Genomic DNA, 67045 nt, shown 5'->3' with positions numbered 1-67045 from the left:
GAGGGGAGGGGGGGAGAGTTTATATTTTTTGTGGAGTTATCGTTTTTACTAAACTCTGATAACATAATATAGATCTTGAGAGCTTTTGTATCGGTTTACCTGTCGGGGATGAACTCTTTGAATTAAAACCTTTCAGGTGACCATGCTAGAGGTAAGTATCTCAAGAATTGTGGTGACACTATCCTTTCTGAAACTTGGGTTTCAGACCGACACTACGTGAGCAGTCGATTTAGGGCAGCTTAAAGACATTGCCTTGGCAGACATTCTGGTTGGAGCTAGTGCTGAACTGCTGCGGCAACGGGAAGAGCGGCTTAAATCAGCGGAGCGAGTACGTTTCAAACAAGTGCAGTGATGTGATTGCTGCGCCAATTGCGCCAAACTGAGCCAAGGGGCTAACCCTGCTACATTTTGCGAAAATATGGGTAATTTGCGCCAAGCCTGCGCCAAAGGACAAATTTCGACCACCTTTCAGAAACGAAACTGAACTGAGAACCGTAATTGAGCATGCTCGAGCTAGGTGTCGCAAGTGGCCGCCCGACACAAAGTACCCTGCATCAATCGTCCATCCGGCCTTGCATGGTTTTTTTCCGCCGTCTCGCGTTTCGCGCTCTCGTCGTCTGGGGAATTTCGTCTCAGGTCCTTTTTAAATATTTTCAATGATAGACGCGGGCGTCCATCATTGAATTTGGGGGATGCCTGAGCAGTAAAAACACAAGCAGCGAGTTCCGTCACAACACAACACAAAGTGCCCTTCGTTTGTCCAGCACTGAAAGCGAATATTTTTTTTTTTATATATTTTTCTAAGAATATCTGCTCCAAAAGCCACTTTTGCTGCTCCAAAACACTGTTTTGGCTGCTCCGAAAGGTGCTCCAAAATGGCTTAGGCCAATCACATCAATGCAAGTGACAAAAATGGCCCGGCGGCTTCGACGCTGCTCGCGGCGTCAAAACACTGTTGACGCAGTGAGCGAAACGAACGCTGCCATGCAAGTTCGTCGGTTGTCCGCCGTATATTTGGAATGTCCAGAGCGCAGCACATGCGGCATCGCCAACCCAAACTCGAGTTTTCACGTGTTCTGGATGCAACTCGAGAGAACGAAAGCGAATAATTGTTGAAAATTTTTGAAAGCATGTTGCAGTTCGGCAACTATAACTTTCGAACTTAGACAAGACCTTAAACCAGCAATGGATCCTTCCAAATTATATTCAATTGCATTTCGTCTGGATATTTTCTGTATCAAAGGAACACTTACTTGTTTCTGGGTAGTTAGCTCATTCGTCAGGGTCGAGAGGACAGGTGCAGAGATATGATAGGGCAGAGCGGTTGTAAGGTCGGCGAATCTCAACTGGGCTAAAGGCCGACCACGACTGCAGCATGGATGTTTGGGAGTCGGTGTTCACTCGAACGGGCACAGGCACTGTCTATTTAATTTATGTATAGCCGCATCTTTGAAAGGGCTCGTTTTCCCCAAGTCCGTTCGACACACACATATTTGCTCCCGCAAAGCCGCGCGAAAGCTCTGCCGTCAATCCACAGAAGCCGCGTTTAACTGGAAAAGACGGCGCCAAGGGGAGACAATGGGTAGCGGGCGCCTTTCCTAAAATATGTCCCGCCACCCTAAGTTGAAACGGCATTGTATACAAATAAATGCCTACGGCGTCGGCTTGAGGACCCCGTGTAAGCAGCCTCCAGCCTTTAGAGTGCTCGTACCGTTTATCTTTCTTTTATTAGCTTCCCGCCACGAGAAGTCGTACCGCAGGCAGTATGAAACCCATTAGAGGAAACATCTCCCCCTTCTGGCGCTCGTCGGCTTCTTTCTATATTCCGCGCTGCGGCGCTGATCCTCAGTGAGGGATGGAGGCGAGGACGAAAGCGGGCTTATGTTGAAGCCAAGGTTGTGGGGAAGTCCGGAGCGTCTTCAGGAGAAGCTCAGACCCAGACTACACTGTACCCAGAGCATTTGCTTCCTCTCTCAGTTGAGAAGAAAAGCAATTGGTCACCTGGTTGTACAAGCTGCATCACCCCCCCCCCCCCCCCCCCCCCCCCTTCCTGAACCATCTCCTTCCAATACGTCCCCTTCGCACTTGCCTTGGCAACAGTGCTTAAAGTCTACCGTAAATTGACAGGGGTCCCTACAAGAAGGGGGGGAGGATTCTGACGAGATGTACTAAATGCACATAAAATAAACTCCACTGCTGACTCTACCCACGCTGTACCTGCAACCCTCAAGTTGCTAATTCCAAAATGTCCGATTTCTGAAAACAAGCTATTTTATTGCAAGATATGCTTTTGATTTCACTCATGCTGGGGCTGTGGAGGGGGGTCTCAGACCATCAGTTAAAATCAGTGGGGAATCCGAGACCCCCTGAGACTCCCCAGACTTTAAGCCCTGCTTGGCAATGAGCACACCATGCCAATAAGCAGGGGCGGATGCAGGAATTTGCTGAGGGGGGGGTCAGGTGTTGGTCAGCGTACCATATTTTTAGAAACCCCCTCCCCCTCTCCTTTGTTTTACACCCTAAAATTTACACAAGCAGAAATCAAGAGGAGGGTCAGGACATTGAGACCCTCCCTCTGAATCCGCCCCTGCCGATAAGATACCTTTAGTGAGCCTGTGGGCGACAGCATCTCAAAGCAAGCCAAAAAAGACATGCCAAAAGGCAAGCCCAGAACCACGAAGAAAGCATCAAACGAAAAGTGATGAAAAGGCGGCCGCTAGAGAGGAAGGATAATCCGCTACCCTTGAGGAAGGCTGCTTGACGTCTGCGTTTGGGAGCTTTCAGGGCACAAATTTTTCGCAGACAACCCCCAGAGAGAGAGAGGGAGACAGAAAGAGAGAGAGAGAAAGGGGACTAAATATGTTGAAGGTATTTTCCCCCCGTGCTCGACATGCTGGCCTTGTTTGGAAGTGTGCCTGCAGTCGAGGACCCCGATATTTAATGCGCCTCCCCACTGTCTCTTCACTTCGAAACTCCTGGCGCAGTCCCTCTTGGGAGGACGTACCGTGACCTTGACGGAGATAAACCCCACTTTGGAAGCGCCCAGCAGGCGCGTCCACCCACCGCTGTTTTAATCTTTTGTTTCTCGCGTCGATTGCTTACGTTTTTTCTTCGAGCTGACGAAGAACCCGGGGGGGGGGGGGGGGGGTTGCCTGGCGAGGCGGTTGGGGGGGGGGGGCGATCGCCCCCACCGCCCCTTGGATACGCCACTGCCTGAAGCAGCTAGGTCACCTCACTGTAGACCTTGTTACCGTCGAGGCCCATTCACACACTAGCAACCGAGTAGGACCGATAGAGACAGGACCGGTTTTTAAGCCTCTTGCGGCGGCATAGGCCCTGCTCCGCAGCAGTGCATCTGGCCCTACGCCGTCGCAAGAGGCCTAAAAGCCGGTGTTGTTTCCATCGGTCCTACTCGGTTGCAAGTGTGTGAACTTTAGGGGATGGGACAGAAGCTCTGGACCACCGTGCTCTGGACCCACAAAGCAATTTTACCGTAACTTGCCAAATCACTGCAAGTGACAAAGCGACATTTGGGTTTTGATTCTGATTTGTTTTAGACAATTTTTCTGGGGAACGGAGGCGTTATTAACGAGACATGACTGTACACGGCAAGGGGGATCTGGCATATATATATATATATATATATATATATATATATATATATATATATATATATATATATATTTATATATATATATATATAGCATATGGCTAATCTTCGTGATAGGTCAAGTAATGAAGCATTTAATGGGGAGAATAAACCTGGTTCCATCGATAAACCTGCTGAATGTCATCAAAAGCCACAAAATCTGCTTATTTAGAGACATTTTAGCAATTTTGGAAACTTTATACAAACTGCACTTGTTGCAACTTTTCGCCCCAACCACTGTCTCTTGTAGAAGGAAAACTAAAACATTGACTGATTAATTTGCAGCACGACGTGGGAAGCACAGTGGTCTGCTAAAGAAGGCTATCTGAAGACCGGCGGCTTAGCTGCATTTACATAGGAGTTACCGTATTTGCACGAATATAACGCGAGTTTTTTTTTCGAAATTACGTGCTCTAAAACGCACCTCGCGTTATATTCGGAATCGAGTTCAGCCACGAGGCGCGCGAGTCTGGAGAAAGCCAGAGGAGAAAGTCATCCCTCCAGCTCAATGCAAGAGATCCAATGGAAAAAGAAGTGGGGGTGTGGAGGGGCATTTTCTAGCCATTGGGCCACGTGAAGGGGCGAATAGAAAACATAAAAAAAGCATTTTTATCGTTTTTGTGTTTTTACAACGCGCGCACGCCGCACGCGCGCGCGCCATGCGGGAATGCGGGCACCGGCCAATTCGAGCCAAGCCAAGCCGGGCCAAGTCAAGTCAACACAAGCCAAGCCAAGACCACCGACCGCGTTTACGCAATCGTGCAACACGAGGCATTTGTTTACGAAGAGGGACCAGAATAAGAAGTGCGATCGTGTGTCGGGTTCAGCTGTCTTTTCTCTGCCTGCGCATTGTTTAGTTTCTGCTCCAGAGTGGTCTGGTGTTTGTGTGTTGGTGCTTCTGCTTCTGCGCCTTGTTTGGATTGTGGGCTGCCGAGGAGCTCCCACGGAAGAAAAAAGAACTACCAGACAAGCAGGTGCCGTGCTGCTGCTTATCTGCGTAGTCGCCAAGTGGATTGTAAACGGAAGGACCTGAGCAGTGAGGATGAGTGCAGTTAGAACATAAACTGATATTTCTTCTATTTCCATTGACTTTTCATTTCTGCTATGCCACCGATTGCGAGAAATTGACGCGGCATCGGTTCGCGTTATAATAGTAATAATATTTTTCTTCTTGGGGGCATCAAAAACTGCCCTCGCGTTATATTCGTGCAAATACGGTAAGCCCTTTTTTTTACTTTTTCCTCAGATAAGTTCGCTCTTTGCAAATTTCATAGGAAAACTGCACCACCTGTAGGCAATGCTGCACAAAATCATAGCACGATGGGTTAAGAAACCTATTTTTGCAGTTGATATAGAGAGCCTTGCCGCTATTTGAGGTACTTTTGATTTCAAGATTTTCTCTCTCAGTTTCAAGTGTTTTAACAAAATGTTAAATTACACCAGCTCACCCTCACCCTCGCTGTGTTTTCGTGCACCTCTATGCTGGTCGATAGCTCCGTCGCTCCTCAGCTTCATCGTGGCCGCTGCTCCGTCACTCGGCTCCGTTGGGCGTGTTGGTACTTTCCCGGTTGCCTTCTTATAAAGTAACCCCGTGTACTGACAGTCTGGGATACCTAGACGCGCACGGTCAACTACATTCTGGAACGATGATGAAAATGATGATTTCAAGCCTTCCAGCCTCACAACGACGTGTCCGAAAGAAAAGTTCCCTGGAACAAAAGACAGCGGTTACAAGGTAATCTCCAAATTTTAGGCGCTTTGTGTTGTGGTCGCTATCGTGTTGTAGCACACAAAATAGACACCTGAAATGCCGCCAGGAGCGCGAGTTTTCCCGTTTCTAGCATGAGTGCCTGTTCTGCGGAAGAACACTTAAAAGCAGTGACCTCAAGCTCTCGTGCTTGAGTTCAGCAGTGCAAGAACTGTCGCATCCGATTAAACCGGAAGTTGCACTACCACTGCACTGGCGCGTTCAATTCATTCTACTGGGTGTTTCAAGAGTGGCCAGGCTCTTTAAATCGACCGCAAAATTCGGTTTCTTAACCTATTGCGCTACGACTTTGTGCAGCGGTGCCCACAGATGGTTCATTTTTTTTTGTAAAATTTGCAAAGAGCAAATTTGCCCGAGAAGAAAGTAAAGAAAGAAAAAGGCTTAGCTCCTATGAAAACTCAGCGAAGCCACTGGTCTTCAAGCAATACGCACCGTTTCGCACGAGAGACAAGAGATGGCGCTAGCGGTCGCGACGCCAACTGCCGCCAACGAACGAGCATACGGCGCCGAGAGCCGGCGTTTTTAGCAGACGATTTTTTTTACTCAAAAGCGGCGCGAGCTTTTCTGATATAGTTGCCAATGCATTATTATCCTTACTAATAAAACATATTGAATGGACACATAATTGATCAAGAAATTAGTTTGTTGGGATATTTTGACTGTTTTTTGCAGGGTACTGATGTCGTCTGCTTTGCAGTTCCTTGTTACGGTGCCTGTTTTTGGTTCTTCGACTGTGCCGCTGAGGAAAGCACGCCGCCTTGAGTCGAAAAAATTGTCTGCTAAAGACGCCGCCTCTCGGCGTCTTTAGATGGCGGCTGTATCTTTTTTTTTACTGTAGTAACCATGAGCTTTTAGAAAGCATGTTCTTGTGTAAAAAGAAACGAAAAAGCTTTTTTTTGTAAGAACTTTTTGGGAGATTAGTACAGAATGAAAGGCACGCATTGTTTTCTAAAATCTTTAGAACGTTTTGTGGCACAATTAATATTGCTTTCATACAACAATGTCTCACAGGTGATTTCAGGCAGCCTGTCCCAACAAGGGCGCATCCTAACTTCGGTAGTAATTTGTGAAGCGTCCACTTGCGAGACGGATGGCATCCCTGAAACCCCTTCCACCGTATATGTTTCGGCGCCAAAAAGGCAGATTAAAGCCAAAATAGAACATTAACGGTGGACGCTATTGAATATGTGATACTCCCAAACCAACACAAGCAGCCGTGCAGTTTCCCAAGTGGCCGCTGCGGGAGAAATGGCGGCGTTGTGGTCGCTGTTAGCTCGGTTCTCAAGTACAGATCGGCGCCACATTTTCAGAGCAGGTTCTATGGCAGTTTCACTAATGAGTTGTTCTACAGGGTGTCCCAAATAGCGGCCAGGCTCTTTGAATTGACTGCAAAAATAGGTTTTTTAACCTATCCCGCCACGATTTTGTGCAGCGTTACCCACAGGTGGTGCATTGTTTCTATAAAATTTGCAAAGAGCGAACTTGCCTGAGGAAAAATTTAAAAAAAAAGAAAAAGGCCTAACTCCTATGGAAATGCAGCAAAGCCACCGGTCTTCAAACAACACGGCGCCATTTGGCACGGGAGACAAGAGATGGCACAAGCAGTCGCGATGCCAACTACCGCAAAGGAACGAGCATATGGCACCGAGAGCCCATGCGCCCTTTTTCTTTAGAGAGTGGACACAGACCCGCAGCGGTGATGGGAAATTGAAAATTTTCAGTCTAGGTACCTATTTCACCACTCTGATCCATATGACAAAGCCACCCCTGCTTTGAAGACGGGTGGCTTCGCTGCGTTTTCATAGGAGTACGCACCTAGCTGCAGGTTGGGGCAACAATATTGCCACGCTCGTCGGCGAGCGACCGCGTGCGTGGCCGAGTGGTTACTGTGCTTGACTGTCGCGCGGAGAGACTGGGTTTGATTCCAGTCAGTGGAAAGCCCTTTTATTTGTTCTTTCAACATTGCATTCTAGTGTGTTCGAGAACATTCTCGTATGATCGAGTTCCAAAAGTTCCAGTCGCTGAACAATCTAGGCCGATTGTTCCAGAACCCAACGCGTGTACATAAGGGACTCCGCGTGCTGATCTGCTGTCAGTTTCGCCCCAGCGTTCGACTGTGCTGCTACGCCGACTTCGACGCCCGCGACGCTCTGTTATTATCTTTTGTACCTTTTTATTTTCGGCACAAGTTCGCCACATTAAACGTTTATTTCTTCCTGTTTATTTATTGTTTTTGGTCACCACCCGTGACATTTTGGTGGAGGTGCTGGGTACCGCATGCCCGTGCAGCGTTCCCCTCCAAGGGCCCGCAGTGCAAGTCCGATTCCCGGCTCGGTGAGAAGACCACTCACCGCGGAACCTGAAACTCGGACCAGCCGCCGCACCGAGGGAGAGGATCCTGAGTACGGTTTGCTGCTGGACAAGCCCAAGCCGAAGACGACGACGATGGCCAACCAGTCGCAGAACCCCGCCGCTCCTGCCGTCGTCTACCTACCCGTCGCTCCTCGGACACCGGCTCCCTTCCACGGCGAAAACCACGAAGACATCGACGACTGGGTCCAACAGTACGAACGAGTGGCCCGTCATAACGGGTGGACACCAGAACAGTGCCTACAGAATGCATACTTCGCCTTGGGAGCAACCGCCCGGAACTGGTTTGAGAACCACGAAGCTTCGATCACTTCCTGGGAGCAACTCAAGGCTGAGTTGCAAAGAACATTCACGAACCAACAACGAAAAGAAAGCGGCAGAGCTACTTCAAGCGAGGATCCAAGGCTCTAACGAGAGCGTCGTTAGCTTCGTGGAAGACGTCCTGCGACTGAGCAACCGCGCCAATCCTGAAGCATCCGAAGCAAAGAAGCTCAGACTCTTGATGTGCGGCGTGAAGGAAAACATTTTCGGTGGTCTTGTGCGAAGCCCGCCTACCACAGTCGAAGGCTTCATGACGGAGGCCACCAACATCGAACGTGCCTTTCAAGCACGAGCCGCCCTATCACCGAGTTCCCGGCGTCGGTTCCTTTTCTTCTTCCGGCTGCAACACCACGGACATCCGCGAGATAATCCGGGACGTCGTCCGGGAGGAGATCAAAAAGCTTCTACCTGCCGCCGCAAGCCCAGCTTCGCCCTCAATCGCCGGGATTGTCAGGGAAGAAGTCCAGCAAGCGCTGCAGCCTGATGGTTCTCGTCAGCACCGCTCCGGAACCACCGACGTTGAGTTACGCCGCAGTGGCCCGACGGCCACCGCCTCCTCGTTGCACCTATGTCGCGCCGCCCCGACGTCAGTCTCCTGCGCCGCAGCACGACCGACGCCACGACGACCAGGTCCAGTACGCCAGCCCGGGGCCCTGCGCACCCCGCAGGACCGACGTGTGGCGAACGCCCGACCGACGCCCTCTGTGCTTCCATTGCGGGGAAGCGGACCACACCTACCGCCGATGCCCATACCGACGACTCGGGCTACGCGGGTTTTACCCGAACGACCCGCGCCCCCTTCATGGCGAACGCCCTACTGAGATCGACGAGTACCTGCGACGACCTCAGTCCCCCGAGCCTGCGTCCCGCCGAGAGTTCCGGTCGCCGTCACCGCGACGTCCAGCTTCGCCGATGCACCGACCACGACGTGAAAGCCTGTCTCCCCTCGCTCCTCGCCGGGGAAACTAGGCGCGGCAACCCCTGGAGGTGGAATTGCCGAAGACGACCGACGCCAAGATCCTCCACGAACGTCGGGGGGCCCCCACTCGAACGCTACCAGAGACCAAAACGACGCCCCTGCAGTGGTGTTCAATAACCTAAACGTCGTCATCGACGGCCACGACGCATCAGCACTCGTGGACATTGGAGCAGACTACTCAGTCTTGAGTGGGAGGCTCTCCCGCCGCCTTCGAAAAGTCACGACGCCGTGGGATGGACCTCAAATACGAACCGCCGGAGGGCACCTCATCACACCAATCGGGAGATGCACTGCTCGCGTCGAAATCCGCGGTGAGACGTGCCCTGTGAAGTTCGTCGTTCTACAAGACTGTTCCAGAGACGTTATTCTCGGCATGGACTTTCTGTGTGAATACGGTGCTGTCATCGACCTTGGTGAGAACAGATGGACGCTGCGGAAGCCTGTTCCGTCTTCAGAGAAACCTCGAACAGCGTTAGCCGCCGTCCGAGTCGCTGCCGACCACGTGAACCTGCCGCCGCGATCAAGTGTTGTCGTACCCGTAGTGGCCAATGCAGCTACCTGCAGCGAAGTTGTTCTTGAAGGCAACCTTCAATTACTCCTAGGAAGAGGAATAGGCGTCGCAAGAGGAGTGGCTGAACTTCAGGATGGGCGCACTGTGGTCTTCGTGACGAACTTTCGACAAGAAGCGCAACACCTCACGAAAGGTGCCACTGTAGGCCACGTCGAAGAAATTCGGAACTTCACCGAAATCGCCGCGATTGCTGAAGAATCATTCCCATTTCAGCAACACATTACGCCGCCAGCGCAGCTCGACATTGACCCCAACCTTCCAGGCCCGAAACGACGGCAGCTAAGTGACCTCCTCGCCGAATACAGTGACTGCTTCGCGACGTCGTCGAGGGTGCGCCAAACCGCCGTTGCGAAACACCGCATCGTTACCGAGGACGACGCGCGCCCTGTGCATCGATCGCCGTACAGAGTCTCCGTTAAAGAAAGGGAGGTGATCCAGGAGCAAGTGAAAGAGATGGTGAATGACGACATGATCCAACCTTCAAGCAGTCCGTGGGCCTCTCCAGTTGTACTGGTTAAGAAGAAGGACGGAACGCTTAGGTTCTGCGTGGACTACCGGCAGCTGAACGCAGTGACGAAGAAAGACGTCTATCCACTCCCCCGCATCGACGACACGTTAGACCGGCTGCGCCACTCCCGATACTTTTCATCCATGGACCTGAAGAGCGGCTACTGGCAGATCGAAGTTGACGAACGGGACCGAGAGAAGACAGCTTTCGTCACGCCAGATGGGCTGTACGAGTTCAAGGTGATGCCCTTCGGACTGTGCACGGCTCCAGCAACTTTCCAGCGTGTCATGGACACCGTACTGGCAGGACTGAAGTGGCAGAGCTGTCTCGTCTACCTCGATGACGTTGTAGTGTTTTCTAGCGACTTCGAAGAGCACTTGCGACGACTCCGAGCAGTTCTCCAAGCCATACAGACCGCCGGACTCACCCTGAAGCCGTCAAAGTGTCGGTTCGCCTATGACGAACTGAAGTTCCTAGGTCACGTGGTTAGTAACGAAGGCGTTCGCCCCGACCCAGAGAAGACTCGCGCCCTCGCAGCATTTCCAGCACCGACAGAAAAGAAGGCCGTGCGAAGGTTTTTTGGACTATGTGCCTACTATCGGCGCTTCATCCGGGATTTTGCAAGGATTTCCACACCGCTCACAAACCTCACCAAGGACGCCAAGAAGTTTGAATGGGCCGAGGAGCAGCAGCAGGCATTCGACGAGCTGAAGCGACGACTGCAGACTCCTCCTGTTCTAAGACATTTCGATCAAGATGCGGAAACCGAATTTCAGACGGACGCAAGTAACGCTGGACTTGGCGCGGTACTGGTTCAAGTGCAAGAAGGCACCGAGCGAGTTATCGCCTACGCAAGTCGGACACTGTCCAAAGTGGAGAAAAATTACTCCACGACTGAGAAAGAATGCCTTGCGGTTGTCTGGGCCATCACGAAGTTTCGTCCGTATTTATGTACGGGAGCCCGTTCCGTGTAGTCACGGACCACCACTCGCTCTGCTGGCTTGCGAACCTCAAGGACCCGTCAGGACGCCTCGCTCGATGGAGTCTACGACTACAAGAGTTCAACATGACTGTGGTCTACAAGTCAGGCCGCAAGCACAGATAACGTACAGATAAACATTGTGGAAACATTAAATTAAATGACATTAAGGACATATTTCAAACGTTTGGGCCAAACAAAAAAATAACATTATTATAATGTTTTAGTGCTACCTGGGTTGTTGGAGCTCTGCGTGTGCGGAGCATGAGGCGGCACGAGCCATCTTGTGCACTGCTGCCTGCCTCCTGCGAACTACGTCGCCCCTGTGAGGCAGACCAAGTTCTAGGCTGTATAAACACACACGCAACCCAATTTTTTTAAAGTTATGGCGGCGTCACGCATGCGCCTAATGCTTGGTGAGATCGGTCTATTAACTCCCGGAGGTAGTCGCTGGGAAGCTCGAATTCAATACAACCAACCCATCAACCTACACCGCAGCCACACGAGGTGGAGTGGCAGAGGACGTAATAAAGAAGTTGCAACTGCCCCTCTTTCCTCATTTTATGCAATCTCTATGGTGCACGCTTACAGTGTCTCCACAACCTTGCCCGGTCATCTGGGCATTCATTGCCGCGACCGTGGTTGCCTACCCGACTTCCAACGGTGTGAGGTTGTTAAGCGTCATAGGGACCAGCTTACTTGGGAAATTCTAGAGGCTGTTGAGATAGCGAGGTTGGGTGCAGCATGTGTAAGCAATCCTTCTGTGGCCCTATTAAGCAAAAAGATGAATTTTCTGGTTCCCCGACTCAATTGTTTTTTATCACGTACTCTATACGGCTGTGTCATGGTGCATTTTTATTTATATATATATATATTATCATTGTTTTATTTGCATTGGTGATGCATCACATGGGCTGAATTCTTCCTTCTCTTTTGTTCACGACACCGCAAATATATATTGCGATTTTGCATTCAATAAACTCAGTTGTAAGTCAGCGCTAAATCCGTGTCACTTCTTTGTCTGGTCCTCGTCTTTCCGCGCTGTTTTTAATTCCAAAGATTGGAAAAACAAAAAGTAAAAAAAAAAAAAAAAAAAACACAACTAACAAAAGCAAAAACAAACAAAACAAAAATCAACGTCACTTCCGTTTTTTGTTGTTTTGCTTGTTTTTACTTTTTTTTTCTCAGCCAATAGGCGTTGCAACCTTACTGCGGCGAAACGCTCGTGAGATACGAAGTACAGTGATGGTAGGAGGGGAGAACAGTAAGAAGCCTTGTAAAAAAAAATAAATAAAAGGAGACAGCTAAATATAAGTTTTATAAACATGCAGGGGGGGCTAGAAACAGGTTAAAATGGGAAGAAATCGGGGAACAATTAGAGACAACAATTTGCAGTCTGAAACACATCTTAGGGATGAGGAGAAACCGCCCTACATACCTGTTCTTGGGTGGGTTGCAACCGGAGGGCAGGGGAAAGGAGAGGCGGTGGCCTTGGGGTGTTAGTAAAAGGGCAGGACTGGGAATGGGAGAGGGAACACTTATGGCTGAAAGGTAGGGTAACAGGTCTGAACACTCTTCTGGGGTTTGCTTACCTGAAAACAGGAAATGACTCAAGGGAGGAAAATTCAGAACACTTTACATGTATAGGGTGGTTCAAGTCACCAGACTCGATCCAAAATGGACCATAAAAATCGACGCCTGCACGCAGCCATCCAAACTTTTTGTGAAAGGTGTATCTTATAGGTCGTTTTTTTCTTGTAAAATTACAAAGCGTAGTTCTCTTTTAGTAAAAAAAAAAAAAAAATAGGGGGGATTGGTGGCCGAGTGGTCTAGCGCACACCAGCTCGGAGCACGTGGAGCGAAAGCTCGCGCTGCAGAACCCAGGGATCCTGGGTTCGAGCCCCACCCCTGCCCGTTTCGATCTGGATGAGCATCGTACCGGCGTGTGGTCGTGTGTCACTACTGCGTGATGCACGTTAAAGACCCCAGGCTAGCGGCTGTACCGCACTGGCTAAATTTCTCATCTACAGCTGGGAGACTCGTCGCCCCTGTGAGGCAGACCAAGTTCTAGGCTGTATAAACACACACACAACCCAATTATTATTAAAAAAAATAGGGCCAAGAAACTTGCCAGACTCTACGGCGGGCGGCGACCCAGACGACCAAGTCCAGTAGCAAGGTGTGTTTGGCGTTCGTATTCGTAAATGGCGTCGGGAGCAGCGTCTCAAAGTGCAGCCGAGCAGCGAAAGATAGCAGACGACACGAAGACGAAATCCGTTGGCAGGACAAGTGCCGCCGTAATGCAGACACATTTTTTTACTTTAAGTTTTGCTTTTATTGTTTGCATCTATGTTTTAACCGAAGGTACATTTCAAAAAAATTATATTCATTTTAATAAAGCACGGTGGTCGCAAGCAGTCGCGATAAGGAGGTAGCGCCATCTATCAATACGAACGCCAAACACACCCCGCTACGGGACCCGTCGTCTGCGTTGCTGCCCGCCGTAGACCGTAACAAGTCTCTTGGCCTTATTTTTTACAGAAAAAGAGCTACGCTTCGTAATTTTACAAGAAAAAACCGACCTGTGAAGTACACCTTTAATGAAAAGTTTAGATTGCTACATGCAGGCGCCGATTTTTACGGTCCATTTTAGATCGAGCCCAGTGACTTGAACCACCTTATATTTCGAGGGACATCAGAGAAATTTGCCTTAAAGGGGTGCTGCAATCATATATAAGCATCTACCTTTTTGGCGGTTTCTACATCTCTCGGGGTTCGGGCAAGCCAGCGGGCACAGAGAGAGTAACTAAATATCAGTGAGTCATATTTTAACCGGACGGCGCAGAAACCTCCTCCAAATACGGGGCGACCCACGGTGCCGAAAGCGCACGATATCTGAAGTCTTTGGTCCAGGGCTTACTACTGGTCAGAGCCGCTAAAAGCTCCTTTTAGTCAAAATACTAAATATAAGTGGCGCAAACCATTTCTATTATTTATGAAAGTAGTTTTTGTTGAGTATTTTAGATCAGAAAGAAACAAATGCCATTTATAAAGTACGGAAACAAGAAAGGGCCCATCGACATACATGCCACCAAGTGGTGGAAAAGGCGGCGCATACTAGAAAAGGGTAGTGAGATCAGGCACTGACGAGCGGCAAGCGTACAAAGGTCCCAGATGTATGCAGCACCGCTTCTGTTGTATACGGGCTCGAGGATCCGACCGGTTCCACACGTTCCGAAGGCCTTCCGCGAGCTGGTTTGGCTTGCGATTTGGCCGTTTGGTGGTATGGCAGCACGAAGTGGCTCCCGTTCTGAACTGATCTTTACCCCTTGTTTGCTGTCATTTGTGGCCAATGAAGTGTCATGCCGAATTAGTGTTCATTCGTGCAGCAAATGCAATGCGAGCCACCCTGGCTGCCTGCGTTATACAGCCTATCCAGAACATGCTTCAGTGGTGCCCTCTCGAGCCGTCAGCACGGAGTGCAGCAGCCATGAGCGCTCGCTAAGCTCACTACTCCTCCTCTAGTTCACAGCCACTCAAGCGACCAAGGACGTCATGAAGGAGGTTATTTTTTGCTTCTTTTTGTAATTTTAATTTGCCTATAACTTTTAAAATAAAGCGAAATTCGAGAAAAGAAAAGGTTTGTTAAGTTACTACGTTCAGTGCAGTCAGGTTCAGTGCAAATTAAAACCAGTAAAAAAAGTCCTTGCATGGTAATCTTAAGAGCAGCGTCGGCCATGCTCCTTCAACCATGAGCAGCGGCAACGTCGACTCCCGGGTGACCACCATGACTGCAACAGTAATCTTCCCTAAAACTGATGAGAGCTCTCGGGAATGGCTCCACAGTTGCACTTCGTAATGTTCCAGCGGCGTCCCGGGAAACAGAGTTTCATATTTGTCCTCACCGAGGATGGAGACGCAGGCACCGGTGTCCAGCTCTATGACCGGCGGCACGTTTTTCACGAGGACTTTCATCTGCATGGACCCGGGCTCCTCTGCACGCAGTGACCACATGGAGCACTCGTCGGCGTTGACCTCTGTCTTGGGAACTTAGTCCATCTTGTGCACTGGGCACAAGTATATCAAATTTTCGGAAGCAATTGCCATCACACCGGACACTTTGGCAACGTGGCCCTGCCGTCCACGCTTGAAGCAGGCGCTGGTGCGGTGTCGACACAGAGAAGACTGATGCTTTTCACTGCACTGCTCGCAGTTGCACTCCATCTGGGCAGTTCCACGAAGTTCATCATGCCCACCGTATCTGCTAACGTTACATGAGGACACTGAACACGAGAATCCCTCTTGGTAACTTCCATGGTGATGATGAGCTGCTTGGCCGACTCCAGGTACAGAATCGCAGTTTCCGAGAGTCGCGTCTGGATTCCGGTATCACTAATACTGGACACAATCTGGCCCCTCACCATACGGTTTCATGTCGAACCGAAATTGCAGTTTTCCGCCAACTTGTTCAGCGCCGCAACATAGTCACCAACTGATTTGCCTTCTTGCCTTTGCATCAAGAAAAACTTCAAAAACTTGCAACAACCTCCAGCATTCTCGGCTTAAAATGGCGTCCAAAAATTGCAAAAATTGCCGCGCACGTGGCATCACCGGGTTTTGTCAGGGCCAGGAGGCTTCGCAAGAGTACGTCATTGCCCCGCAGCAAGTCAGGAACACGGCTTTCTTTCCCTCAGCGTCATCGTTGGCCACGAAGTACGAGGGTGGTCCGATAAGTACTTAGCCTACAAAAGAAAAACAAAAAGTTTTGGAAAAGCGGCGATTTATTTTTCAATATAGTCTCCTTTTAGTTCGATACACTTGACCCAGCGATGCTCCAACTTTTTTAACCTATCTAAAAAATAGGTTTTCTCGAGGTCTGCAAAGTATTCTTCCGTGGCGGCGATGACCTCCTCATTCGACTCAAATTTCTTCCCGGCGAGTAACTTTTTCAAGTTTGGAAACAAAACGAAGTCGCACGGGATCAAATCTGGAGAATACAGTGGATGGGGCAGCAGTTCGTAGCCCAATTCGACCAATTTGGCCGTGGCGAGGGCGGAGATGTGAGCCGGTGCGTTGTCATGGTGGAAGAGCACTTTTTTCTTCGCCAAATGGGGCCGTTTTTTCTGCACTTCGGTGTCGAATCGGCCCAATAATTCGGCATAGTACAGCCCTGTGACCAATTTGCCCTTTTCCCGGTAGTTGATGTAGATCACACCTTGTGAATCCCAGAAACGGTGGCCATCACCTTTCCGGTCGATAGGACAGTCTTCGCCTTCTTCGGACGACGTTCGCCGGGTGAAGTCCACTGTTGCGACTGTTCCTTGGTCTCTGGTGTGTACCTGTGCATCCATGTTTCGTCGACGGTCACGAAACGACACAGAAACTTCTTCGGATTGCGCTTAAACAGCGTCAAACACTGCTCTGAAGTGGTCTCACGGTTGCGCTTGTTGCCCGGAGTGAGCAAACGCGGCACCCATCTCGCCGACAACTTTCTCATGCCCAAAATTTCATGCAGGATATGACCCACGCGGTTTTTTTAGATGCCTACTGTCTCAGCTATATCACGCACCTTCAATCGGTGGTCTGCCAATACGAGATTGTGGATTTTTGTCACATTATCCTCCATGGTAGCCGTTTTCAGGGCACCTGGGCGTGACTCTTCAAAAACCGACATGCGACCATGTTGAAACTTGTTAAACCAATTTTTGACAGTCGCCATCGAAGGAGAAGAGTCACTGTACACAGCATCTAAGCGCTCTTTGATTTCACTGCACGATTTCCCTTCCAAAAACAAGAATCGAATCACCGACCGATATTGCTCTTTTTCCATTTTTCTAAAATTCACGGACACGCCCGCTTCCACATGCGATCAAAACAAAACTATGAGTCCGATTTGGTTGAAACTTCGATAGTAGCTGTCTACGAGAATGTACTACACGATAGTACATTTTTTTTGCGATAGTGGCGCCACTGGGTGGTGAGGCTAAGTACTTACCGGACCGCCCTCGTACAACAAAACTATATTATCATAGAATTTTATCCTCGTATTCCGCTCATGCGGTCGTGGCTGCATCGTAGGCCTAAAGCTTCCCAACCGATGGCATACCGAAATCGACCACGCTGCGTTATCTGCACCGAACCAATGTCCTGAAGTTAATCTCTCGTCGCCAGTTGTCATAAACGCAGACCCATGGCAAGGCCACGTCAAGGCACGACAAATTCTCCTGTTCTGGTGTAAGTGCCGAGCACCTAACTTGGGCATCGGCGCGTTTATTTAACGAGGCCACCTCTACTGCCACCTGTTGGTGCCACAGCACCCTTGACATCATGACAGTGAAGTTCTCTGACGATGGTTTCACAGCAGGTGCGGATTTGAATGCAATGCACAGACTTGTATCGGACATGATTAAAAAAAGCAGAGTTTCTTACTTTGAAACCAAAATGCAGGCAGCAGCTTCTATACAGAAAAATGCGGAAATAAAATTGTCTGAAAAAACAAAGTCGTTAGTAAGACACCACATGAATGCTATCCGAAGAATGTTCCAGCTCTTTTCTATTTTATGATCTTGCAACACTTCACTCACTCTCATGTCACAACAGGCACCTCATCATTGGAAGACATTTTTTATTTCTAAAAAAAAGCCTTGTGGGAGGAATGTACAGCACCCCTATATTGTTTGTTTATAAACTAATACATAGATGATCTGTCAGTTCGTCTAAATACTGACGCTTGAACATAAAGTACTGCAATGCGTCACTGTTTTTGACAAAAACACTATAATCACTGACAAGGTGAAAGTAGCAAAGAGGAGCTTCAGCATGAGTTACCTACTTTCGACAAGGCTTTGCACCTTATGCACCTCGAGGGCGTGCATATGTTTATAACAGACATTTATACAAAAGACATGCTCATCAAAGCACCAACTTCATCTGAATGCCAGTCCACAGGTACCACCATGCATAGCCTTAAACTCATCAAAATCATTGCAGCGATATTCTTGACGATCCTAGGAAGACACTCAAATTCTCACAGGCAAGTCAGGCAACTAAAAGAATTTCATCCTGTGCGAACTGAGTTTTCATCCCAGGTGAGCCACCTGGTGAGCCTTTAAGTGTTGCTCATTGGTGAATGCCATGGTACAAATGCTACATTTGTAGATTGTACCCTTGTAATTTGAAAGGAGATTGAAAGGAAGTTTCAACTGAAAAGAAAGCTTCGATTGAAGAGGTAAGTTCAGTTTAACTACTTTTGGCTGGACAGGACATTTCGATAGACCTTCACTCTTGTAAACAGCCTGGTGAGCACTCACGTGCCCTCCTTCAGTGACTGCGACAGCATGAGTGCTAAGATTGCAGGTCAGTTCATCTCGGTGAATCTTTCCATGAGCACTCAACTGAGACTCTTTGCAAAGTGCTTCTGAGGAGGTGTGGCATAAAACATGATTTCTGATCAACTGACTTTGTTTGCAACCCACTTGTTTATATTTCCATAAAAATGCTGCATCAAGATTTTCAGATTTGTATGGCATCTTGCCACTAAGAAGTCTTTCGTGAAGACTCAAGCTCGATTTGTCTATCAACTCTTTTGGGTGGGCACCAGATTTCAATAGCCTACCACCTGTGTGCATAGCCACAGGTGGTAGGTCACAGGTGGTAGGCTGGGGCCTGCTTTGGCCCATTCTCTGTTCAAACAATTTGTCACAGGTGTCACATCTGCTGGTTCCTTTGCATTCATGAATTGTTTTATGACTATTCATGCTAGACTTTTGATAAATATCTTTTAGACAAGTTCGTTCATTTTTGTGAAGTTTTTCATGAACATTCAAGTAAAACTTTGTGCGGAATAATTTCGGACAGGTGGGGCATTTATAAGCCACAGGCACGTGAATAGTTTTGTGATAATTCAACTTAGCCCTAAAACGAAACTCTTCTGAAGAGGTGGAGCACGTGAATGGCTTTGGGCCTGCATGAATTAGCTCATTGTTGGTCAAGTGACACTTTTCTGCAAATGATCTGTCACGAGTTTCACATTTGAAGGTCCTCTCACCTTTCTGGTGAAGTCTTGTGTGAACTCTCAAGGAAGATTGGCTACAGTACGAATTTGGACAGGAGGGGCATTTAAACGGCCTTTCATCACTGTGAGATATCTCGTGAGTGGTCAAGGATAACTTCTTTTTAAATGCTTTAGGGCAGATGGGGCATTTAAATGGCCTTTCATCACTGTGACATAGCTTGTGCTTAGCCAGGCTTGACTTCATTTGAAATGCTTTAAGGCAGGTGGGGCATTTAAATGGCCTTTCATCACTGTGAGATAGCTTGTGAGTCGTCAAGTGCGAGTTGATTTTAAATGCTTTAGGGCAACTGGGGCATTTAAACGGCCTTTTATCACAGTGAAATCGCTTGTGCATAGCCAAGCTTGGCTTAATTTTAAATGCTTTAGGGCAGCTGGGGCATTTAAATGGCCTTTTATCACTGTGAGATATCTTGTGCACAGTCAACCTCGACTTTGTTTGAAATGCTTTAGGGCAGATGGGGCATTTAAATGGCCTTTCATCACTGTGACATAGTTTGTGCTTAACCAGTCTTGACTTCATTTGAAATGCTTTAAGGCAGATGGGGCATTTAAACGGCCTTTCATCATTGTGAGATATCTTGTGCACAGTCAACCTCGACTTTGTTGGAAATGCTTTAGGGCAGATGGGGCATTTAAATGGCCTTTCATCACTGTGACATATCTTGTGCTTAGCCAGGCTTGACTTCATTTGAAATGCTTTAAGGCAGATGGGGCATTTAAACGGCCTTTCATCACTGTGAGATAGCTTGTGAGTCGTCAAGTGCGAGTTGATTTTAAATGCTTTAGGGCAGCTGGGGCACTTAAACGGCCTTTTATCACAGTGAAATCGCTTGTGCGTAGCCAAGCTTGGCTTACTTTTAAATGCTTTAGGGCAGCTGGGGCATTTAAATGGCCTTTTATCACTGTGAGATATCTTGTGCACAGTCAACTTCGACTTTGTTTGAAATGCTTTAGGGCAGCTGGGGCATTTAAACGGCTTTTCATCACTGTGAGATAGTTTGTGAGTCGTCAAGTGCGACTTGGTTTTAAATGCTTTAGGGCAGCTGGGGCATTTAAACGGCTTTTTATCACTGTGAGATAGTTTGTGAGTCGTCAAGTATGACTTGGTTTTAAATGCTTTAGGGCAGCTGGGGCATTTAAACGGCCTTTTATCACTGTGAAGTTGTTTGTGCATAGTCAAGCTTGAATTTCTTTTAAATGCTTTAGGGCAGCTGGGGCATTTAAACGGCCTTTTATCACAGTGAAATCGCTTGTGCATAGCCAAGCTTGGCTTACTTTTAAATGCTTTAGGGCAGCTGGGGCATTTAAACGGCCTTTTATCACTGTGAGATATCTTGTGCACAGTCAACCTCGACTTTGTTTGAAATGCTTTAGGACAGTAGGGGCATTCAAACGGCTTTTCATCACTATGATATCTCTCGTGAACCTTCAAGGAAGACTTAGTCCGAAAAGCCTTAGGGCACGCAAGGCATTTAAAGGGCCTTTCATCTGTGTCAATCCTTTCACAAGTAGTTAAGTGATGCTTCCTAGACGCTTCTTCTGTCTGTGTGCCTTCAATTGCAATGGTCTTCCTTGTAGAGATGCTGGACCAGGTTCCAAAAGAACAGCCATGTCTTGGATTCACCTGTTCGTCCAGACATTCCTGGTCCGAGCGTTCTTGGGAAGAGGACAAGCTATGGCTTCCTCCACAGTCGGAGCTCCCCTCTGGCACATCGTCGGCGTCTGTTGGGGAGACAAAATTAACAAGTTCCAGTCTTTCAAACTGAGGGAGTGAAAAAGTTACCTATCCCTTACAGGAAAAAGTTGTACATATGTCAAAAACCTGCGGTAAACCCCGAACAATTAAAAAGTTGAGCAGGTTGGAATTGTTCCAAATGAACTGCAATGAAAAACAAAGCTCGACCCAAGTCGTGTTATACTGATTTATATATAGCAGAAATACAGCAGAACCCTAGAGACATTCTTTACTGAACCATAGATAAAAAAAGTATGGTCTTGAAAACAATCAATGGCAATAAAGCATTCAGGGGCCTTCGATAATACAGGAAGTGACATTTTTTTAGTAACTTATTTCCCTAAGATGTTTGCAGCTGTAAACTATTGATTAATAGATTATTCCATAGAAACGTAGATACTGTGAGCACAATCCTCCAAGAAATCACCCATCACGCATTTCTCGCTAAATATTCGTAGGGTTCAAATTCCAAAGCATACCCCATTTGATTCATACAATATAAGATGGGATACATTCAAGCTGCTATGCTCCAAACGGATGAAGAAAAACAATGAGCAGGGATTTTCTTAGTAGATGTAAGTGCACAGGTTGCCAATCCCTTGAGAAAGCTTTATTTCTCTTTTTATTTGACCGGCCAACCCTTCCAGTACGTAGGAGTGGTGCGATAAATCAGTACGGAAGCTTAGATGCCTTTTAAACAAGAATGCACACAGTAGAAACTATTTAGCTCATGGTCACGCATCAACAGGAGGCTTACGCTCCGCAGATTTTTTTTTATAGTCTTCGATTTGGCTGAAAACTGGACGACCGCATCAATAACCCTTTCTTAACTAATAGCCAAAATATTTCATTAGAATAAAATTTTTCCCCGAAGATACTGAATTTTCAAGTTACGCCGGCCGCGAGGTTTCTAGGAGGCGACTCTCTACTGGCAACAATGAAAAATCCCTACTTTTCCCTATCCGTGTACGTCACCGGCGGACGAGCGGCCTGGGCAGCCACAAAGCGGCTTTCTGGGTGCCATCGATCAAGATGTTTTTTTCCATAGCTTCAAGGTTGAAATTTCCTTTGCAATGGGTAGCAATCTGTTATCTGCAAACTAGTGTCGCATTGAACATTCTCGCTTATGCTCAGAATACTGTAAAACCCTTAATGTTCGCAAGCCCGTGAATTTAGCGAATTGAAAAATTCGCAAGATATAAGGGTTGCGAAAATTTCGGTCCCTAAAAGTTTCAATGCAGGCATCTAGAATTTGCGAAATTTAGCGGCCGCAATTTGTTCTCTTTGACCGATTTGCGAAAAATAGGGGCCGCAAAAATAAAAGATTTTACAGTAGTTTATAGAGTTACGGGCTTGAGTACGCGGCTACACACTTTTATAGCCGCGTGCTGCGAGTTGGAGTATCCTTCTGCAGCCGAAAGAGCGGCGAGCGCTGACTCAAGCCCACTAACCACTACAGCACCCGTCCAAAGAGGAGCGTTAATAATATCGAGAAAAATAGTGCCCATTGTAGTACTATAGTGGACATTGGTGCAGTCACATTTGTTGTTCACAATTCGTTCAGTATCTATTTTTTTTTTTTTTCATAGATAATATATTTGTTTTGGACATTTAATTTAGCACGGGCTACTCTCGGAGTTCCACTCACGCAGCTGATCTGTCGAAGACGAGAAGTGAAACGTCTAAACGAAGTTCGAGTCTGAGTTTAGACATACCTTTCGACACACTGCCTTACGTGTCTGGTATTACAGATGTTTATGGAACAGGCGTTGAGCTCCATTAATATACGATAGAGCCGCTGCCTGGTTTGTCGAATGTATGGCATACAATGTTTCCTCACAGAAAACGTGGTGAAAACGTCTGTATTTTATTTTATAGCGGAGAAATGTGATTTAGGGCTGAAAAGTTTTTTGAAGTATGAAAATATTAATGTCGTTTAGGAGAGGCATGTAAATTTACAGCTGATGGAGGCTGTGAGAAACCGAAACTTCATTATAAAAATTTTTTATATACATTTACACTATTCCATATGTATGCTCGCAGATGAGTGTTTGATGAGCGTGTTGCATTCTACGCCAAAAGAACAAAAAAATGTACAAAGTTTTTTTGTTTTTTTTTTGTTTTGTTAAAGACGACGATTAGTTTGTGCTTAATACTTTTCCCTCGCTTCCTCCTCTCGCCCTTCTACCCTGTTTACCGTTGCCTGTTTCCTCTTCCCTTATGGTAAGGAGGCTCTTCTGCCTTGCAGAATCTCGAGTATGGTCGTTGGCCTTTAACTTATTTTGAATTAGAAATTTTATGATGCATTCTTGTACTTTACGCAATATTTCGAGCAAATATTACGAATGGTGCATTTGTGTATCTTCTACGCCTTTCATTGCACCTTGATGTATGGCTTGATGGATGCGGAGTTCTTTTAATTTTCATTTTAGCGCAATCTTCACAAACAGAAACCTGCCATCTGGCCTACATGGATGCAGTTCATTCCATACATTTCAATGTTTAAGAGAATCACAGCCTACACGTTATAGGTCACAGACCAGCACACACATGTTCATCGCTTTGGAAGGCGAGCAAAGTACGCACCACAGGTTTGAATGCTAAAAATGGCACCGACCAGAAAAGCTTTTCTGGAATGGTCTATAGATATTTTGCTAAACCACTTAAGCACCAAGGATCCTATGCACACCAGAAGGGTACTTACACATGCAGGCATCTGCAACAGTAACTTTCTAAAGAAATTCTAAAACAAATGGCATGTACATTCAGGTATAAGACGAGCGTGCGAGGCACCTGTATCCACATTTCGAGCATTACCTTCCGTGGTGCTTGGGTAATTTGTCCAAAAAAAATGTATTTTTGACTTGTCGACCTTTCTTCGTCAGCATAACTGCCACCTTCTGATCGAAGAACGGATCTGCCAGTGATTTCACGAAACTAGCGAGCCGCGGCTTGAGCGTACCAAGTTGCAAAAAAGGTTTTCTCAAAATCCCAAATGCTTCCTTTTTTTTTTCTTTTTTTACTTTCTCATAGTTCAGCACATAGGCCAGGGTCATACTTCGTGCAAATAGAGGTTATTATCAACTTCGAATACGACTCTGACGGTTCTTCGAAAATAGATTGAATTATCGAAGAGTCGAAATATTGAATATCGATCAAAAACGAGTAACGACGTATGTCACGAGAAGCGGCGAAAAGCCAACCGTGACGACAGAGTTTTATTTCGAAAAAAACGCCGATATTTTCTGCTGCCGCATTCCCGTCAGACGCTTCGCAAAAACAAATTTCCGCATATCCTCAATGTGCGGCCACATCGTCCCGTCGGTGTCTTCAAACGTTGCGAAGTTTGCAAGTATATCGAGCGCAGCGGATGCTTCGGCAGGAGATGGGCGTGGCGGCGGCTCTTCGGCGTCACTCTCGCAGCTGTCGTCCTCCTAACCCTCGGGATGCTGAACCGATGCAATGATTTCGTCGTCAGTCAATTGACCGCACACAAGCACTTCATCATCTATCGTAACGTAATCATCGAAACTAACGTTTTCGGGTAGAGCGGACATTAGAGCACTGCACTCTTCGTCAAAGTTTTCATCTTCAATTGTGGTTGCCGATGTTGTAGCCGATGCAGTTGCCGATGTAGTAGCCAATGCAGTTGCCAATGTAGACGTAGTAGCCGATGCAGTCGTCGGACCCGCGGTATTTCCATCACACGAGAAACCACAGTGACGAAAGCAGTTCGCGATGACCTGGCTTGACATGTTCGTCCAAGCTTTAACAAGCATATGAATCACCGCCAACAGAGTGACTTCATAGCGCTTATCCTGGTCCAGACAAAGCAATATTCTTGCTTGAGATGCTTGCGGTACAAGCCTTTCAGGTGTTTGATTATTCCTTGATCCATTGGTTGCAAGAGTGAGGTGGTTGCGGGTGGAAGGAAAATCAGGCAGATCATAGACAGCTCCGGCATTTTTGTGTGCGCATTGCAGTTGTCCGCTACTAACACGACCTTGCGCCCCTTGGACGCAAACTGGCGGTTCAATTTTTGAAGCCAATCTTGAAAGATCTCACGTGTCATCCACGCTTTTTTGTTGAAACGGTAGTCCGTTGGAAGCCGCGGGATGTTCCATAAGCATCGTGGTGTCTTGGATTTCCCGATCACCAAAAGAGGCAGACGTTCCGTGCCTGTCGTGTTGGCTGCCACGAGCACGGTCACCCACTCTTTACTGCGTTTTCCCCCAGTGCAAGGATCCCCTTTGAACGTTATCGTTTTGTCGGGGAGAGCTTTGAAAAACAACGCCGTTTCGTAGCAATTGAATATGTCCTCGGGCGCATACTCCTCAAGAATACGTGCGAGCTCCGACGTCTTCCAGTTTTCACACAAATCTTCATCCACATCGGCTCTTTCACCACAGACGTGCTTAAAAATAAGAGAGTGCCTCTCCCTGAATCTTGCGAGCCATCCCTCGGAAGCACGGAATCCCTCGATGCCCAAACGTTCGCTGAACTGTTGAGCCTTTGCGCGAATCATGTCTCCAGTCATCGGAAGGTTGTGCGTTCTTACTTCTGTCACCCATTTGTAAACAGCTTCTTCGAGTTCTGGATGGGCTGCAATGCGAAGGCGTTTTCTTGAATTCACAAATTTCTCTTCTTCAAAAGCTTTCACGATTGCTGCTTCGTTCCTAATGTAGGTAGCAAGCGTGCTTTTCTTGAGGTCATACTTTTCGGCAATTTCTTTTCTGGACAATTTTCTCTCCCTAACTTCGTTGAGTATGTGAACTTTTGTTTTTAAATCATTCGAAGAGTACTTTCCTCGCTTTTCTTTCGACATTTTCCGGTATGAGCGTTAAACGCCGCGCACTCCAAAGAACAGAAACCAGAAACCGCGTGACAGCACGGTCCCTCTTCATCGCTCGCTCATTTTTCTCCAGTCTCCTCCTCCATCCTCCCGACGTTCTTTCTCACTTCATCGCTCACTCATTTCCCTCTCGTTGCTCCCGTCTCCTTCCGCGCGCCTCCCCACGTGATTGGGCCGGTGCGCTCTGACTGGGTCTTATCTCGACTAATCAAATCGGCCCTTTCTCCGGCGCGAGGCGCTGGCAAAAGGGTGCCTGTCTGCGCGGGCGCTCTTTCGCGGAGCGCGCCCCGGCTCGAGGCGCCGGGGGTGCCGACGGACATCGCGCGTCTGTGGAGGTGTCGCAATGAGGCGCGGGCTTGCTGAAAACGGCTGTTTGCCAATATGGGTAGGGACGCGTGTTGTGTTCTGAGGCGCCGTTTTAACCTTTAAACTTATAGTGTTAGCTTAAAAATGATTTCCCGGTTACGAAGATGCTGGCTCCCGGGACAAATTATCGGGTTGGGGATATTTATCAGACCGAAATACCGGGGTTTTTCGCCTATTGAAGCCTGTACATTTCTGACGGTGCTAAACGGAAGGATCGAATTAACGCGATGATCGAAATGACGGGAGTCAAAATAACGAGCTTCGACTGTAGCACGAACGCCCAGGTTTTCTCGTTGTTAGACGCGAAAAAGGTGGGCGCAAGCGTAACCGGTTGCCGGCCGTGTGCCTCCCTGCTTGCTTGTGACGTCATGTTTGGGTGATGGGGAAAACTGGGGAAAAACTAGGGAAAACGATGTATCGGTTTTGGCAGCGAACAAAATATCACTTTTTTTATTTAACTAGATTGGATCTGGGGGAACGAGATAGCGTTTCGGAATCAGGAAGCGATCCGCATTCAGATGATGCCTTTGGATTAGGTAGTTCCAAAGGCTTACCGCTCGCCCTCGTTCAGGTGCTCATCCAAGCATGGCTGCCTGTCTGGTTCTCCTGCCTGCCTGCACCGGCTGCAGCTACCGGGCTGACTCGAGATACGCAAAGATGCAGAAAGCACAAAAATATCTTTAAAAGGCATGACAGAACAAATTCATACTTTGGAATCACGGTGTGAGGACGCGGAGAATAGAATGCGACGTTCCAATCTTGTGTTCTATGGTCACGCTGACAAAAAAAAATGAAACGTGGGCCCAATCAGAAAAACTGGCTCTTGACATGTGCTCTCGCAACCTGGGTCTTTCGCTACAATCTAGTTTCGTAAAAAGAGCGCACAGGCTAGGTCGCTTTAACGATAATAAAACACGCCCTATCATTGTCAAGCTTTCTTCTACCAAGCATAAAGATAGTATCTTGAGCGCGTGTTACAAATTAAAAAATACCGGTTTTGCCGTCAGCGAGGATTTTTCACCAGCAGTACGCGAGGCACGGCGAAAACTGATTGAGTTTGCGAAACAACAAGGAAAGCAGTACAAGCTGCGCTCGAACAGATTCGTCATTGATAACAAAACATTTTGCTTCAACTCTGCAAAAAACAGTATATATGAAGAAAAAAAGCCATAGGAGATGTGTACACGCCGCCGCCCACCCCAGTCTTCCCGAGTACGCAGAAACACCAAGTCATGTTCGGTCGTTTTTACAAATATAAGAAGTGTTTTAACAAACCGCGATGACCTATTATCACTAATTCAATCATGCACTGCCGACCTCGTCATTCTGACAGAAACACGTGGCTGAAACCCGAAATTGCTGACTCAGAAGTGTTCCCCCCCAATATGAATTATACCTTACACAGATGCGACAGACTAACAAAGAGGGGTGGCGGTGTCCTAATCGCTATCCGCAATCATATTAGTGCGTCACAAGTTAACGTTCCTGGTAACCTCGAGATGGTATGGCTTCAACTTCACTCTCAGTGTTCCGATATCTTGATTGGTGTATGTTACAGAGCACTCGATCATCACGCTAGTTTCATTAGCGAACTTCATGACTCCCTCTCGTCCATCTTTAATACCCTTAAACCAAATGCGTCGGTCATCCTCTTTGGCGACTTCAACTTTCCGAATATTGATTGGGACTCCCTTTCACCAGGTCATCAGTTTGATAATGAGTTCATCGACCTAGCTCTTACGTTTAACCTCTCCCAAATGATAACTAAACCAACAAGAGTTAGCCATCACTATAGCAACATTCTTGACCTGTGCCTTACTACTGACCCCTCACATGTGAATAACATCACTCATCTTCCCGCTATTAGTGACCACAATGTTATACACTTAAACCTGCAGTTTGACGTCGTCATCAGATCATGCCATTATAAATTTATTAAAGACTACAATAAAGCTGGCTATGATGCAATTAATAGAAATCTTCAACAGTTTTATGATACTTTTCATATCAACTTTTATCAAAGAACAGTTGAGGAAAATTGGAATCTCTTTAAAAACAAGGTAACAACTCTGACTGACACGTACGTTCCAACCATCAGAATTAAAACAAACAATGCAAAGCCTTGGTACAACAAGAAAATCTCCAAATTAAGTGCTCGGAAGAAACGACATTTCAAGCAAGCTAAAGAAAAGGACAATACTATTGCATGGGATAATTACAACGCGTCTGCTAAGGAATATAAAAGAGAAGTGAAAAATGCAAAGAACAAATTTTTTAACTTCGACCTTCTTAACATTTTGAAGAATAAGCCTAATAAGTTCTGGGAGATCATTCATCCTAAAGAGCATAAATCCATCCAGCTGACTAATATGAATGGAACTCCCGCGTCTGATAGTGAAAGCGCCTCACTAATAAATACCTACTTTAGCTCAGTATTTACACTAGAAAACAATGACAATATTCCTCTCCTAAATCACCTTTCTCATTCTGCTATGCCTTCAATCGAAATAACATATTTGGGTATAGTGAGAGCGATAGAAAATCTCAAAAATTCTGCCAGCTCCAGTGATGACCAAATAAATTCTAAATTGCTGAAAAACACAAAACATATCGCATCCCAATTTTTAACCCTTATTTTTCAACAGTCACTTGATGTCAGCAAGCTTCCGTCTGATTGGAAAATTGGTAGAGTCATCCCTATTTTTAAAAGTGGGGATTGTAATGTTGTATCAAACTATCGCCCAATATCTCTCACCAGCATCTCATGTAAATTACTAGAGCACGTCATTTTGTCTTCTACCATGAAATATCTGGAAAATTACAATCTTCTTTTTAAAAATCAGCATGGTTTTCGTAAGACATATTCGTGTGATACCCAGCTAATACATTTCATTCATGAGCTTCACAGTAACCTTGACAACAAATTACAGACCGATGTCATTTTCAGAGACTTTTCTAAAGCATTCGATAAAGTTCCCCACCAACGTCTGCTACAAAAACTAACCCAACTGCGTATTCATAATTCAGTAATCACTTGGATCAAAAATTTCCTATCCGATCGTACACAATATACTGTTGTAAACGAGTCCCGTTCACCTCTTTCTCGTGTAACGTCCGGAGTACCCCAAGGTAGTGTTCTTGGCCCCTTGCTGTTTTTAATATACGTTAACGACCTTCCTGCTAACCTAACATCTGAAATTCGCCTCTTTGCTGACGATTGTGCTCTATACAGGCCGATGAGTAATAATAATGATCACCTACTCTTACAGGCTGACTTACTAATAATAAAAGAATGGTGTCAAACATGGCAAATGACAGTTAATGTAAATAAAACGAAACTAGTGTCTTTCACCAGATCACAGTCCCCATCACTCTTTTCATATCAACTCAACGACACAATAATTGACCCCTGTACATCTTATAAATACCTGGGCGTTCATTTAACCTGTGATCTATCTTGGGCAACTCACATTAATTTTATTTTATCTAAGGCTAATTCATCCTTAGGATATCTTCGGCGCAACCTCAAACTGGCCTCACCTGAAATTAAACAATTATCATACATAACATTAGTTAGATCTCATCTAGAGTATGCGTCTTCTGTATGGTACCCATGGCAGCATTACCTAGTTATGAAGTTAGAGGCAATTCAAAACCGAGCTTTAAGGTTCATTTTCTGAGACTACTCTCGTTTCACTAGCGTAACAGGCCTAAGAAGCAAAGCTAACCTTCACACACTCTCATTTAGGAGCATTCTTTTTGGACTAGCCCTGTTTCAAAAATTATACTATAACTATGCCTCTATTAGAGCATCCCTCTTCCTTCCACCCCACAGCATATCTCTCCGCCATGATAACTCCCGCAAAGTTTGCCCGATTTTTAGTTCAACTGTATCATTTTATAATTCCTATCTGCCCATGACAATCAAGGACTGGAATAAATTACCCGATAGTATTGTAACCGAGACTAACTCTGATAGATTTGCCGAAGAACTGATCAATTACCTGGAACTTACAAACATGTCTATCTGCTAATTTTTTTTCTTCCTTTTTATATTCACAGTGCATACCGTTAAAATATTAATAATATTGTGTAATGTTGATAACTACTTGTATTTTGTTGTTCTTTGATTCATCTGTATTGCTGACTTCCTCTCTGTGAGTGTTAATTTATTTTAAACTATGATTATAAGTGTGTGTTATTGACCCCCTTGTATAATGCCCTAACGGGCCCTCAAGGAATAATAAATGAAATGAAATGAAATGAAATCGGCAGAGTTCCCCTTTAAAGACCAACCAACACGGAGAAAGGAGGGGGCATACCCTTGCCAACCCTTGTTTTCTTCTCACCGTATCTGATGCAGCAAGAAAGAAGGAGATAACACCTTTTCTTCACGGCACCGTTTAGAATTGGAAAACTTTAATTCAGCGGGCACTTAGTGATCCCGCTGAGAATGCAGAAGCTGTGCCTTCATTCTCCCCCATTCTCCCCCACTGTTCCCCCCCCCCCCCCCCCCCCTCGAAGCTACCCCTTCACCTTGGCAATCGGACTTGAAGGGAACTCCACTATGTTCACCCCTAAGCCAACAGTGCGGTGCAAACTACACGTTCGTCGGTCACGTCATTCGTCTACCTTTCACCACATGATCACGTTACCACCATACGGAAAAGATGAGTGCAAGGTCAGGGAATGAAAGAGAAGCGGTTGGTTGGTACGGCGTGCAGGTAGCTCCCACCGCTCTGTCATGGGTGTTCAATCACAAGTTCACGGTAGGCTGACATTTATTTTTCGAAACTCGAGCTATGGGTTTAGAATATTTCCAACCAAAGAATTTCAAGCGACCAAACTTTTTGAACCAATTACGGTAAAGTTGGATCTGCATGGGAAATTTTAGCATGCGCTCCTTGCTTCCTCTATTTCTGGGGATTTCTCGATTACCCGGAAACTGGTCGTTACATTTCTATGCAATTTTAATGGGTAGAGTCTTCAATTTGTAGACTCCACTGGTCAACCTTACCAATAGATCACAACTCGCGACTCCAACTGTGTATAGGTGGTGCCAATCGTTTTCAAGAATGGCAACTATAGTGAGGGTCGGAGATGCGTGCTGTTATAGCAGTTGCTGAGCCTGTCTAGTGAGCTGGCATTACAGCGCGAAACAAGTTATTCCGCTTATACGAGGAAGCAAGGGTGTTTTGCGCACAGGTCACCTTTTTCTCCTGAAAACAAAAACGGTGTTTAAAATGATATTTATGCCACGAGGTACGTTATAATTAAGGAATGAAACCCAAACTCACGTCTATTTTGGATTTAACTTCTCGATATAGGTATTAATTTTGGTTCACTTAACATGTCTCACCGCATAATTATTAAGCTAAAAAAGTTTTTCGCGGAAACTTTATTTTGTGAAATGTTTCCGATCCAGGCACTTCAAAATATTTTGGAGAGTTCAGTGGTAACACAGATTATGGTATTTGCTAAAAAAAATCAGTGTTGATATTTGTGTGTTCTTGCTGCCTTTTCTCGCTCAGATACCATATTTACTCGCATAATGAACGCACCCCCCACAACGGGTACCAATATTTGGACTTTTTTTTCCCTTGCGTAGTACATGCACCTTTAATTTCCGGCTCCGCAAGTCTCGAATTTAGTACTTAGAACTTAGTAGCTAGCCACCAAGCCAATTTTATTTTGCTGCCAAGCAGTCAGGCCAATTAAAACGGAGGTTCGGGCGAGTTGGTTGTTCATGACTGACAAGGAAACAGCATTGCCCCTGTCCTTAGCGACCTCTATCTTGCCCACCAAGACAGGCAGTTAAAGCACACCTTGGATACTTCCAAAGTTATCAAAGTCTTCCGGTATGTTGACGATTATTTAATCGTACTAGAAACCGATGATCATGACTTTACAACCATGGTTGCCGAAGTTTTAGACAGCTTTAAAGGCTGCATGAACCCTTTAAACATCATGCACAAACTTCCAGTTGACCACTCGTTAAGATTGCTGGATCTGCGACTTTTTATTTTACCTTATCATGTATGCTGGTCCTATGAGCCCAGGGGGGAAAAGCCGCTTCTACCTTTCAACTCGGCGCACCCGAAACTTGTTAAGCGGAGCATTGTGCGGTTAAGTCTCAACAACGCACTTACAAAATCATGCTGCCATTCCATGCAAACAAGCTTCAACGGGCAAGTCTCTCGATTAAAATGCGCAGGATATCCAATCTCCTTACTAACATCAGTGGCCGAAAGACTCATCAAAGACATCAAGCAAGGGGACCACATTAAACAAAAAAAAAAAGACAGGGCCAAAAAACCGATTATTGTGCCATATATTCACAACTTTTCCCACGCTCTAAAGAAAATAGCTAATAGAGTAAACCTGGATATCGTCTTCTCCGCCCCTAACAAACTTCACAGCCTGTGCAAGCGAGTAAACACACCCACAAGAACCACAGTCAAGTGCACGAAGAAACATAAAAACAACTTCGTACAGTGTACCGAAAAGGCGGTCTACTGCTTTCCTCTAACCTGCGGACGACAATACATAGGACAGACCGGACGGTGCGTCAACGATCGCCTTCGTGAGCACAACTGCACTATCACCAACAAAAACTCCGGACACCTGGGAATTCACTGCCGGGACTGTGGCTGCACAGCGCAGTTGGAGAAATGCACAGTGTTAGGCAGGAACTACGACAAGCTGACAAGAGAAATCATGGAAGCAGAGAACATTGCCAGGCAAAGGGAGAGATGTGTCAGCACTCCTTCCATAATGTTGTCCAACAAAGAACTAGAGCACTTAGCCATACAATAATTTTATGGTTTAGCTTCCTATTACAAAAACACAGGAAAAAGAAGGAAGAAGAAAAGGGCAATTTTTTGCCATAGAAACGCTAGTCCCAAAGAAAGACGAAAACGAAAATTGTAAATGTAACATAGAGTTGTCAGTCAGCGCTGTGTAAGTGGTTCTTTCTTTTGTGTACATGAAAGCTTAGAGTGCTTGTTTTGAGGGTGCGCTGTTTCCTTGTCAGTCAGGCCAAGTCAAGTCAAGTCAAGTCAAGTCAAGCCAAGCCAAACCAAGCCAAGCCCAGGGTGTCTACCAAATTGTCTTTTTAAAAGTCCCTGACTTTTCCAGGTTTTCCCCGACTATTTTAATTAAATTCGCTGGCCCACAACTACCGACACCAAAACACAATATATGATAGATAGACACTATTCACAACGTAAAATATTTTATTTAAGTTAGGTAAAGCAAACTTTGGAAGATGTTTAGAATACATCATTGACCCGGGTTTACTGTTTCAGTGAGTTTGGTACCAGTACCTGAACAGTACATCCATTTGTTCTCTGAGTGACTTTGTTCAGTGACTCATCAAAAGCAACCACCAGATATGGCACGCTAGAGAGGCTTGCTAGCAACTTCTCTTGAAAGTATGGGGCGATACCATGACATATGGTATATCCCACTTTGTCTTTTCCAAGCTGTATTTTTCTGGCGGTATCACACATGGGGAACATCAACAGAAACAGCGAGGCAGACGATGCCGCTGAACGAAAAGACCCATGAATAGTTATAGTGTTCAAGCACCACAAAATTCCCGGCCTTTGTGACTTCCTTTTTCAATAAAAAGCCACCACCCACGTCTTCACAGAGGGGCTAAGAGCTTCCGTGGCGGTGGTTAGACGCATTGCCGGAGCCCTACAAGCACCATTGCTACCTCCGGACAAAAAATACCCGTTGCTGGAAGGCAAGTCCACATTTGTCGCAGTTTTGAAAAATACGATTGGGCTCTGGGAAACGCTTTGCAGATATTTCATAGCAGCTTGATGTTTCTTACCCTTAACATGAGTAGTAGTCGCCCTATTCCCTATGTTGCTCAGGGAGAACTTCTTGCAGCACATTGTGCAGTGAGCACTATTTGGATCATTTGGAATGGGCCGAATCCAACTTGCATTCGTGGATATGTCCGGGTTTGTCCCGTTGAGGTTGAAGGAGCACATTCTCGACAGCGACATAAGTCACTTTAACATATCTCCACTTCCGGAAAATAACACAATAGAAAGCCCAACTCAAAGCCACAAACAAACGTGGCAGAGCTCGTAGAGTGCAGGCGTCCAGGTTGCGTTTATGGGGAAGCGCGAAAACACCATATCTGACAAACGAATGGATCGCTAGGCACGCGTCTCTCAGAGGGTAGATGAATGGACGACGACTGTCCTCTTTCGAGCGAGTGGTGACTCGCGTCACCTAGTATCCGCTAGAGTAACTGTTTCTCCTCGTACTAGAGCAACACCACCTGACTAGAGTCACGAATTAAACAAAATGGCCGCTGCTACTCTGCTTCACTAGTAACTGTGAGTAACTCTTTAGCCGCCACACTTTAGCGTTGCTACTCTAAAGTGTAGCTTATTTAGTGGCTTTAGAGTGTACTAAAAGAATGACGAGCCGCCAGCTTCGCACATGCTCTCGTGTGAAGCGCAGCGCGTGGAAAATTGGGCGGGTCGCATCGTGCCTAGGGGGTCGCGACGCCGCACTTGACTGCGCTCGTGGCTATGCCTGCCCGTGCCTGCCTGTTCTAGCGTAAGCGGGCAAGCATGGAATAAATTCCCTGACTCAGCAATCTTTTTGAAAATTTCCCTGCCAATTCCCTGACTTCTCCAGGTGCCTTAAAATTCCCTGACAATTCCTGGTTTTTCCGGTCGGTACACACCCCGCAAGCCGCTTTCGTAATGGCTGCAAGTGCGTAGTTGCAGAAGGGATCAACCGTGAAACCAAGTGGCACGCACACCTCATGAAGCTTGGGTCGAGGAATCACCCAGCTTCGAGATTCTTCGCGTATCGGATGCATTGATGTGAACAAACACGCCGTCGTGTGTGGTCCACTTTTGGACAGTGAAATCGTGAAAGTGGTTGGCCCTGAGAATGGCTGCATTGCTCTCCGTGCTGAGTGAGCTTTGACAGAAGGCACGCCAAAAGCGCCCTAAAAAGGTTCACAATTTATAAAGCATGGTTACTGTGCCATGCCCCCGACCAGCCATGGGTGCGTCTCCATCAGAGGAGACGTGCCACAGTACCTTGCCGTGTCATATTGGCACCTAATATGACATCTGCACAAAGTGTGTAAATGCAAGAATTTTACCCCGCTAAATGAAGGCACCCCCCAAATATGTGTCAATTTTTCAGAAAAAAAAGTGTCTTCCTTATGCAAGTAAATATAATAATTAAGCGCGAAATGATTACTCTGTGGGCCTTTTAATGAATTTTTTTGCATATTTAGATGATTATTTAATTTAACATTATTCCCAACACAAGAATAACAGAATAAATCTAAAATTTACAAAATATTGCCACGGAAGATGAGTTTAGCATATTTTCACAAAGCATATAAATAAAGAAATGCTGTTCTCACTACAAAAACCCCAAAACAAAATCCAAGTCAGACAACAAAGTCTGTGTTTTTAAGGCAATGTGCACAGGACTTTATATTACATCCAGTGTTTATGTCTATCTTGATGAAAACGTAAAGGTTTTCCTATGCTAAGAACAAAACAAAATGAAACCTTTACGTAAAGACTATTATGGTTAAATGGCATATTTTTGTGATTGTGGCATTCCTTGGGAACCTACATTACCACGATTCGTCATATTAATGTAAGACTAAAATATTTTAGTACCTACCGTAGAATACCCATGCATCTGCCCCCCATTCCACACTAAGCGCCCTCCCAAAACAATTGAAACATCTGAAAAAATATGCACAGTACATATTTATGTAAGATTGATGACTTCACACATGTCCATCTCCTATTTTTTCGCGATTATCTTCAAATTTTGAGGGCACTTGCTCAGTATTTTGCGGTAGTTTTTCAAGCTCTAATATAATTTGTTCCTTATGACCTAATTTACAATGCGTGAACATCTATGGCAAACCAAAGATGGCATATTATGATTACTGGTGCCAATGGCAGCATTTTTCATTAACAAGTTATAAAATAAAAATAGCCTAAAATTTATGAAAGCATTCTAGCTAGTCTGAGAAATCCATGTAAAATGACTTTGGTTGTGGGTAAAGTATATATATGGTGCCAGGGTCGTAACCAGGGGGGGGGATAGGGGGTTCTGACCCCCCCCGAAATTTTTTTCTGGGTACGGCCCTGGTCGGTGCACTGGCAGCCAGCCGATTTTAATCTCCACCTCTGCGCACGCGCAGTGGCGCCGGTCGGCTACCGGGTACCAAACCGGGACCGGTTCTCCGGTTTGCTGTAACTCTCCATTATATGCCACCGATGCACATGATTCATAGGCGAAAATAAGACAATAGACACTTTCAAAATGGCCGCCGTTGTCCCCGAAAACCCCCCCCGAAATTTTTTTTCTGGGTACGGCCCTGTATGGTGCTATCAAAGTCGCAACGTTTGAACACAATATTTCCTAATTCGCTGCCAATCCTTCTGCACCAAATGTCCCGAAATACAAGACATGGATTCCGTCAGTTTTCTTTTTTTTTTAATTAAAATTTTTCAAGAACATTCATTTTCTTCAACGTTTACGTGCCGTCCTTTTGCCAATTTCAGCCTTTTAAGTTTGCGGGAATGTCTACACGCCTGCTCACTGCAGCGAGTTTCGTTGGCTTTAGAGAACATGTCAAACAGTAGTGAGTTTTAATATTGCATATAGGAGCGAATGCAAGCACTTTGTGTATGCGATGGCATTGCATGTTCCACACTGCATCTGTGCAGAGCCCAAAATTGCGGTCGCAGAATGGCACATGGCGACCATGCGCATGTGCAGCGTGGAGCATGCACCTGTTACGTAAACGCACAGCGCTTGCTTCTAGTATATGCAATACTAAAACTCTCTACAGTGTAGACCGCATATAACGTATGTCGCGGGAGTCGTGAAAATCCGCACTATAAGCGGTACCGCGTTATAACCGAAACATAAATTTTTCAGGCCAAAATACATGCCGTAAGACAACTTACCTTTGTAAAAGAATTTATTTTATGTTAGATGAAAAATAAAGCTTAGTTTGAGGAACGTCTTTATTTCACCACACTAGTACACTTCTCTCTCAAGTGTGTCACACATTTTGAAAAAAATGAGCGGCTTTTGCCTGCGCAGCCTTTTAGCGGCGTCGCGGGTTGCGGACGGACGTTGCGAGCGTTCAGCATTGCTAACCCTAATCACTTTTCTCCGGAGATGAAAACGCGTGAAAATTCGCATCCTTCATACGGTACGCGCCAGTAATACCTTGAACTTGAGCACACGCATGAAATGCGCCAAACAAGAAATCCGGGCGATGTTCGAGGACACAAATGCTTAGAAATCACCACTGTAGTCGTAGTAAACAAACACGACGACACGGGCGTTTCTGCCGTCTTGAGAGCGCCGCCACGACATCGCCGCTCGAGTAGGTGGATCTTCCCTTCTAGTACGTGCTGGGTTATCATAGCGACACACAACGAAAATTCAGTTAAGGATAGCGCTTTTACGCGGAAAGATGAGATGAACGCCGCCTACGACGACGATCACAACGTTGATCACAACCAGCAGTCGGCCCGCGACCGGCATGCATGCAACGCGCGCGAACACTTTTCCTCGACCTGCGATTGGTCTGTCGTTGCGGCTGTTGGTTTCTAACGCAGCGGAGGGACGCACGCACGTGAACGACACGTGCGTGCGTCCCTCCGTCGCTAGGGCAACTGAAACCTCTCTCCTCTCTCTTCACTTCTCCCGCTTCTTCGAGCAACCTCCTTGCCCCGCGAGTGCCGCTTGCGCAACGCTTGCGGCTCGCGCCGTCAGCGCAGTTATCTAGTGTCGCACAGGGAAGCGTGCTCGCTGCTCCGGTCGTCGGCGCGGTCGGCGGGCTGTGCCAGAAACCGCACTATAACCGGTATTTCCCTTCGCGCGCCTGCGTTTTAAGCGGTATGTAATTACATGGAGTTCTATGGGAGGCGAACCGGTGGTTTAAAAAAACCGCGTTATACCCGGTCCTGCACTATAAGCGGTTACGTTGTAAGTGGTCTATACTGTAGTAAAGTACAATACAATGTCGGCGACAGAACTACATTGGGACAGTCAAGACTGTTGCATGCAACCAGAAATGACTGTTCGCGAGCAATGATTGCGAGCGGTTCCACCATGCCCACTGAGCAGAACCACCGGGGCACCCTCTTTAGAGTGCTTCCCGTTTCTGCCGAGAGAAGGCGAGCAACGAGGTGGAGGTGTGAGTATGTGGGATTGCAATAAGTGTACTCGACAGAATACAACAGCCTTCTGACCTGGTACAAAAAGAGAAGACCAGCATTCTAACAAATCGGCACTGAGTATCAGACTTGAAGCTCTAAAGACGAAGCAGGCTGACTCTGAATAACTACGCTAAAAACTACGCTCAAAACAAGTACCAGGCCTAAGCACTCGTGTTCCCTGCTTTTGGGCTTTTCTTCGAACCACGGGAACAAAGTAGATTTTACTCGCTACAGTTGATTACAATAACGAGGTTATGTTGATGATGACAAGGTTATGTGCAGTTGAGCTTGCCTTGCTTCACGACGCAGCTCTTGTTGTGTCCTTCCCGGTCCGGCTGAGGGCAATACACTCTGTTACAGTCCTCTGAACGGAAAGCTCCGCCCGTTGGAGTGGGCAGTATCTCGTCCGGCACTGCTGGGAAGAATGACACGCCACTGTTGCCGACAACCAAAGTCGAAAGGAGGCGTGCGTCTGTTCACACAACTTTAGACAGAGTGAAAGGAAAATAAATTACATTTTCTCAACGAGACAACCTTGATGCTCACAAGAATACCTAAATTTCTGTATTTCTGCCATCAATCGTCTCTCGAGAGAACGGGATGCCCATGCAGCATCCTTTTTGAGAATGACCGGTTCTCGAATACTGTAGTCACACTCAGGGTACAGAGGGTCAAACTTAGTAAATTAGTTATTCAAGCATAAATATCATGATGCATTCAAAAACTTCCACGCCATTAGATCTTGGATTTCATCAGCAAATGAGAAAACAATGTTTCTATCGTGCCGATACGTCACGCCACGAAAGGGAAGACAACGAATCAATCTAGGCTTCTTATTGATGGCATTGGAACTTCCTACAAGAATAAGCAAGTCAGAAGAGCTTGCCTTCAATCACATGAAGGGAACCGTCCCTCCGCTGTCCCTCCAGCAGCACTGGCAAAAATGACACGGAGTCAAAAGCCTCAGAGGTCTTGCCCTCGCCTTCCATCCCAAGGGCGGGAGCAAACTCATCTGGTTCTGTTTACAAAGAAGCACGAGATACCTGTCCATTATATTTCACAAAAACATGATTGAAAACAAGGAATGATTTAATCTTTATCGAGCACCTTCACTCCTTTTACTCGCAATAGCAGACATACCCTATGGGGGCACTTTCCACTGCAACAGGGAGAATGACAGTTAGCAGCCATTGGCTGCAATCTAGCTTAGTGAAACAGAGAGGGCACGACATGGCAGCTTGTTTCCTTGGTTAAAGGGGTACTCCACATATTTTTAAGCTACTGAATCCAAAGGCATCACCTGAATGCGGGTGGCTTCCTGATTCTGAAATGCTATCTTGTTCCCCCTGATCCACTCTAGTGAATTAAGGGGGGACACTACCTTGAATTGCACCTTTTTTTTCCAAAAAATGCATATTCAGAACTGCTGAGTTTTAGTATGTATGAATAATCAGGAACACTCTCACAAAGTGTCGTCAATGTGCACTGACAAACAATGTCAAAGATAATTATTCTTTATATGTTGGTGAGGTGCGCTCCACTACGCAGCACTCATCCTCCAGAAGCAAAAATAGCTGAAAGCAATGTCAGTATATCAGAAGTTTGAGGTAGACATCACCTACACTGCTGGAAAGAATTTCTAACATTTAAGACGCAAAAATAAACTTTTAAAACGTCATCTTGAAACTTCAAGTGCATTTATCTCGGCTTCACTTTTTGACAGCAAATCCCACTTAATAAAACTATTGTTTCAGTATGAAACTACCGAGAGACTTAATATTTGCGGATTATATGCCAAAATCTTTCTTAAAAAAACTTGCATTGCTGGAGGAAAATTCACCAGTGTATTCTACTCGTCACGCGGAGAAGTGGAAGATGGTTACTCAGCGAACGAACTATGGTCTCAGATGCTCCAATTTACTCTTCCAAATTTGTTAAATACTTTTTGTAGTAGTAATGTTTCCCTTGAAAACTTGACTTTCAAAGACTTGCATGGATATTTTTGTACATGATGCATTATTTTCATAAAACGTTGTTTGCTTTGTTTTCTTTTCCTGTTAACAATGCCTTCAGCTGCTACTGGATGTGATTTTCATCCTCGTTTCTCGATGCCTGCCGTTGACCACTGTAAGGGGACCGAGGACCAGCCAAGCTGCATATCGCAGCTTTTTTCCTCGAGCTCCCCCATCAAGATCGATGGAAATAAAGATATCATTATTATTATTAAAATTTTATCGAGCCGGTTACTATGAACTTAGATTTTGAATTTTCATGTTCCTTTATTATGAATAATTATAATATTCAAAACTTGGCAAATGTAAAAAAATATATATATATATATATATTTCATAAATTTTTAACCTGAAAAATGCAAATTTCAGAAATTTCTTTTCATAGTAACCGGCAACAAGTATTCCAGTATGCATTCCACCAGAAAAATATGTGGTGAACACCGTTTCTCAACGATACATTCATTGAGTAAATACCATGCAAAGCTACCTTTTACTTCGTTTGGGGGGAGGGGGAGGAGTATACAACCTTATAAAAGTGGTCTACAGGGCTGAAACTTTGCATGCCCTCATTTTATATGGCTACAAAAACCACCTGTAAATTTCACGCCGAACGAGCGAGCGGTTCAGAAGTAAACATGCCCCTTAACAAAAGTTATATTTTGTTCACTACTGAAACCGAAACTACATCTTTTCCCCGTTTTCCCCACCATCCATACGAGACTTCACCAGCGGGATGCAAGGGCCCAGACCCAAGCCCAGGCCGGTGTTCCACAGCAGGTGTGCAAAAACAAGTAACGATTCTAAGCAAAATAACAATTGCGCTCCCTCATTTCCAGTTCCACAATCCAGCTGGAAGTGGACTGATTTTCGCCTGGGGTCCGCATGCTTAATGTAGTTTTCTATGGGTGATCTTCCAGTCGCCGATTTCTGTGAGTATGCCAAGTGTGTCCTACATTGATGCTTTAATTTAAAACAAGAAGGTTTATTTGCGAAAACATAAAAATTGGCATGGCGTGCAATTGCGGCTTCTCAACAATTCATACCTGCAAGCAGCGCAAATGGGATGTTTGGGATGTGATTCAAGATTAGATTGTGCCACGATCACAATTAAATTTGCGTGCTATAAAATTTGTGGCGTCCAATTCTTTTTTTTTTTTTCTAGTTTGTGCGCTTGGTTTTTTTTTGTGGAATGGTAGAACCATGAGGGGTTTCTCACATGGTCTGTCCCAACGTCACTGCACTAACATCGGGAGAAAAAACAGCTTTTTTGTCAACTCCGTGCCAACTGCGCATCTTTCCCCGAATATACTGAATACTAAAGCGACCGAATGCTAGGAATTTGATTCACGAATCGAATAATTTGGGAACTTACTATTTGATTTGTATTTGTATATTTGAGTATTCGCACACTAATAAAAAGGACGAAAAAGATACAGACAACACAGATGGGTGCTCTCTGCCTGTCTTTTTTTGTGCTTTTTAATACCATCAAAGTCATGAACTAACTTGCTCAATCTAACGTTTTAATTCGGCTGTTTTTCAAAATGCGTCTGTGAGGACTTGCCTTCCTTCACCCTGAGAGAAGCTGTCTCAACTTCTACCGGGCATTCGGCGGAAAAGTGGAGGCAGACGGCGCCTTCAAGGTAGCCATCCCCGCAGGTTGAAGCGGCAGACACGGAGTCCACCTCTGTTGAAGGAAATGCAAAACAAATATTGTTCGATATCTATGTGTGAAGTGAAGACCAGTTCATGCACCTGAAACTGGCTATGACAGCGTGACTTGAAACCCCTTAAATCTGTTTTGACGAGAAAACACACTAATGCCATCTCTCGGACAGCTGTGGAACCCTTTTTAGTTTTTGTATATTTTCCATCTTTTACGGGCATTATACCTTCCTTCCTGGCTCGAAGACCTTGTGACTATGTTACAAACTACAATTTTTCGCAGACAGAATGTAAAACTTTCGCTTTAGTAAAATGCAGTTCCAGGGTCACCTGACAGACGCCTCCAGCGTGCAATGTGTTCTCTAGACGTAAGAGATCACGAGAACTCAGTCCTGAGCAAATGCAAGTGCATGAACAGGCCTTATGGACTCAGTAAACAGCTGTTTATCCTGAAAACAAAAATTACTTGTCAACATTTAGTTTCTTGTACTAAGTAATGCTGAGTGTAAATCAACCACTAATTTCCAGGGCCCGTTAACGAAGGAAAACAATGGCCAAAAATTAGTTACTATATTTTCCCGATTGTAAGTCAACTCGATTGTAAGTCTAGCCCCTCACATTGCGTGTCAGCAAAATGAAAACAATTTATAGCTTAGGGGACTACTGTATGGCGAACTTGGGAGAATTGCAGGGCGCCTCTTTAAAAACGCCTAGCCTATACCGCGCACTCAACACGTTCCGGCGTGCTTTAGTTGCCCATGCGCCCACGAGATGCCAAAGCATTGTTCAATTTAAGAAGCCCACGTTGGATGCGAGACAACCGAAACTTCTCCCTGTCGTTCTTCTATGTCTTTTATGCGTGCTGGGGCTGTCCTTCCCGTCGTCATCACTGCTACATTCTCAAAACACGTCGTCGGCTTCACCCAAGGATATCTCGCAATTCGCAAACGACCACACGAACCGCATCTTTCGCGCTAGCTCTGTGATTGCATCGTGTGTCATGGGTAGGGATTATCGCGCACTTCTGTGACATAAGCAGTGGTGGAACTGATACGTAGTGATTTAGAGCAGCTCTTGTAGCAGAAAACCACGGGTTTAGGAGCAGAGATTCCCACTTTCGTAGCAGACAATTTTGAGCTATCATGTCAGAAACTTTTATATGGTCTCTTTAAAAGTTAATTTGTGAAAAAAAAACTGCAGTTGTTGTAGTGTTGGAAGGCTATTAAAGGTATCGTACCTACGGGGTACCTGGCCACTCCATATATTTATTGATTTATTGAACAATCTCATGCCGATCATTTTTCAGATGTCTGAATAACCTATTAGAAGTACCGATGTCTTCTTCGGTTTGTGTTTGATGTAAAAAATATGTTTTTGACTATTTTGTAGGGTTTGTATCGCGGTGAGGTAATTATCGCGAGTTCAACGTCAAACGGACACTTTTGTGTTAAATGTGTCTCACGCTGCCCCCTCACTCGTCTTCAACCTGCTACTGTTCATAGAGCAGCTAACCGCAGCACGTAGCTACTCTAACCTTGTGCCACTAAATAATCTATGCTTCAGAGTAACAACACTTGGCCATATTGTGGCTTAAAATCATGGTTGCCAGTTATCTGAAACCACAAGAAACGCTTTTCCGGCTTTTATCAATGTTTAAACCGTTCGCGACAAAGCAAAGCAATATTACACGAGCTTCCTAACACCGAATATTATTCGGAGGAAGTCGCACTTTTGAATCATGACGATTGGCAGTTGCGTCTGCTCTGCACAAGCACCAAAATGGTGGCGCCCGCAACAATGTCGCGGAACAAAGTGCCGAGCCCTAAGCGCAGCTCATTTAGTGGCTCTACTCTAACCGATCACGAGTAGCACTACCTATTCATTGCGACCTATGTAAGCATGTTCGCACAAAAACCGAGAACTCTTCGTTAGGCATGTCAAAATAGTATCTATATGGTTCAAAGCACATTGAAAGTGAATAGTGGTTTTAGCCGAATATATTTTAATCGAATATTTAATACTTCCTGCGCCTTTCTCCATGCTTTTCAGTACTGTTACACCATGCTTAAACTAAAAATTCAGCTGAACTCGCAAAGCTTGTTCCCAAGCCTCTAACTGTCCACTTAAGAGCTCTGTTAAATATAATCTGGCTATATTTATTGACTATAGCCTCAGACAGTCCAACGCCTACAATAGGATGACAGGTAAAGGACAGATTTGACCTGAAATTAAACCGATAAGGGAGTCCAGCCACACCTAATTGAGGGGATTTATAAATCTTTTGGCTATATGGAAAAAATGTTCTTCATTCCTGAATTAAAACAAAACAAGCACAAATAATGAACACAAGTTAATTGTTAAAACATTGCTGCTTAAAATATGCCCTTGGATAATAGCCGCAGTTAAATTTCGAAGATTTTACTGCAATGTAAATATCAACAATAACAATATTTTCTTTTTTCTATTACACTAGGCGTGAGCGTGCGTTATACCACTTTGGAGGTGTGCTTTTCGCCTAAGCGCACGGCTGCGCTGCGGCGAAGCAAGTAGCGAGATCGCATCGTCAGCTCCGCGGGTATTGCTTCTCCACAGTGCATTGGTGCTTGAGGAGAAGCGCACTCAAGGAGGCTAACCCGCCGCGATAAACAAACATTTCGAAAAGAATGGATATTGCAGTTAATCTTGAAGCAAATATCAAATAGCGTATTATTTGAAACTAGCATTTGATAATTTGTATATTCGTGCAGCCCTACTCTTTGCACATGATACTTAGGCACCCGAAAAAAAAAACAAAAAAAAACTACTTTCTTAATTTATAGTGGCACCCCCAAGAATGCCATGTGCCAGACATTTTGTTTCCATTTCGAGAACAGCCCCCTTTTGGCACAAACATGGCGCAATAATTGTGCAAAAATAGAGCCTTTGGAGCAGCATGTAGCAGGTTATTCGTTCTGGCGCAGTTTGGCGCAAATTGCGCAGCAGTTCCACCACTGATAAGTTGCAAGCTCGACCTCCGACTCCGGAAAGCATCCACATTTATCAAAATTCTGGCCCACGGAAGCCTCTTCGTTTGCCGTCGCAGCCAAGAGATCTCGTGCCGTTGCGAACGCCACTGGTGCTCCACTTTTTCCGACAGGCCGAACTTGCATCCAGCAGCGCAGATGTTGATTGCAATCGGACGAAGGATGGCCATTCACAAGTATCGAAAACCTAAACTGCCTGGTTGAGACATGCCAATACAGAGAAACATTGTCTGCTCTCCAGCACGGTCACACGATCACGACTCAATCGAACAACTTGTGACCACCATAATCATTATACTCCTTCAAAAAACTAAAATTGTGAAACGAGCACAAAGAATGCTTATATGCTCCTGGTAGAGCCGGCTGAACTCGTAACAAGCCAAGGTGTCCCTGATATTGTGACTGCTTCAACCTTGTCGAGGGTGGATATGCTTTGGTTCCGGTTACGAACCCCCCCCTCCCCCCCCCCTCCCAGTTCGGAAGCTTATGCTGTAGACGGTACGCACTCGCTATCGCTAGCAAGGTCACCACAATGGCCACCGTGGTGACGTCGGTGCATGCTGCGTATTTACCCCGTAGCCCCGAAACATTTTCAATCTGTATCTATTTCTTGGTGTGACGGAATGTTTCGCAGTATTTGCGAGATCAGATCTAGGAGAAACCTTTGCGTATAGCACATGCAAAATTATTTTGAGCACATGGTAAAAAGAAGAAGATGCATACAAAATGAAGAATTATGAAGATTGAAAGTGAGCTTTCCTTCTTTGCCAATTCCACAATAGTTTCTATGTCCAAAATTGTTCCCTTATAAGCAGCAATATGTGGTTATTGTTTCGTCCAATACGTCTAGCTTCCTAAAAAGAGGAAAACATCACTTCTGCTCACATTTGGTTCAAACAAAAAAACGTTCTTGAAGCCACATGGCGACAATCCAAAGAGCTCACCTTCTTTCACTGCACAAGCTCTGTCTTCCTCTCCCTCCAAGTGCAGTGGAGTAGTAGACACTCCACTGTAGTCCTCAGAACACAAGCTTTCTATGGTTGGAGTATCAAGCATCTCCTCGGGCTCTGTTGGGAAAGACAGCAAAGGAATATTGCACCGAGTCCAGTACAAAGCAGAGTCACATTTGACTGACAAAGTGGTTACATCCATCGTTACTCTCAACCGATCGCATGCATCTAGTATTTAAGTACCTTTGGCAAAAGGTCATATGCGTAGGTATCCACATGATATAACAAACAAGATGTGCTCTGGTACAAGGTTGACAAGCTAGACATTATCATCGCGCATAAGTTCATAATAATTTGTTACATCATCTTACGTGGCTATGCGTGCTGGGAGGTTATTCCAGTCGATTATTGTTTGTGCTTGAATGGTTGCGCATAAAGAGACGAGTGGCATGTGACGCGCTCATATGAGTGATTCCGACGTGCAAAGATAATGTGACCTGCCTGACGGATGCCTTAAAAGTTTGCAATATTATCCTTAGAGAGAAACCAAAGTGGTTCATTATTCAAGGAAAAACACCTAAATTGTCTTCAGTTGGCCTCTGGAATCACGAATATCTGGATTATTTTTCAATTTGATGCACAAAGGCTGCAGAAATTAATTTTTAAAGTACCGCTGAAGCCCCTCCCCTTCCCGGGGCGGGACGACATACCAGGAGCTTTCGAAATCTCTGCTCTCGCGCATTTTCGGCACCTGTCAAAGCTATGCACACGCACTCCTGCTATTTTCAAAAAGGTCAGAAAGAGACGCCATGACTGGTGTCAGTGCGAAAAAATATAACTGGTAAACTTGCTATTGCACACGCTGCCCACACGAGCGACATGCGCTTGGTGACCCAAAGTGTCTAGTATGACATCACGACTGGTCGTTGGTTTTTCGTATTTTCTCGTGTTTAGTTGCATCTTTGGGGAAAACAAAAGTGATATTCGGATTCACGGCATAAAATATGCCAGAGTTCACCTCGAAATCATTTTTTTCAAGAAGTGTTTCAGCTTGCCTTTAACTATTTCTAACTGTGCCCATAGTGTATCAATCGCCCATAATCGAAGGGCACGGAGGTCCATTTCAAATCTCCTGCTGAGCTCCCAGGCTCGCTCCTCCGTCTAAAAAAATAGTTTGAAGACTACAGTTTGGATTTCTGTGAGTTTGTTTATTTTTCTCCACTGCGGCAAGTTTTCAGTTGAGCAACGGCGCGTCGGCGTAGCCGACAGTCATAGATGAGACTGGTGTATGCGTGCAAGCTTGGCAATTCTGGTGAATCCTTTATCGACTTTTAGGACTCAGATGGCAGCAGAGTGGTCCGAGGATGAAGCCATATCATTCTATTTCAGCTCTGAAAGCCACGAACAACAAAACCAACCTGTACTCCATCACATGGAGGAACTGCTATGTCCAACGGCTTGTTAGACTCTTGTTTTAGACATATTTTCTGATAGCTTAAGACTTTTCTGATCTTTTCTCTGTTTCAGTGTCCAGCTTGTTCGCTACCACGGGTTGCGCACTCTACAGAGCAACGAGAGTTGTGCTGCAAAAGGAGCTTGCCTTGCTTCACCACAGTGATGGTTGCTTCTTCAACATGTAGATGGTCAGGCGAAGAGGACAGACCATCAACACCTTCAGAAGAAAAGGCCCCACAGGCTGAAATAGCAGGAGCATTGTGAGACACTGTAACAGAGAATACAAAGGAAACTGACATGAGAGCTTCTTGTTGCATGTTTGCAATAGGCAAGGAGCCATACTTTTAGCTCAACATTGGCCCAAATGCATTGTGAGTATTCTCCAGTGTTTTCATTCATTAGCTTTCTAAAAGCAGAGGAATATCGTGGTGGCCCACTCTCAATCGTAGATAATATCAGGAATGGCCGAACCGTAGCTGGCGAGCCTCGCGCAGCACTTCGGGAACCCAAGTGCGTCTCACAGCTCCCTGGTAACCTGTACCCCCCCCACCACCAAAGAAAAATGAAAAGGGAAAAGAAAAAAGAAGGCAGCCTGTGTTTTAACTCTGTGCCATCATACACACTTCTGACATGATCCTTGTTTTACGAATGGGGACTCAAAGTAAGGAAACATGCTGGGCAATCCTTTTATGAGTGGAATTTGCTGTAGCCACCAGCTGATGATATTCTTTAGTGCCACAATTTCTTTTTATTGCCTTTAACTTAAAATACTTCCTTTTTATAGGTCAAACAACACATATTATATGTATTCCACCCAGGGTACCGCGTTATCCAAACACAATTTGAGAAAGGTTTCAAATAACACAGCAACTCCAATATACAGTGTCAACCATAGTTACTTTATGACGAACGGACGGAATTCGGCTTGTTTTGGGGCACGTTTTGAGGAAAGCTGCCCTTCTGCACAGAACCAAAGCAAATGAAAGACTGTGTATATTTCGTCCCCATACCCCCGAACCGAATCCCATCAGCTATTTTTTTCCCGAAGGCCGGGAACATAGCCGGGAAGGCTTTTCGGAGACTATCTTAACGGAAATAATTCTTGAAGAACGTCGAATGGCCTGTGTCATGGGCTGCTTGACGTTTGCTCTCTACGTTCATTTCCTGCGAAGGCCGAGCACGCTACGAGCCCTGGAATTCCCTGATTCTCACACTGGAAGATAACACAAAAAGGGTAAGCATCTTGAACAGGCAAATAAAGTCAAAACTTTCAAGAAAAGTCGGCGACCTCCGAATGCATAATGCAGGTGGGGGGTTGCGATGACCGGGTTTCTGCAGCTCGGGCGGGTGGCAGAAATTTCTGACTGATAGGGGTCGCTCGAATCGCAAGATGATGGCGGCCAAAAAGGCCCTTTTTCAAAGGTCTATAGGCAATTGGACTCTGAGGTACAGCTGTTTTATGCTTCATTGTTTTGAAGCCAGGAAGTCTAAACTCTGCCGCTGCTTGAGAGTAAAATCTGGGTAACTTAATGCCTGGTGCAGAAGCCCAATACATTAAAAAAAACACCAGCTTTGCCTTCAAGTGCCTAAAATGAGTTGCTAATTCCTTGAAAGAGCCGTAAAGCATAAGCAACGTTTATTTTCTGCATCGCTCGAAGTAAATGTTGTCGCACAAGTGACACTGGGAATAGCCGAAGATCTTCAAAAAATTTGCAAGAAAATATACTTGGGGACAACCTTCTGCACTGATGCAGTCGACGGTTTGGGGAGAGAGTGCGCCCTTTAATTTGTGTGCTGTTTCCTCCTTTCTTTGTTTCGCTACAGCAACCGGAAGTCTCCCCCGGCTTCACCTTTGGTGGCGTCATGTCGCCTCAAAAAGCTTCCTAACTCCATAGTATCTTCTGCCCCGCGCTGTACAATGGCAGTGCACGCTCAGAGGAGCACTATCTCGGGTCCAGCGTCCGCGGGCAGATGTCTCATGCGGAGTCCGCAGCGCACCGCTCTTGGGCACTCTAGACAAGTTTGGTGCCCTTGGCACGCTCACACGTGCATATCACGGACCAATGGCGGCTGGTGCGGTGCAATATAACGTCACGTGCAAGACGCTTTTGTTGCTGCTTCAATGGCCCCACTAGCTTCTAACATCGGCAACGGTGTGTTCTCATGTGAAACAAAGTCTTGGAATCGTATCAGTTAAATAGGCACTGACACCCCCCAAAATTTTTTTTTTTTGTTTTTTGCCAGGCGATTTATTACGGTGTCGAAATACTACCCAATTAATATTTTGCTACAGAGTCACATATTTTTTTAATAAAGCCAAAAAACGCAACTGCTCGAAACCAAATCCGAAACCCCCGCACCACATGGAGAGGTGGAGAGGAGAGAGTGAGTGGCGGAAGTCATGTAACTACACCCAACCATGCTATTTATTTTTTTTATTTTTTTTATTTTGCGCGCAGCAGACAAAACGCGTTGCGGGATCCATTCGCCGTGCAATTCCTTTGCACTTATGTTTGTTCCGCTGGCTGTTCTTACTTCAAGTTGAGTTGTTTTGTACATTGAAGTGTTGGCAATTAGTAGTGAGTGCCCGTGTTGAATTCCCGTGATCGGCTCCGAAAAGATTACTCCCAAGATGTTGCGTGAAGAGCTGCCTCACATGTCCTGCATCTGAAAGTGGCATTGTGTGGGAGAGGTGTCAAAAATGGAATCCCATACCATTTAGTTCAGCGACGTATTTATTGTCCACAACAATTGTTTTTTTCAGTGAAAATTGTAAAAAAAAAAAGAAGAAATCTAAAGATGGCAAAATGCCTGAAAAAAAAATGGTACACCCATTAGGGATTGAATTTGTACCCGCCGCATGTGAAGCGGACGTCTTTCCCCTGAGCTACTGAAGGAACTCTTTCGTACGTAGTAATGCGGCCGGTCGACTGTATGTCGGGGAGTTTGCTGCCGATTTCCCTCCAGCACATGCACTCCCAGCTTGAAGTCAAGCAGCACCTTGCATTCGCCACATTAGCACCTAGTAAAGAAACCGTACGCTTGCGTATTCAACTCGAAGTATGCACTTCGTACTTGATGTTTGAGTGAGCAATGTCTTCAGCCACGAAAAGGGATGACGGCTCGACGATGTCTTCATGTAATCGGCTTGCTGGTAGGGCGTGTCGTACGAGATCAATAAGAATTCTTTTGAACGGTCCAAAATTTCTCTTTCTAAGGAAGACAGAATTCGCCGGTACCGTGAACGACAATTCTGAAGTAGAGGTCCCACGCCCGTCGTCATCCGTGAGAACCACGATATGCGAAGCGACGTCATGTTGAGAATTCTGCAGTGAAAGCCCAGAATGCTTCCAATTGTCTGTGCAACTTTTTTTTTTTTCAACCAACGTATTTACAGCTTTTAGAAAGCCACAAAAAATAGGTTTCTTTTTTTTTTCCATTTTTAGTACTGACTGCGTGCCTTCAATGACCCACGACTTTGATTAAATTTGGTGGTCGCGTCTAAACCTTAGAAAACGGCCCTTTACCACGGAAAAGAGAGTGAGCGCGACTCGGGCGGAAAGAAACCGAATTTCGAGCCGCAAATTCTGTTCTGGGTAGTTGGGCTCTCATATGTCACGTACAACTAAAAACCGCGGCAAGTATAAATACCCTGTCGGTGTCCCTTTAAACCGACAAGTCGCGATCACCAAAGGTCACTCACCGGCACGACTGCGCAGTCGTTTTCCTCCGGTACTCGCGGTCGACGCTTCTTGGAGCTGCAGCGTCGGAAATGAGCCCCTTGTCAGTCGCGGCTTGGCCTTCGTCCCCACAAGATGTTCTGGGAAATGTCTAGAACACACCACGGTGGAAGAGGAGATACTAGAGTGATCCCTGTTGACCATGCGAACCCATTTACTCCTCAGTCTAGGGTTCTTGGGAAAGCTGAAGAGCGACACACCGTCGGATTGACAGGCGCCACACGTCAAGACGCAGCACTTCCTCATTTCACCTTTGTAGGCGCTACGATGCCCTCGGTGGGAGTACGACTGTCGAAAATCTCAGGAGATACACACAGTGCACAAGCTGCTCGTTGCTAACTCTGAAGTGAACGCGCTACAACTCACGAAGGGTTCATATGGCGCCGATCTACCGCAAGTGTGCGTTGGAGACGGGCGCATGTCCCTGGTTCTGAAGCGCATTGAAGGAGTACGTTCGATCACGTTGATCTGTGGTAGCGACGTTCTACATTGCACTTAAAGAAAGCCTCAATAACGTTCAAATCCATCCACGAGCATTCACGACATACACCGCAATCAAACGAAGTTGACAGTCACCAATCAGGAACCCGGATTGGATTGTCTTCTTTTGATTGGATTGTCTTCTTTTCGTTTCTTCCGAAGAGTTCAAATCGATGTTATTTTTGTTCGAACGTCAATTAAATTTTTATTCCTAAAAGCGCAAAAAATTAACAAAAAAACCTAGTTGATACGAAGTAAAAGTTTTTTGTTAGATGAAGCAGAAATTATATGTATTAGGCATTTGTGTTAGGATAGTTCCACTTTCGTTTTCGGGGAATGCGCCAAACGCGTGTTGCAATTTTCTTGCGAACATAGGGTGCATAACGACACAAAGGTAAATAAGGAAAAACGTCAGGCTCCCATAAGAGAAACATCAAAACGTAGGAAGAACAAAAAATAGAAAAGACGACGTCAAACACTCAGCTAACTGAACACCAACACAGAGGTACGAAGTCTTTGCGGAGCGCAAGTTCGTCTGCTTATTTTGCAGGGGTGGTGGTGATGTCCGAATGGAGCTCTATTCGAAGGACAGTGGGAGACCTCGAAGCAACGTCGCCTCAAAGCAAGCTGCCTTGGGGTAATTACGGTCAGTGCGCTGGCGAGCTGGTGGACGTTTACCATGATAATTTTAACCCGAGACTAAACAGAAAAAAAAAAAAAAAAAAGTTTTCTTTCTTTTTTTTTTTTTGCAGTGGAAGAGAAACAACAAGGACGGACTAGGGTGCCTTCGTGTGCGCTTTGCTTAGGGTGGAGCACGGCGGGGTGGAGACATCTGGCCATTTGGTCCCACACGTTTACTTTTCTTTTTTGTTCAGAATCGAGTGAAAGAGCGTGTCCCTGCACGTGTTTGTGGCGCTGACTGTGCTTTGGCGACATTTCGTTTTCGTCAATTTCTTTGTATTTTACCCGTGAGCGCGTGCTGTCGGCATCGGGTTCTACTACAAAGGGTGACATCACCGTAAATAGAAAGACATTCAGGCACCCGAGAATGGACGGCGTCGAGGATAAACAAGACAATGACAGAAAGCAAAACGCTGACTGCCACTGTAAAAAAAAAAAAAAAAAAAAAAAAAAAAAAAAATATTTTGTTTTAGTTTTGGGTTACAATCAGGGTGTCGAACCGGAACCGAACCGAACCGAAAACCGGAACAGAACCGTTATTTTTAGCCGAACCGGAACTGAACCGAGCCGAAATCTTCGCCGCCACCTTGGAACTGAACCGGAACCTAACCGAAAAAAATATAACGGTAACCGGTTCAAAACGGTTCAAGGTAATTTTGTTTTTCTTTTTTGTTAGTATCACAAAATGAGCATATGGGTATAAAAAATTGGCGGCTGCAGTGTGTTTCTATCTACGGATCAAATCGTCATATACTGAATTGAAAAGTATGGTAAGTTGTGGGTTTTCATGGCACTATGATTAACCATGTGTCACGTTGTCACGTAACGTCATGGTGTCAATACATGACCTCGTGACATCACGTGACTCACTGCGTCAACTCGATTTAATTTGAGGAAGTCACTAGATGTATTAACATTGTTGACAGCATGGCGTCACATGACATCACGATTTCGCACCGAGAGTCACGTGACACCGTGACGTAAGCGATTTTCATAACCCCTGGTCGAGTGTTCGGGTTCATGACAATCAGCACCGCCAAACATTCGGGTAACGGCTCATGTCAATCACATATGATAATAGCCCAACTCTAACAATATCTGAAGCTCAGCCCAAGCTTTTGCTTTCCAAAGCCTAGCCACCTAGGGCATGACTGTGATGAACACTGGCGGTATCAGATCACGTGGCCGCTTGTTTAAATTGCGAGTTGAGGAGATATCGACAGCTGTCTCTTTCTTTTATTTTTTTCTGCATCTGCTGTTAGGGGAAAGCTAATAAATGTTTCGACGAGCTATCAACGTTAGGGGTTATTTCTTAACTCTATTTATTGAAAATAGAAGAAAAAATGTTGCAAGACCCATTTTATACTATTGAGGCACCCAAATGTTTTTTCGTTGTTGCTGAACTACATCCGAAAGATGTCCCTGAGAATAGAAGTACTGAAATTACTAAATGCGACTTATTACTATGACGTTACATAGAACCACACGTGTGTACGGAAGGAATACTAAAAAAAAGAGGATATTTTAGTGACGTCAGAGAGACAGCCGATCGTTGGCAGTCGCTGTAAGTCACACGAGCGTCATTCTCAAATTATTGCCCAAGTTTCGACTCCCTCTGTACTTTGCTTAAAGGAGCTATAGAAATTATTTCTATACATCACTAAATACTTCTCAGGATCACTCCCCAACGTTAATAACTGCTTGAACTTGGCTTTGCTATTTTTTTCTAGGCAATGGCAGTCGCCGAAAATTCGGGAAATATGAGCATTGTTCATCCCCTCAACTTCGGAGCCAGAAACGGCCATCCATTGAGTCTGCGGCGTAACCAAGGTCACCCCCAGGTCACGTGTCCCCTCCCAAGGTCACGTGACCCAACAAGGCCATGTGACCCCCGAGGTCATGTGGCCCCTCTCAAGGTCACGTGACACCAAGGTGCCCCCACGTGACCCCCCAAGGTCACGTCCCCAGGTCACGTGACCCCTTCAAGGTCACGTGACCCCCCTCCAACCCCTTCCCCCGAGGTCACGTGACCCCCTCCCTTCCGAGGTCAGGTGACCCCCCCGGAGCATATTAAAGAATGAGGGGAGGAGGAGGGGTCTACCTTCCCTTCAGTACCCTTCCCTCCTCCTCCTCAAGAGCTGCGCTCCAATTCGGCGTTACAGGGAGTTGTAAACGGCTTTCACTTTTAGAGCGCAGCTCTTAGGCGCCCGTTTCCGGCTTGAGCGGCGTCGCCGTCACCAAGGTTACCCCAAGGTCACCTGACCCCCAAGGTCATGTGACCCCCCGAGGTCACGTGACCCCCGATGACGTCATCGTCACTGATGACATCACCGGCATCCGCATCGTCATCGTCATCATCACTGATGACGTCATCGTCCCTGATGACGTCACTGGCATCCGCATTGTCATCGTCATCATCACTGATAACATCATCAGTGACGTCACTGATGACGTCACCGGCATCCGCATCGTCATCGTCATCATCACTGATGACGTCACCGACAGCCGCATCATCATCACCACTGATGACGTCATCAGTGATGTCCCTGATGTCGTCACCGGCATCCGCATCGTCATCGTCATCATCACTGATGACGTCACTGATGACGTTACCGACATCCGCATCATCATTGTCATCACTGGTGACATTATCATGACGTCACTAATGACGTCATCGGTATCCGCATTGTCATCGGCACTGATGACATCATCGGCATTGTCATCGTCACGTGACCCCCCCCCCCTCCGGTCAGTTGACCCCCCCCCCCCCCAGTACCCTTCCCTCCTCCTCCTCAAGAGCTGCGCTCTAATTCGGCGTTACAGGGAATTGTAAATGGCTTTCACTTTTTTTACGCTAATGGTGCGGGAAAATGTTTCTGCTAAATTTAGCTGGGAAAATTTTTTCTCTAAATTTAGCAGGGAATTTTTCAGGTAAATGAAGCCGGGAATTCTTTCCGCTAAATTTAGCGGCGAAGTTTTTCTGCTATATTTAGCGGGGAAGTTGTCTCACTAAATTTAGTGAGAAAATTTTTCCCTTAAATTTAGCCAGGAAATTTTACCCTCGTGATGGCACGTGTACATAATTATGGGAAGCGTCCCATAATACAATGTGCGGTTACGCCGACAACGACGCCGCTTAACTCGGAAACGGGTGCTGCGCCTAAGAGCTGCGCTCTAAATAATTTTAGCATATGTACCGTCAGTGCCATGAGAGGTACAGAGTCAGGCCATATGAACCCAGGTCCTGTTTGTTTTACTTGCGACTCTTTTTTGTGGGCACCCCTGTTATTACTTTTTTTTGCTACCATATGCCTTTGGCGTTAATGTGAGTGTGCCATGTTTGGGGTTTTAAAAAGTGGTCAAATGCTTGCCTCACAGGAGCGACCATATATTTGCAATTTATTCTCTTCTCAACCTCGCAGGTCGACGCTGGCAACCCATGCAAGATCTGGCAAATGGCCCATTGTTGCTTTGCCGAGAGGCTTCTTCCCACTGGCCAACTCACCTTTTGGGATCATGCATTTTCTGTGCAGTGTTTTTATACCAGTCCGGCATCATCGAAATGAGTTTCTCCTAGCATAAAATGGATCTCAGTTATTTAGATGAGGACAAGCACTCAATCTACCTGATCGCATTCACCGCCATTCTATTTGTGCAAAACAAAACAAGTGTGATGCAGTTGTCTTGCAATGCATGCTCTTGCCAGGTGCCTCAGGCTACAAGATGTCAGCAATTTGTTTTGTTAATTGCATTCACTGGAAGCAGTGCCTGCATACTCGACAAGTGTGTGATTTTTCATAGATTTAAAGTGACATTTTGTAGAACGTTATTACAAAAATCGGACGTCACTACATGGAACCTCCACAGTACCGTAGCACATACTGCAGCCTTATATGGCATAGCAATTCCAAAGCCCACAAATGAGGTTCGCTTATTGTTTGCTTATGGCTATTAGGATGTGAGATGTGCTGCTTCAATGAAAGATAAAGTACACATAAAAAGTTGCTGCATGAATTGGCAATGCTCATCAATATTTTATTAACTTGAAGTTTGATATCACATGACCTTAATAACACCCCTCTTAATACTTCAATTGTTCTTTGCTGAGTTTTCTTTCTTATATCAACAGGAGTCAAACCACTTGTTTTGTATGCACTACTTTCTACTGAAGGAAGTGCAGGGTTGTCAAGATTGTCTAATGTTTGCACCTTGGCATTGGACTTTGTTGTCTTAGACTCATACTACCCTTGTCTCGTTTCTTTGATATCCTCAACAGTGCTGGCCAAAGCAGCCTTCCGGGAGGATGTAGGCAACAAGAATAACTCCTCTTCCCCAAAAAACGAACTGGTTGAGTTGCAACCCACGACAAGGCCACGATATGAGGGCATGTACAATTGCAAGTTCTGCCCTTACTCCTGCCGTAGTCTTTCTCGTGTCACTAGGCACGAAAGGACACACACGGGAGAAAAGCCTTTTTGCTGCTCTGTGTGTGAGAAAGCGTTTGCTTTTATTGCTGACTTGCGGATGCACATGAGGACCCACACGGGGGAGAAACCATTCCGTTGCGAGGTTTGCCAGAAGGCGCTCGCCAAAAGTCATCAGCTGTTGATTCACAAACGAGTACACACGGGCGAGAAGCCGTACAGGTGTGGCACCTGTGAGAAAGAATTTTCACATAAATCCAGCTTGTTGTGTCATGAGACAAGTCACAGTGGGGAACGGCCTTACAAGTGTGATGCCTGTGGGAATACGTAATTACGGCGTTGCGATTTCGACAGCCACCGGAAAAGAGTGCACAAGTGAGGGACCTGCTTCACGCACTATCTGGAGTTATGGAAGAATTCTTTCATGCTTCACCGTGCGCTTTGCTGCTTGTCTCTTGTCCGTTCAAATTAAATTGAGACATAGAGGCACATATATCAGCTCTAAACATTATCAGTTATAATTAGGCAACAACCGCAGTACTGCTATGTAGCATTTTTTGTTTAATACAGTTTAGCAGCTTTTCCCTTCAGGACCATTTTTGTTCTATGATGTATAAAGCCACTGGTCTTGGAGCTTTTTATTTTTTTAATTATTTACGACGAAACACATTGAAATTGCAAAAGCTTTTTCAGCTTTTTGTGTCCATTTTAAATATCTGGTCATTTTCTCAGTGAGTAGAATTTTCCTCAAGATACTTAAAACTCACCGGCCTTTGTTTGGAGCAACAATAGGAAGCAAAAACTACTTAACAAAATATCCTCTTCAACACATAGCTAGATACTGCAAAGTGTAGAGAATACAATGCTGGAAGCACTTTTAACATTAACCCATTATTACTGTTTTTATTACACATTGAAGTTCAGTGCTCAATGTGTGACTAATAAGTAATAACATAAAAGATCAATTAAAAAAAAAGAAATCTGCTCTCAACATTGTATGCTTCACACAGTAGCAACATGTTTCAGAAAAAGTTAGATTTCTATCTGCCCTAGATGCTGATTCCCCTCCTGCAAATTCGCAACAAGTCCAAAAATTGTGTTTTGTGAAAACAATGTTTTAGAGTCGACTTCAACACACATTCAACCTGCTCAGACATTATAAATTGATTTATACTTCAAATATTCATCTACCATCTGTAGAGGGCAACATCGCCATTTTCAAAAGAATGAAGTTTTAGGAATTGCTCTTGCCTCCAAAGACCCATTTCCCACTTAACTGTTCATTTTGAGTGGATGAAGAGCGTTAGGGTTTATTAAGGCACCTTGAGTCCTATGTCTAAATTTTTGGGACAACATTTTGTAAAGTGATTCCTCCTATGTTGTCTAGATTTCCATGCATTGTTAACCTAGTTCTTCCATTTTGCTCCAAGTTGAATTACGTCCCGAGGTTGTAAGAAGAAATCTGTCAGTAACTATCTTCCGTTCTTTGTGAATTCAGTTATTCGCAAATAAACTACTTTCCTCGACAAGGCGCTGCCTTACTGCCTCACTGCTGTTGATGAGAATTCGGCAAGCAACGGGCACTACCAATGTAAGCTTTGATTTCAACCTTTTTTGAGCTTGATTGATCTTTGCCAGCTGACAGTGGAAGTATGCTTGGTGATGTCACGGCTGGACCATTTGCGTCAAATTTATTTTTTCTCGCTACACTGCTGTTTCTTACGATAGGCATGTAAATAGTTTAAGCATTTTACTGTCAGTTCGAATGGCATAGTGTTAGGTTTGCTACTCGCCTGAAACACACAATGTCCTTGGAAAATCTGCAACATTTTTTTTTCGCAGTCGCTTTGTGCGTTTTAAACAACCAAGTTGAGGTCGCCAAGTGCTTGTTCACAGTAAAGAAGCACCACCTGTAGGTAGACTGCATTCCTGCATATCTCACTTTGCCGCAGTGCATTAGACTCTAAAGGATAAATTTAAGCTGAGTTGCTCGTTTTTTTTTGCTGCTTCTATATAGCCCTAAAACTGTTCAAGGACACAGGCTCTCTAGTTGAAATAACTAAAAAGGCTGTATCAGTGCAAAAACGAGTGCTTGTGAGTACTATGAGTGAGTTGAGCTGGGTTTTTAAGTATATACAGACTTCTGGGGCCCTTTGCTTGAAAAATGTAATGGATTACAAATTACTGAGCCTCAAATGTAATAGATCACCGTTACAAATTAATTTCGTTGAAAAGTAACCGATTGCTTGTTACGTTACAAATTACTTTCACATTACTTTTCCCTTACACTTATCAAGAAAACAATCTTGATGTTTTCAAGAAGTGTTCTGCAATACGACTTTCCATTTTTCATACTCAGGAAAAGATGAAAAACACGATGGATGGCGATGGATAGAGGCATAGTCTACTCGGCATTGACCCTTTGATCTTTGTTTTTCGCATATGTGTATAGGCCTTGCGCGTTTTTATAATGGTCCTAGTGACCTGTTATACAAAAATCACGTTTTATTTCAGGTTACTTTCCTCTTCACTGTTTTTTTTTTTATTTTACTGAACTCATTAGGCCTAATGCTGTTGAATCGCCTACTTATATTGCTCCACTTTCTGTATTATGTTGATATAAAAGTAACGAGTAATTTAAGCAATCCGTAACCAATAATTGTAATGAAATTACGTTACAAATTACTGCTGCAGAAAAGTAACATGACAGTTAAAAAATTACTTTAAAAAGTAACAGATTATAAGTAATCCGTTACACCTGTAACGGATTACATCCCAAGTCTGAATATATATATTGGCATGGTCATTTTGCCTCATAGGAATGGAACAAACTACACCGACTTTAAGTTACAACTATAACACTTGAAGTTTATATGAATAACAAGGCTGGCGTGGTTATGATCTTTGCCCTTGGTGGCGTTGTGAGCGTTGTGGTGATGTCAATAGTGTCAGCGCGTTACAACCGAGTCGTTCGAAGTACCCTTGGGGTGACGAGCGTGTGGCTAGCCCAAGGAGCACGTAGCTTCCACAACATTGTCAGCTTAGGGCTGAGCGGGGTGGGAAACCAACTTTTGTTCGAGTTTTGAGCGACGGGCTAATCTTCTAGGGGGAGAATGGCTGTGTCCGGTTGCACGAACAGGGGTCCGAGAAAGAGGGGAGTCCTTCCTTTCCGTCTTCTTGGACTGTTTGGTACAATGCGCGATTTGTGAGTTGAGTTAGGAGGAAGGCTAAGAAGGAAAATGTTGAAATTCCAAAGAGCGGCGCTGCTCCGAAGGAATTTGCTACGTCACGACTACGTAGCAAGTTCCCCAACGTTGCTAGGTTACGTCCCAAATAGGCTCCGCATGCATCCTCCAGGTGGACATTAAAATATTGTTTATTTAGCTTTAAAATTAGTTTTCTTGTGCCTTTCAACGGAAGACTGGTGTTTTTGAGGTTAGTATACAACATGCAACACATTCAAGGAATTTCGTTTCCCTACCCCTTTAAGAAGTTTAGGAACATCAAATTTTGTGCTATCAGATTTTTCATTCTACCATCTTAGTAGAATATTATTTATCTTACATTTTACTTTGGTTCACCCCCGCAGGGGGCACCTGTGAAAGCAGGTGTTTGGAGAGTGGCGTCTCCACGGACCCCGAGCCATGCGGGTTCGCCCGCCCACGTATGGCTGTGCGTGGCTTTCCCGTGTCTGGGGAAAAGGGCATCCTGGTGGTTGAGCCAAGCCCGGGGTAGGTTTGGACCCTTCGGGGCCCCCCGGGCGAGGCAATACACCACTTCGGCCCCCGCTTCTCATAGACGGGAGTCCTGGTAAGGCCCGGCCAGGATGATTCAGTCTAGTTGCCACTTCTACTATCCCCTCCCTTCCATTCACCCTTGTCTTCTCCTTCTTTTCACTCTTCTCATTTCTCTTCTTTCCTTTTTCAACTCTTTTGGCGGCAAGGGCTAACCCTGGGTGGCGACAGACACCTTGTCTAGAACCACACTTGGTTATAGAAACTGGGCAGCACTAATAGAGTAACGTCTTCAGCCAAGCCATTCTTGTTATGGAGCGTTACCTATTCCCTTGTTGGGCTCGGTGGTGGGCGGTGCACCACAGTTTCCGAAAACCCTCCCCCTTCATATGGGTTCCAAACTTAAACCTTTTGATCGGCCCCCCAAAAGGGGCCGCACCGAAGCACTGAACATGATGAAAGAATCTTTCGTACTGCAGAAATTCCCGAAATTCCTTGTAATGCACTCGGAAGGTGACAAGCCACTTGGCAAACTTTCTCCCTTTCTGGTCTCCAAAGTTCTTGAAGGTGTTATTGGCTCCAATTACAGTGCAAAAAAGATGGCTTCTGATGATCTCCTTGTCGAGGTCAACACAAAGCAGCAGAGTGATGCCCTTCTCAAACTCAACCTTGTCTCCGACTACAAGGTAAGCGTCAGTCCTCACCGCAAACTGAACAGTGTTCAAGGAGTCATTTCTGAGGATGACTTGCTTGACTCACCTGAGCCAGAGATAATTGAGGGCCTCTCTAGTCAAGGAGTTACAGATGCACGACGAATCACTATCCGCCGTGATGGTGTGGAACGGAAGACAAAACACATCATTTTGACTTTCGATTCAACCACTCTGCCACAGACTGTAAAAGCAGGTTACCTTCAGTGCCGTGTCCGACCTTATGTGCCGAACCCTCAACGGTGCTTTAAGTGCCAGAGGTTCGGCCATGGGTCACGGAACTGTCGGGGAAGGGACACCTGTGCAAAGTGCTCCAGCAAGGAGCACGTCACAGATGCGTGCAATAATGAGCCCCATTGCGCAAACTGTGGTGGCAACCACCCGGCATACTCCCGCTCTTGCCCTGTGTGGAAAGACGAGAAAGAAGTTGTTACATTAAAAGTCACTGAAAACATCACGTATACTGAGGCAAAGAAGCGTTTTGCCTTTGTTTCAAAAGGCACTTATGCCGAGGCCGTGCGGAGGGGACCAGCTCGGCCAATGGTTTCGATGGGAACGCAGACGTCTCCGGACGACCTGCATCTCCCATCACGGTCCCCCTCGAAACCCCCGGGAGCGGCGCCGGTGGCACCGCCTCCGAACCGCAAGGTGAATGCTGCCTTGCCAGCATCCACCCCAGAACAGGAGATGACGTCTCCTGCTCAACCAGCTGCTTCGACCTCTCGGGGTCGGGGCCTACCTCCCCACACCTCTGCTCCCCAGAGGAAGCCTGGGGAAGTGCCAAAGCAGTCGACCTCCAAGGGCCAGCTGCCAGCAACTGCAGACGAGCCCATGGATGAGGGTGGGTCGAGATCTGATGAGGAGGCTCTCCTCTCAAGATCAGAGTCCACCCCCTCTGCCTCCGGTGACTCTAATCGGAGGCAGAATAACCCCCCCAAAAAACAAAGTGCACCGCGTGTAAAAATAGATTTTAAACCGTAAGGAATATAGCTTTTTAGTAGAATTTGTATGTTATACTTATTTTGTTTTAAATGGTTAAAAATATAGGTATAATGCAGTGGAACTGCCGCGGTCTTTTACGAAATATTGATGATGTCAACTTTTTTCTCGATGAGCTCCAGCCTGTTGCCATCTGTTTACAGGAGACTCATCTTAATGAAACACATACACAGGTATTACGGCGACATCAGGTTTTTAGAAAGGACCGTGTTTCTTGCAACAGCTCTTCTGGTGGAGTAGCTGTGGTTGTGCAGAGTGGTATTGCCTGTGCTCCTGTCCCTCTTGCGACCCACTTAGAGGCAGTAGCAGTTCGTGTTCTGCTTGACCGCCTAATTACAATTGTCTCGCTTTACCTTCCACCAAACCTTCCAGTGCATGTACATGACCTGCAAGGACTTGTGGGCCAACTCCCGCAACCTTTTTTAATCTTAGGAGATTTTAATGCACACCACCCCATGTGGGGCAGTGGTCGTCAAGACTCCCGTGGTGGTGTCATAGAACGTTTTTTACTGTCATCTGGCCTTTGCCTTTTAAACAAGAGACAACCGACTTTTTTTAGTGCACCTCATAATACTTTTACTTCCATTGATCTTTCCATATCATCACCTGCTTTACTTCCTTGTTTTTCTTGGAAGGTTTTAGAAAATCCTTTTGGTAGTGACCATTTTCCTGTAATTTTAGAAAGTTCAGTATCCCTTCCTTCTCTTCGAGCTTGTGCTCCCAAGTGGAAATTAGATAAAGCCGACTGGTCTTTATTTTCTCTGGAGGCAGCCGTCGATCCCGCTGTTTTTTTAGCTATGTCTCCTGAGGAAGCGACTCTTTACCTTACTGAAAAAATTATAAATGCTGCTTCTCTGTCAGTTCCCCGAACTTCTGGAAATATTCCCAAGAAATGCAGGCCTTGGTGGAACAAGGACTGTACGACCACCATAAAAGCTCAGAATAAGGCTTGGGGAAGGTTTCGGCGGTACCCGACTGTTCAGAACAAGATTAAATTCAAACAGTGCAAAGCAAAAGCTCGTTGGACACGAAAACAAGCCAAGAGGACCTCATGGGTAAAATATGTATCCTCTCTGAACAGTTTTGTTCCTGCAAAAGAGGTATGGGATCGTGTTCGGAAAATTCGGGGTACTTACCACTCCTTCAGTATTCCCCTTTTTCCTTCATCATCCCCATCACTAAAAGATCAGGCTGACATTCTTGCTGATCATTTTCGAGAGGTCTCCAGTTCTTCAAATTACAGTACTAAATTTAAAAAGTTCAGGTCTTTGGCAGAAAAACAGCCAATTGATTTCTCTGGAAGTGATACTGGTTACAACCGGCCGTTCACAATGTATGAACTTGAAATAGCCCTTGCAGTAAGGAAGCAGTCAGCACCTGGCCCAGATATGATTCATTATGAACGGCTGAGGCACTTGTCGGCTGAATCCTTGATGAATTTGTTGTCTTTCTTTAATCATTTATGGGCAGCTTCTTGTTTTCCACAGTGCTGGAAGCAAGCACACATCATTCCCATCTTGAAGCCTGGCAAAGACCCTTCCCTACCAGCAAGTTATCGGCCTATCGCTTTGACTAGTTGTCTAGGAAAAACTTATGAACGGCTTATAAACAGAAGGCTAGTATACATTCTAGAACAAAAGAAAATTTTCGATAAAAACCAGTGTGGTTTTAGAAGAGGTCGCTCAACCTTGGATCACCTTGTCCGGTTAGAGACTTTTGTTCGTGAGGCTTTTGTGAACCGGCAGCATTGCCTTTCTGTCTTTTTTGATTTACAGAAAGCTTATGATACGGCATGGCGGTACGGAATACTTCAGGACCTGTATAGGTGCGGTGTTCGAGGTCGCATGCTGCGTTGCATAAAGGACTTCTTGACAGACCGTTGTTTTCAGGTCCGCCTGGGATCCACGCTCTCGGATGTTTTTACACAGGAAAACGGCGTCCCACAGGGAGGTGTCTTGAGTGTTACCTTGTTCGCAATTAAGATCAACAGCCTCGCTGCAGTTATACCATCATCAGTTTTTTATTCATTGTACGTAGACGATGTCCAGATTGCTTTCTCCTCATGCAACTTGTCAATTTGTGAGCGCCAATTGCAGATAGCAATAAATAGGATGAGTAAGTGGGCTGATGAAAATGGTTTTCGGTTTGCACCAGAAAAAACAGTGTGCGTGCCTTTTTCATTACGTCGGGGGTTGTCGCTAGATCCCAGCTTGCAGATGAATGGCACTGACATAACCGTTAGGCATGAACACAAGTTTTTGGGTGTTATTTTTGATAAGAAGCTCACTTTTCAGCCCCATCTAAAGGAACTGAAGCGAAAGTGTCTTAAATCTGCCAATGTTCTCAAGGTACTTGCACACGTCTCCTGGGGTTCTGACAGGAGATGCCTCCTGCGACTCTACAACTCGCTGGTTCGTTCCCGTCTCGATTATGGTGCAGTTGTATATGGCTCGGCACGACCGCCATCTTTAAAAATGCTGGATCCTGTGCATCACCTTGGGCTTCGACTTGCCACGGGGGCCTTCCGAACGTCGCCTGTTCCGAGTTTGTATGCAGAGACGCACCAAATGCCACTAGAAAAGCGAAGACAGTTCCTCAGCCTATGCTATAGTTATAAAGTCAAATCTGATCCTGAACACCCATCCTATCGTTGCTTGCAGGTATCTCCTTTTTCACGTCTTTTTGAGAACAAGCCAAGTATAGTACGGCCTTTATGCCTCCGCATTCAATGCATGTCTACATCCCTGCAACTTGCGCTCCCTGAGCGTAGCTTGATGACGAGAGTTCGAAGCATTGCTCCTTGGAAGGCGGTTCACTATACCTGTGACTGGTCGCTAGCGAAATACAATAAGCGATCTGTTGCACCACTAGTTCTTCAGCAAGAGTTTATGGCCTTGCAAGCTAAGTATAAGGACTATGCACAATTCTTCACTGATGGTGCAAAAACTCCACACTTTGTCGGTTCAGCTGTATATTCAGAACACTTTGTAAAAGCTCGACGGCTTCACTCTGTTGCCAGCATTTTTACTGCAGAACTTTATGGTGTGCTCATGGTTATTGAATATATATTAGGCAACAACATCAAAAAAGCTATTTTGTTTGTGGACTCCCAGAGTGCTATCCTTTCTCTCTGTTCCCTCAATGATTCTAAGAATCTGCTCGTGCAACAAGTACAGGCAGAGTTAAACCTGGCTTTCCAAATGGGATACAATATCAAGCTGTGCTGGGTACCAAGCCATGTGGGAATTTCAGGTAATGAAAAGGCGGATAGGCTAGCAGCCTCCGTTAAGGATGCTCTGGAAACACCTGTTCAGCTGCCTCAAGAAGATTTTAAACCGGTTCTCAAAAAAGCAGTTTATTATGCCTGGCAGCAAGACTGGGACAAAGAAACAAATAATAAGCTACATGTTATCAAACCACGTTTGGAGTTATGGGAGAGTTCGCACCATAGAGACCGTCGCCATGAAGTCTTAATGTGTCGCTTGAGAATTGGACATTCACGTATCACCCATCGACATCTTCTTTGTGGTGAGGACACCCCAGTCTGTGAGCATTGCGGTGAATCGCTAACTATACTGCATATTCTATGGCACTGCAAATTTTTTGATCAGGAACGCCGGACGAGTTTTCCTTTACTTTCTGGATGTCTTCCATTTCATCCAGTCTTCTTACTGGGAGATGAACCTTTGGTTCCTTTTGATCACATTTTAGATTTTCTTAAAAAAACTGGCTACCTGCACCAGTTATAGATCCTCTGCATAGTGCATTGCATAGTAATTCCTTCCTTCTACTATAGAGTCTTTTAATTATCTCTTTGGCGCAGCATGGCCTATGTTGCTTTTTGCGCCATTAAACACCTAATAATCAATCAATCAATCAATCAATCACTTTGGTTCACTTTTTCTCTGCTGCAGTAGGCATTTCGAAAGAAAATGATTGCTTCTTTTTGCAATATTCATGCTGTCCTATGTGGTGCTTTTAAGCACGACTGGATAGCCAGCCGAGTGTTTGAGGGAATCAAGCTGCTTGTCCTAAGATGTTTTCTGACAAGCTATGGTACAAGCTATGGTTATCACTTTCTTTTGCTACGATATGCCTTTAGTGTTCATGTCAATGTGTCATGTTTGGGGTGTTAAAAAGCGGTCAAATGCTTGCCTCACTCGAGCGACCGCATATTTGCAATTTATTCTCTTCTAACCTCGCAGGTAGATGCTGACAACCTCGCAGGGCGGCGAGAGCAAAACAGGCGGCGGCGGCGGCGGCGCGGCGCGGCGGCGCACAGGTCTAGTCGCAAACAAAAGAAACATGCTAGTTCTGGCTATTATGTCCCCAACCCACAGCGGTGTTTCCGTTGTCAGCGTTTTGACCACGGGTCACGCAGCTGTCGCGGAAGGGAGACATGTGCGAAGTGTGGAAGTCAAGGCCACGTCTCCGGCGTTTGCGAGGCCGTGGCCCATTGCGCTAACTGCGGTGGACCACACCCCGCTTACTACCGCAGCTGTCCTTTCTTTCAGCAAGAAAAAGATATTCTTGCCCTGAAAGTCAAAGAAAATATGGTCTCTCCCGAGATCTTGGCGGCCGACCTCAGGGCCCCAGCTCCCCGACAGGGGCAGCAGCAGCTTCCCCCCGTCCCTGGTGGTAGCACGCAGGCTGCCCCTCCATCCATAGACAGGCCGGCAGCAGCCGCGCCTGTCCGCCTGTCCCCTCTCCTAGGTCCCCTTCTAGGGAGGAGCGAGCTACTCGCTCCTG

At 45.6% G+C, this 67045-nt stretch overlaps 1 protein-coding gene and 1 pseudogene across 5 annotated transcripts; one reads left to right on the top strand and one right to left on the bottom strand.

Annotated features, from left to right (window-relative positions):
* Positions 1 to 17753: 17753 nt before the first annotated feature.
* Positions 17754 to 51867, bottom strand: LOC115326853 (zinc finger protein 493-like). 5 transcript variants are annotated; one of them, XM_040216283.3, is made up of 8 exons: positions 51232 to 51845; positions 47674 to 47796; positions 46068 to 46190; positions 42000 to 42122; positions 39310 to 39441; positions 38716 to 38835; positions 19945 to 20941; positions 17754 to 19776 (listed from the first exon to the last, which is right to left on the bottom strand). In XM_040216283.3, the coding sequence occupies exons 1-8, from the start codon at positions 51512 to 51514 to the stop codon at positions 18225 to 18227; spliced, it is 3453 nt and encodes a 1150-aa protein (XP_040072217.1). In that variant the 5' UTR covers positions 51515 to 51845; the 3' UTR covers positions 17754 to 18224. The 5 variants fall into 5 exon arrangements, with proteins under 5 accessions (XP_040072217.1, XP_040072218.1, XP_040072215.1 ...); XM_040216284.3 differs by having other exon boundaries at positions 17754 to 19540; positions 20465 to 20941; XM_040216285.3 differs by having other exon boundaries at positions 19696 to 19869; positions 20543 to 20941.
* A 4760-nt stretch (positions 51868 to 56627) lies between these two features.
* Positions 56628 to 57184, top strand: LOC115326845 (annotated as a pseudogene).
* The last annotated feature ends 9861 nt before the right edge of the window (positions 57185 to 67045 follow it).

Source organism: Ixodes scapularis, unplaced genomic scaffold (assembly GCF_016920785.2).
Source record: "Ixodes scapularis isolate PalLabHiFi unplaced genomic scaffold, ASM1692078v2 PGA_scaffold4__175_contigs__length_147842914, whole genome shotgun sequence".
NCBI classification, from domain to species: Eukaryota; Metazoa; Arthropoda; class Arachnida; order Ixodida; family Ixodidae; genus Ixodes; species Ixodes scapularis.
The sequence above is the reverse complement of the archived record's forward strand: the minus strand, read 5'-3'. Positions and strand labels throughout refer to the sequence as shown.

Coding starts and splice junctions, on each gene's coding strand:
- LOC115326853 (XM_040216281.3), bottom strand. CDS start 51,514: ATGAGGAAGTGCTGCGTCTTGACGTGTGGCGCCTGTCAATCCGACGGT. Junction 47,770..51,231: donor ACGACTGCGCAGTCGTGCCG/GTGAGTGACCTT, acceptor CTGCTATTTCAG/CCTGTGGGGCCTTTTCTTCT. Junction 46,191..47,673: donor CATCACTGTGGTGAAGCAAG/GCAAGCTCCTTT, acceptor CTTTCCCAACAG/AGCCCGAGGAGATGCTTGAT.